Here is a 72,089-nt window from a genome sequence, read left to right as displayed (position 1 = left end):
AATGATATGAAGAAAGTATGCTTATATGGAATTGCTTGTGCACATGCGTGCACACACATTTATTATTATTATTATTATTATTATTATTATTATTATTATTATTATCTTTTATTCATTAAACATGACACTCAGTCAACTGGACATTTAAAAATGTATCACAAATATCATTGACTGGAGTTGATGGTTGATATGGGTTGCTGCCAGCATCCTAGTTATCAACCAAGTATCTTCTAAAAGTGTGTGATGTGCAGTTTTTTTGCAGTTCTGCTGGTGTTATAGCAGGAAGCTGCAATTTCTTGATCTATTTTGTTAAATTCTTGGACATGGTACCAAGTGTTGTGGTCCGCCAGCAGCCTGCGGAGCTGGCAGCGGAGTTGGACAGTTATGAGGCTGAGGAAGAACATGGGCTAATCCTAGAGGCTGGGGAAGGCCTGGATGAGGGCTCTGCATCAGAGGCAGAGATGGGGCCAGGGCCATTGGGGTATGAAGTGTGGACTCCAGAGCTTCCAGAGACTGATAGGAGTGAGGCAGAGAAACAGGAGGAGCCTGTTCCTAGTGCACGCATGAGAAGAGCTGCCAGAAGGCAAGAGCAGCTCAAGCAAAGAGGACAACTCGGGAGTAGGGCCAAGAGATGATTGGCCCCTCCCATAAGCCTTAAAACAGACCAGCAATGGCGTTTGAGCTTTGCCAGAAAATAATGTTGGTAGCTTCATCTTCTTCTTCGTCTACATCTTGTATTTATTTTTGTATCTGTGACTTCTGAATGTTTGCCAAGAAAGGCCTTTGGCAGTTTGCCTAATTGGACCAAGGTTTGAGATAGAACTGAGGAATTTGTGTTGGGAGGAATTTGCTTTAATTTAGTTGAACGACGCTGGGAATGAAGTAATTCTCAGCTGTTCGAATAAAGTTTGTTTGTTTTTTCACTGACTGTTTTTCCTACTACTTACTTGGGCCTCGGTCACAACACCAAGTGCCCTGATGATAATGGGTATCACTGCTACACGTTTCATCCATAATTGCATAGTTTTGATGGTCAGGTCTGTCAATGTGTATGAGAATTCATGACTGGGAAGACAAGGTCAGCCAATGAATAGGCATAGTAACTAAGTCAGCCAATGAGGGCTGTTTGGAAACTGAAACAGTTTGGAGTCTGGGCGTGGCTTAGTTCTGTATTATGCTCTGAGCTCTGAAGGTGCAAAACTACTTTGCAACTCTGAACTGAAACTGTTCTCTCCTCTGCCTGTGTTTGCTTGTCATCTTTCCACATTGGAAGAACCACTCTTGGTATTGTATATATGTCTCATGTGTTATAATGTATATAAAGAGAAGTTAATGAATCCTGCTGCATCCGTTACCTGTGTGTGCTTTCTGAATTTGATTGCTGCAACAAACTCTGACAACGTCGTGATATTTCATGATTTTTTCCAGTTCTTTTTCTTCAACTCTGGCATCTCCTGGTACAGCGATATCAATAAATTGTAAGCTTTGGTTTTCGACAGCTGTGATATCTGGCATGTTGTGTTCCAAATTATTATTATTATTATTATTATTATTATTATTATTATTATTATTGTTGTTGTTGTTGTTGTTGTTGTTGTTATTTCAGAAACAACAAGTTCTGAATTATAAGACATTACGAAGGGGGGGGGGGAGTATAGCATTATTGTATTTAGCAAGAGCCACAAGTTTAGTGACAGCTTGAAGGGATCAAGCCTATAATACAAAATCTTAATTTTATGGCATTTGTGTTCAATCAGGCTTTTTGGAAGGAAGACAGATGCCCAGGTATTTACTCAGACCTAATATACTTATTTCATAATGTTTCTTTCAGCCACAAAGCTCCAGCCAATGTTTGTTCTCCCCCCCCCTTTAGATAACTACTTCTGTTTCTCAGCATCATCCCAGCAGACCAATTTTGTTTCCTTCCAAACTCATCCTCTGTTAAAGATAATTAATTAAGTTCCCGGTTTTCTTGCAACTGTTATGTTTTAAACAGTTTTTCCAATGGGGAAGGGAAAGAGAAGAATGATGTTCTTGCATTTTCATAATTATCTTTTTGAAAAAGTGCACATGAAAAAAATATTTTCCCTTGTTTCATTACGGAAGTTAATAGATTGCATTACTGATAGATAGCAATATTATAGATACATAGATGCATGAAGTTGTGATGTTCAGAGCTATGATAAATAACAGCAAGGTCACTTATAATTCAAGCTAGGTAAAAGTTGATCCCTTCTACCAATCTGGACAAAATAATATGAACCTAACTCAACATATGCATTCAAAGTTTCTTGTATGTGTGAAAGATTTCCACTACCTGGTTGCTCTAGAAGAAGGTCTGCAAATGCCTTTTTCCAAAATCCTGTTCAGGGATTCATATATATGTATGTTAAGTGGCTCCAAATGAACCTACTGCCACCTTAGTACTCACTGCAAACAAATCTACAAGAAGAGGCAGTGATGTGGTTGGAACCGAGCTTGGGTGTGCATGCTTATTCCAAAGAAGCCATTTAAGCTTTTACATCCATCTTGCATTTCTGCTTTTGATTCCTGTAAAAAAGGACAGAGGGAGGAAGAAAAATTTCATGGTTTTCAACAGGAGGACAAAATCAACACTGACATTGGAGTGGGGAATTTTATTTAAAAATGTCCCAAAGGTGCTTTCTTTTCAAAATGTAACAGCTTTGTCTTTCCTTGAAAACATTTAGCTTCTCATCCAAGAAGCTTCTTCAGTTCTGACTGAAAGGGGAGGATGGAAGGATTTATATTCCTTGCAGTCATTTGCTCATTAGCACTCTTTTTGAGAATCTTTGAGGCCACTTGGAGGTTTATCTGTGTCCTCAGGGTCACCTGAATAGTGCAAATGGATGTGGAACCTTCTTGGAACTGCTGAAAGGACTGTGTTGTAAACAGGAGAGACATGGTGTCATATCCCTCCTCCTTTGTTGAAAGGGGGTTGTTCAATCTTAATGTAGATGGCTTCTTTGACCCCTCTTTCAAACCAATGGTCCTCTCTGTCCAGAATGTGGACCTTGCTATCTTCAAAAGGATGACCTTCATCTTTCAAATGCAGATGGATTGCCGAATCTTGTCCTGATGGTTTGTTTCCCTATGTTGTGCCATGTGTTTGTGCAATGGTTGTTTTGTTTCCCCAATCTGCACAATTATTTTAAAATGTTATAGCTTCTATAGCTTTTTCTTTCTGTTCTTAGAGAAGGAGATCCAATTTGAGAAAAGGCATACCTTTTTCAGAAATGTCCTGTGAAAGACTCTTCACCTGTGTCCAATTCTACTGGACATTCAATGCCTAAGAAGAGGTGGGATAAACACCAAATATTTTGAGGACAGCTAAGTCAAGTGCTGAAGGGATATAAAAGGAATTTCTCTGAATTTATAAGCCACCCTTCTTTGATGGAGTCTGACCTGCATACAAAGTAAAAGCAACAGCACAAAAACAGAGGGAAAATATGAAACCAAACAAGAGAGGGTCCTTGATAAACACTTACATTAACCCCAGGTTTGGGACAAGAGTGGGACCTTAAGATCTTTCCAGAACCCCAGGAGAAAGGGCATTGTCTGTATCTCTGGGAGAATGTTGTTCCCAGAAGCAGGCCATTGCAGAGGAGGCACACTTTTTCAATCCCACCAAATGACAGTGTTTAATACAGGGGACCTGAGCACATCTTGCTAGAATGTACTAGGTGGACAGATACAACTGGAGGCAAGAGAACTTTATTAAAATAAATGTCCCTCTTTTTAAAAGAAAGTGTGCCTATTTTAGAAAGGTCTTTGTTTCTGCTAATCCTGAAAATTACTCAGTATTCCTCTACCACAAATGGTCATTTTAAAGGACTTTTGGTATTTGTATAAAGCACATTGCCAATAACTGTGCATGGAACAATAAAATGTGGAATTTCATATTTCTTATTGCAGAATATTTTAGTACAGTGGAAGTGTGCTGCTAAGATTCTATGCTGGCTGAGATGAAATGAATAAATCAATATTATGACTTGCCTTATCATATTACATAATTACAATTGAATAAAAAGAACGAGAGAAGGTGAGAGATACACAAAAATGTCAGGTTTGCTAGCGATCATCATTATTTGAAGGACAAGTTAAATGTCAGGGATAATTCTTAATGATTTTTTGTAATGTATATTCACTGATTATAAAGTAGTAGAGGTCATTGTTGTTTGTTCCTATGATTAGAAGGTCCTGTCGGAATACAATAGCTATGAATTTTCTCGGTGCCTAGCCGGATATTTGGTGCAAACTGCTTGTATTACATTTATATCTCCTTTTAGTCAGGAGCGCAAGGTGCTATGTATAGCACTTTCTCTTCTATTTTCTCCCACAACTATCCCATGAGATAGGATGGGCTGCATGAGAGAAAGAGCAATTGACCCAAAGTCAGTGGTAGGTTTCTACCGGTTTGCCCCAGTTTGAGCGAATCGGTAGCAGCGGCAACGGGAGGCTCTGCCCGATGTCATCACGGACACTCTGCGCATGCGCAGAAGCACCATGCGCGAGTGCACTCACAGTTCCGAACCGCTAGCCAAAGTAAGTGAAAACCACTACTGCCCAAAGTCACCTGGGAAGTTTCTGTATCTAGGGGTGGATTAAGCATATGCAGAGTATAGTTACTACTTCAATAGAATATCTGGGGTTAAAAGAACACTGAAAGCTCTCCCGGAGAGTTCATCTCACCTCTTTGATTATAACTATGCCTAAAGAATTACTGATGTGAAGTAGGAAAATTATCTGTGTGATACACCGTAAGACAAAGCATGAGCGCCCTTAAAGTTGCAGAACCAACTAAGACATTAATATTCTGCAAAGTAGAACATTTATCTTTTGCTAGAATCCATATATAGTCGTTCTTCTATGAGCTTTCTATCCTACCCCGTTCTATAAAATATACAACAGTACAGTATGATTATTGGCAGAAGGAGAAGGGAAATGTATTTATATGGTGCTCAATAAGGACCTTTGTTACATTACTTTTGACACAAGAGGATTCCCATAGCTCATTCCAATCCACAAATTTATCTTGTGTGAGCGAATAATATACACAACTGGCTCCCATGACAGACCTGAAAACGGCAACACTTGAAATCCAATTTGCAGTTCCAAAAGTAGCCACTCACATGTTGTTCTATTGATTCACACAAGATCTTTGCAAGTGCATGCAGGCATAAGAGGGACTCCTGGGAACTTCCTCTGCATACAGAAGCACAATAAAGAGTAAAAATGCAATTCAGGGGACTTAGACAATAGATTACAATGTCTTGATTTCACCTAGAGTGAAAGCTAAACTACACTTCTCTCACACATACACAAATGCACAAATAAAAATCTGCCTTACTTCTTGTTTAACTGGGATATCAAAAGACTCTTTATGGCTGTTCTGTTTCTTTCTTCTGCCAGTTTATTATTACCATCACTTCCTTTTCCTGCTCAAATAAATTGAACAAGAGAAATAATGACTGACAGATGCCCTTTGCCCTAAAAAAATCATCTCAAATTGCATGAGTCTTCCTGACAAATATACTATCTACCTTGAAGTTGCTGGTGGAGTGCTAATTAAAAAGATACCATGGTGGGTTTCTGCACCCATATCCTCTCCAAGCCTTCCTTTCATAAGGAAACAACCAACCAGTATATTCATCACCATACTGATTGGCTCCAACCCTAAAATTTTTGCAAAGTATAAAAACTCCAAAATGCAGGAGATAGCCCATCTTGGAAGAGTTGAAAAGCATGTCAGCCTTGAAGTCAAACAATTACAAGGGTCCTGAAAATAAAAGAAGAGAAGAATACCTGCAATGGAACTAAAAAATACATCCAAAACAACAAAATGAGAAAAATCTACAGTAAAGAATAATTAATGAGAGACATACAATGATCTTCAGTATACAGGTGAAACTCGAAAAATTAGAATATCGTGCAAAAGTTCATTTATTTCAGTAATGCAACTTAAAAGGTGAAACTAATATATGAGATAGACTCATTACATGCAAAGCGAGATAGTTCAAGCCTTGATTTGTCATAATTTTGATATTGTCTAGTTCTAAAAGCTGTTGAAGATAAGCTATTTCTATTTATTTCCATCCAGTGTATGGTTGTCTAATAAAGTCAAAATAGATTAAGCAGTTGATGCTAATTAGGGTTTATGGAATGCTTGGTGAGACCAGAAGCTGAAGTTTTGGAGAGCATAATTCATGGAACTAATAATGCTAAAGAAGAAAAGAACCTCCAAACAGATGACCTTAGGATTCAGCTGGGTTGAAGGTAATGGGAGATAACAAGATCAAAAATCTGGCTGCCAGAAAATAACTGTCAGCCTACAAGATAGACCAGACATGAGATACAACCAGATGAGCCAATTCTAATTTATTGTAAGGTTACATTAACAGAATCTTACAAATCTAAAGACACTGCTCTTCCCTTTCCCCCCACCGTCCCGTTTGCAGTTCCAAAACTACCATTTTTTTCCAAAAATAAAACATCCCCTGATAATAAGCCCTCTCCCAAAATAAGCCCTCCCTGAAAATATTTAAACACATGCACAGCCGGTCCCCGCCATTTCCTCTGATTAGGGTTAGGGAGACAGAGCTGGAAATCAGGTAAGATGGCAAGAGGAGCCCTGTCTTGTTCCATGCCCCAAAATAATAAGATCTCTCCGAAAATAAGGCCAATTTATTTTGGGGTTCAAAATAATATAAGACTGGGTTTTATTTTTGGGGAAACAGGGTAAAGACAGTCTTTTCTGGGCTTCTTCTACCAAAATTCTTGCTGTTGGCTAAATTACCTTTTACCTGACTTTTCCTTTTGCTTGGGTCTCATTGCCCTGTCTGTCAAAGTCATTCCCGCATACCATTACAATAACCAGCCAGTCATATATCATTTCTTCACTAAAAGGTACAGTGCCAATTAATTAAGTAAATCCTTTTTTTGAACCTAGAGGATAAAGAGAAACAGAATATGAATTAGTAATCTAAGAGAGGGTGAGTATACAAAGCCTAGAAGCATACATTTAAATGTCTCATGTCATATTCTGTTTCCTGTTAAGATTTCCTTATTCAGAATGCTTTTGAGAAAAAATACAAGTTTGGAGAGAAAATTGCTTCAGGTACTTTCACTTTAGAATGTGTCAGCCTATCAGCTGGGTGGTGGAAACTGCAAAATATTGCAAACAGCTAGTAATATTCAAGCCAGTGGAAGCAAAACTACTCTGATAAGGCTAGGCTTATATCCAAAGTGCTTACTTCTGCCTTTGTGAACTTGAATAAAACACAGCATTTGGAAACTATGTGGTCTCACATCTCCTTAAGATTTTGAATCTAAGTTTGTACATCCCTGCTAACAGGCATAAGACAAAAATAGCTTCCAAAAATAAATCTTTATCCTATCCCAATTACCCAAAATGATCCTGGAAATAGACTATTAATAAGTAGACTTAAGAGCTAGACTGCATCACAAAAATAAGGCAACCATTCTAAAGTGAATCACAAGAAAAGAAGAACAACTTCCAGTGAAGAGATTTTAGACTATTTAGAAGCATAACATTTACCTAATCCCTGTTCCTTAACCAGATTTCTGGTTTATCATGACTAATACTTCCTGACATGTAAATTGTGGGCTGAATGGATTTGTGATATTTAGATTCTTTTAGAAGAGAAACACTGAGTTGTTGTGATGGAGCCCATTTTCATGATCATTGTGGGAATCCAAGTTAATGCATCTCAAAAGATGGCCATCTGACTTCCACGTTCTATGAAGAAGAGACCATCACACTTCAGGATATAGTAATGGTTCCATCAGTAAACTGCTATTACTATTAGATCAGTCAGAATCTGCCTTCCTGTAACTCAATGCATTTCTCAGTCTAACAGGCTTTGCACTCTGAAATGAAAATCATACACACACAAAACAAGAATATCCATCAAATTTGCCACATCAGATTTGAATAATTAAATAAGTATCATTTATACACACACACACAACACAAATCATGAGTATGTGGACAAAAGGAGGCCTTTAAGAAGCTGTGGAATTGAAAAATTCATCTTCCCTTATCTTGCTCACGGAAGATGCTGGTAGTTATGATTCAAAACTACCTGGAGCGCCACTCAGATCCTCTTGCTGATTGTAAACACTTTTTATTAGTCTCGACATGGGAACAAAATTACAAAGACAGAGGAAGCACAAACACATAAATATTCCTCCTTCCTTCACCCTGAAAATCCCCTTCTGAGTTTGTGATGGCAGACTATCACAGAAGAAAACACAACAGAGACAAAAGCCTCACCTCCGAGTCCCTAATGGGTTTAATATGTTTGCAGTACTTTGAAAAGGCTACACTATGGTGTATTTCCAACCAGTTGAGTTTTGCTGAAATTTAGTTTTGCTTTGTTCCTTTTTTAAGCAGGAAACACCAGCAAAATGCTGCAGATTCTTGGTCTTCCACTAGAAAAACCTGGGTGTCTCAAACTAGGTCAATGAATGTTTATGTCAATAAATATATGCTGAATACATTGTGGCTTTTGTTTCCCTTTCATTTTGGGTAATTCCCTTCAGTAAAACAAAATGAGACTAGCATTAAGTCTGATTTTAAAAACGAAAAATGTAAAACACTTTACTCCATGCTGCGCAGAATAGATTCTATACAGTGGTGGGTTGCTCCCGGTTTTATCCGGTTCTTGCGAACTAGTAGTAAAAGTGGAGGGAGGCTCCGCCCACCCACCCGACATCATCATGGATGATCTGTGCATACGCAGAAGTATGTGCGCATGCGCTCCTGTTGCAAACCAGTAGTAAAGGTAAGTAGAACCCACCCCTGATTCTATGAAACACAAAACAAAGGGGGAAAATGCCACATACTGTTCCTCTAGTTGGGATACAAGGTGGAAGAGAGAGGGTTATTTAACAAATGTTTACCAAAAAACAGCTGCAAAACTAGGAACACTATCCACATATTTTAAATGGTGAGGTGCTAGTGTAACATTTTTTAAGACTATTAATAGCTTGTTGCTTTTTTGTTGGAGAAATTAGTTTGTAAAGTGCTGCACTGGTTAAAAATGGAACAATTTTCATAAAATCAATAAAGAAAAGTTTACAGAAGACTGTGCAACATCACAGAGTTTTCTCAACACCTCCAAACTGATCACTGTTAAATTTAGAACAGTTATCTGAAGCTAGTCATTTCCATTTGTAGGTAGGAGATGCTCTACTTTTATTGCATCTCAAACTGCACTTGTATTTGACCTCAATTTGGAACGTAGTTGACTGGCCTTTAGAGCAGTCATTGGCAAAGATGTTTTAAATTAAACATTTAAATTTGATGATATATCTCTGTTATCATGTTTTGTTTCTGTGTTGGAAGATAATTTGACTATGTTTTACCAGATAGGTAAAGATTCCTTCAAGCTGAGTTGAACTTCTGTGGATGTGAAAAAGTTCACATTACTTTCTTGGCAACCAAACCCAAGTGGCTTGTCATTGCCTTGTGGGATGATTTTCGACTTTCTGGTCTAGTTTATAACTATAGGGTTATAAACTAGGTCAGCTTAGTGCTGGCATGTGGTTGAGCAGCAGTCGGAAATCTGACACAAATTTAATTGGGTCTACGCTTGTGCAGTAAAATCATTGTGCATGGTGGATAAAGACTCATTTATTGTGCTATGATGGAATTTGACGTTCTTAATAAGCTTGGTATCACTTGTGGTCAATGGTCTGGCTTTTGGGATCTAGGAAATTCCAAAAACTGGGGGGGGGGGGGAAATAGCACTGGGAGCAACAGCGGTTTTTGAATTTATGTAGATACAAGTCAATGTAATGTAAAAATATGTTATTTTATGAAGCTAATAAAAAGAAATAAAAATCAGAGACACAACAGAAAAAAGGGGCAAAGAAACACAAAGGAATGTAGAAGCTTTAAATATATATCAATGAAAGAACAATTTTTAACAAGTCCAGTTTTTTCTATAGCCTTAGTTATTACATGTAGCTAGGAATAAAAGGTCTCCTACAATACATGATTGATGGTGGGAGGGAGGGAAGGAAGGAAGGAATACAAATTTCAATATTTCCCTCTTCTCAGTTTATCTCCCCCATCTCAATTTTTTCCTCTTGGTCTTCTTATTCTTTTCCCATTCTTTTGTTATTGTTGTTGTTGGCTTATGTTTTTACTTTCCCAGCTGTGCACCAGGCTCCATTGTACTCTTTCTTTCAGTCTTTAACTTTTAAAATAACTTAGGTTCTGGGCAAAGAGAAGAGAGCAGGATGTCCCTGCCAGCCAAGGCATTGGCACATTGCTGTTTTGAAATACTGTATGTCTGTGGCTTTAGGTAGATGGAGTTGTTGGAAGAAATATCCATTTCTCTGATATTTCTTGGTTCAGTGTCAAGCCAGGAGAAAGACACTGGAAACATGGTGAGTGATTGGAAAGATGGTTTATCAATGAAGCAGAACCACCAAGCACATGGTTATCTGGTGCAGCTGTTGACATGAAGTTGAGCGTGAGCGTTATACCTTCCCTTGGGCATTGAACTTGAGCTTCCTGTTCCTGTGCAAGAATATGTACTCTATTGGCTGTTGTAGGGCTCATAGCTGGCTCTGTAGGTTGTCTCAGGTCCCAGGTTTGGTTGAAGTTTGGCTGATGCAATGAAGGGGGCTTATTGGGAAATTCCTATTGTAGCTGAGGGCTATTCCTACCTTTGTTCAGATCCTGCTACAGGGAATTTGCTGATGAATAGAGCTAGCTATCTCTTTATCTCTTAAGTGCTGACATCTTCTGTGGGCTGTTAAGGAAGGTGGGAGCTGCTTTCCAAGAGCAGGTTTCTAAGTGGCTTGGTGGGCATAGCTGGGGAAAGTCCCCATTTCCTCCCAATCAGCTGGGACTCGGGAGGGAGAGAATAGATGGGGGCAGGGCCAGTCAGAGGTGGTATTTACCAGTGCTCCCAACTACTCAAAATTTCCTCTAGTGGTTCTCCAGAACTGGTCAGAACCTGCTGAATACCACCTCTGAGGTTTCTTCATTTCTCATCCAAGGAAATATAATATTCTTCCTTTTTAATATTTCTCAAAATATTTCATTTTTCTAGGAGAGGGGTGGGTGCTAACTTTCTACAGAGCCTTCTGGGCAAGAACAGCCTAGAACTGCTTCAGCCATTAAAAATACCCCTATAGAGGACGCAGAAGAATTATATTTTCTTTGTGGAAACATACTCAGGAAGAAGTAAATAAAGAAGTTGCAGATAAGAGGCTGATCATCCATATCATTCTGCCAAGTAGGGAGCAGAAGTTTTAGGACATTTTGACTGTCCTTGCCTGACAATAAATGGAGTGCCTGTGATTTATGAAGCTACAGTTTTTTTTCTGTTTTGTTGTACTAGTAAGAGAGGAAAATAGAAGGAATGGTTGGAGAAGTTTATTTACTTCTGTTAGGCAGTGTTTGCAGTACACAAAGGCAGCCAATCCCCTTTTAGGCTGGCCTCCTGTGCAAAGCCTCCTAATTGATTACTTTGTGCCATAATTGTTAGATTAATGGAACATTAGAGTAACTGAGTAAACCACAGTTACGTTACTATTGGTAAACATATTATGTGAATGTAGTCTTCAAATGCTTTTTGTGCACAGAATTTGGAGGCAAATAGTCAAATAAGAGCAGAGTACAATGTACCTGTATGCGAAAGGCAGCTCATGTACATCTTTTTGGCGTCTTTTCGGACTGTGCCCCAAAAGTGTTAGCACTTGCTAAACTAGATATTAATTCCTCTAGGAACCCTGCCTTATAGCAGAGGAAGTTGACTGATTACAGGTAGTCCTTGATTTACAACCATTTGTTTAGTGACTGTTTAAGCTACAATGGTACTGAAAAAAATGACTTTTGACCTTTCTTCACACTTACAACTATTGCAGCATCCCTGTGGTCATGTGATCAAAATTCAGATGCTCTGAATTGGCATGTATTTGTGATGGTTGCAGTGATCCACCTTTTGCGACTTTCTGATTAGCAAAGGCAATGGGACAGTCAGAGTTGAAAAAGCTTCTTGGATGAGAATTGAAATATTTTCAAGAAAAATCTAAGAAAGTCCAGTTGTCTTTTGAAAAGCACCTTTGGGACAACTGAAGTGATTCATTTAACAATCGTGGCAAGAAAGTACTTTAAAATGGGGCAACATTTATTTAATATGGGTATTCCTCCACTTACGACCACAATTGAGCCCAACATTTCTGTTGTGAAGTGAGACATTTGTTCAGTGAGTTTTCCCCCATCTTACGACCTTACTTGCCACAGTTGTTAAGTGAATCACTGCAGTTGACAAGTTAGTAACCTGGTTGTTAAGTGAAACTGGCTTCCCCATTGACTTTGCTTGTCAGCAGGTTGCAAAAGATGATTACATGACCTTGGGACGTAGCGACGGCCATAAGTGTGAACCAGTTGCCAAGCGTCTGAATTTTGATCACATGATCATAGAGATGCTTGCAATTCAATTTCAAATCTTTATTGTCAGTGCACAACATATGTACAATGAGATTGGTTGAGCTCCCTCAGTGCACCCCTCCCAACACCATACAACTCACAGTGAAGACAGAAAATCCCTAACCCAATAAATCCTATTAACAAAACACCCAGTCCTATTGCACCAGTGTGAATATGTTACACATTGTGCTGGCCCTGCAGTCCATCATATTACATAGTTATGATGTTATTTCTCATACAGGAGTCTGACAGCCCACGAATAAAAACTATTCTTCAGCCTGTTTATGTGGCTGACAATACTTCTTATATCTCCTTCCCGATGGTAGGAGGGGTAAAGAAGTGATGACCAGGTTGAGAGTCGTCCCTGAGAATTTTCCTCACTCTTCTAAGGCAGCGAGCCTTAGCGATCTCATTTAGTGGTATCAGGAGACAGCCCATGATGTTTTGTGCTTTGCTCACCACCCTCTGTAATGTTTTTCTATCTGTGGCTGTCAGACCAGTATGCCATACCATGATGCAATAAGTGAAGACACTTTCTACTGTCGACCGGTAAAAGGAGGTCATCAGTTGTTGTTCCACCCTGTTTTTACACAAGACCCTAAGGAAATGGAGTCTCTGTTGGGTTGTAACTGGAGTCTCCAAAGGTTGTAACATGTCACTTTTTTCAGTGCTGCTGTAACTTTGAATGGTCACTCAGTGAACTGTTGTAAGTCAAGGTCTATTTGTAACTGTCTTGCCTAGAACAGAAATTTGGGTTCAATTGTGGTCATAAGTCAAGGAATCTGTATCTGTACTCTGCTCCTGAACATACTGTAGAACCATCTTTGAGCAAATGATGTCTTGGTAGCACAGCCACAATGCTCAGGATAACCCTATCTTTTCAGTATTTCCTCATTTAAAGTTGTCACCTAATGGAGTAGAATAGAATTCTTTATTGGCCAAGTGTGATTGGACACACAAGGAATTTGTCTTTGCCGCATATGTTCTCAGTGTACATAAAGGAAAAAAAGAAAGAAAAAAAGAAAAAAAATACATTCATCAAGAATCATAAGATTTCATAAGAGTTCCGTTGACAGTTGCAAAACAAAATGGCAGCTCAGAGCTGAAACTCCGAGGCTAGGAGGGAGATGTTTCGACACTTTCAAGAGAGTAGGGGTCAATTAACCATCCACAGACCCCCCTCCCAGCAAGCTGAGGTATTTTCGGCTCAATAGAGCTGTGGATGGAGCCCAAGGATAAAACCCGAGCCGAGCCCGAAGATCAGCTGTTTATCAGTAAAAAGACTGAGGGCGGTGGGGAGAATATCAACATCAAAACCTGGCTGTCATGACCGGGTCAACCACTGAGTCTAATAAAGCTGATGAAATGGTTGGCGAGACGGTGGCAACAGCGACTCCAGATAGGGTGTTGATAATGATGCCTGGGCTAATAGGCGCTGCATGTAGCAACACGGCGGCGATGATGTCTATGGCAAGGGGGGTTACCACAATGGCGAGGGGAATGGCGCTAATGGCAGCGATGGCGACGGCAACACCAGGAGGCTGCAAGGAAGCCCTCGTTGTTAATAGAGGAGAGGGCAATGCTGCAAAGGCTATAAATGTTAGGATCCCTTCAACCCCCAGGGATCTGTTGCACTCCTCTTTCTTGAAACTCTGAGGACTTATTAAACTAATTGAACTAAGTAGCCTGAGCAAGGTGATGGATAGGGACTGAGGATTACAAACTGGAGATGATGACTTAGTCTCCCCCTCAACTGTCCCTCTCTCCTTTATCAGATCTAGATCTATTACGACCACTCAGCGTTAACTTGCAATCTTAGATCGATCTGCAGCTTTATTTACCACCTATTCCCCCAAGATTACCCTGATTATTTAACCCTAAATACTTTGTCCAGTGGCTCTGCCTTACTTTTTTGATCTAATCCTCGGCCATCGCTGGTATCAGGACTGGAGGAGATACAGACATCGAGAGTCTTGGATTATGGGGAGATAGACCACCTTCTCTTTGTTTGTTTCAAATGGTTTGGTCACTGTGAGAGGACGACCCTTTGAGACCTCTACCCCCACCTCCTTTGGATGGACTTACTACAACCACAAGACTTCCCATCGTCGTGAGAGGGCGATGATGTTCCGATGTATTGACATTTGTAACATGCTGCTCTCCCTTTTACATCTATTTCCTCCCTTATTTTAAATTACCTGTCTTAACCATCTCTAACACTCTTAGAAGAAAATGATCCTTCATCTCCTTCAACTCGCTCCTATCTTTGATGTATTCAACTGCGGAGCTCCTTGCACTGCGAGATTCCCCCCTCTCGCATGTCTGGCCCTCTCAGTTATCAAGAGCTGCCCTTGAGGACGGGTTTTGGAACCCTGAGAGGTGGTTTGCAAAAAACCGACGGCTTTGGGGTTTTTTAGATAAATCTTTAAGTTCTATTTTAAGGGGTTCTGGGAGGGATTGTGGGAATGGATCTGGGGGGATCCATAAATCCACTGAAAGGGGTAATGGGTCTGAAAATCATGGTGGGGAGGATGGGGACAGAAATCTGACAAGGATGCAGGGGGATGAAGCGATGGGCATTAGTATAGTAAGTGGGAGGGGCAGATATGACGGCTGCAGGGGGCCATATTATGTTTCGGGAGTGTGCACTCGATGTTTACGAGCGATTGCCCACTCCGACCCCCAAAGCACTGCTCGTTTCCCAGGTTGTTCAGAGTCTCAGACCCTGGGTCTACGGCTGATGTTATGTAATGCCAGGTCAGTGGTAAATAAAGCCCCCCTCATTCATGATCTTATTTCAGAGGGGGGTGCTGACCTGGCAGGGATTACGGAGACCTGGTTAGGCCAGGAGGGAGGAGTTCCCCTTGTGGAAATGTGCCCGCCAAATTTCCGTGCATTCCATCAGCCAAGGACTCAGGGAAGGGGTGGGGGAGTGGCAGCAATCATTAGAGAAAGTCTTTGCCCGAGGGAGGCCACTGTTCCTCAGATAGCCGGATGTGAGTCCCTCCTTGTGAAGTGGGGTCAGGGGATTCAGATGGGCCTACTGATTGCGTACCTGGCTCCCTGCCACGTAACAGCAGTCCTGCCTGAGCTGCTCGACATTATAGCCGGGGTGGCGGTGGAAACCCCCAGACTTATTGTTATGGGGGATTTTAACCTGCCATCTGCTGGTGAGATGTCGGAGACGGCTCGGGAGTTCATGGCTTCCATGACGGCCATGGGCCTGACCCAGGTAGTTCAAGGCCCCACCCACTTGGGGAATCACACTCTGGACTTGATTTTTGTCTCTGATCAGTGGCTGAATGATCTAAGAATAGGGGATATAGACATCAAGCCCTTGTCATGGTCTGATCATTCTCTCCTTCACATGGACTTTCAAGTCACTTCCACCCACTGCAGGGAGACAGAACCAACCAAATGGTTCCGTCCCAGGCCCCTGATGGACCCCGAAAGGTTCCTGATGGAGCTTGGGCCATTTCCTGAGACTCTGGCTCGCGACGCGACTGAGGACCTGGTGGTCGCCTGGGACAGGGCGGCTACTGGGGCCTTGGACTGCGTCGTGCCTTTGCGGCCTCTGACCCGATGCCGATCTCGTCTAGCTCCTTGGTTTTCCGAGGAGCTGAGAGAGATGAAGCATCGGAAAAGATGCCTGGAGAGTGATTGGAGGACAAGCCGATCTGAATCTGACCGAACACAAGTGAGATCTTATATTAAGACCTACCTAGTGGCGATAAGAGCGGTGAAGTCTAGCTACTTCTCCGCTCTTATTGCATCTGCAGAGAACCGCCCAGCTGCGCTGTTTAGGGTGACCCACTCCCTACTTCAGGTGGGGGTACGGGAAGATCCCTTAAAGGGTCGAGCTGAGGATTTTGTACAATTCCTGCATGATAAAGTCACTCAGATTCGGGAAGGCCTGGACTCCGATTGGGTAGATCCAGGGGAGGAGACGGGGGCAGGTCTTGAGAGCGTTATCTGGGAAGAGTTTGACTCTGTGGCTCCTGAGGACGTGGACAGGATTCTGGGCAAGCTTAATGCTGCCACATGTTTATTGGACCCGTGTCCCTCCTGGTTGGTACTGGCCTCCCGGGAGGTTACACGAGGCTGGCTCCAGGGGATTATAAATGCTTCTCTGAGTGAGGGTGTCTTTCCTACCTCCTTGAAAGAGGCGGTTGTGAAGCCCCTCCTCAAGAAGCCTTCCCTGGACCCGGCTATATTATCAAATTATCGTCCAGTCTCCAATCTTCGCTTTGTTGCGAAGGTTGTTGAGAGTGTGGTGGCGCGACAACTACCCCGATACCTGGATGAAGTTGTCTATCTGGATCTGTTCCAGTCAGGCTTCAGGTCACGATACAGCACAGAAACGGCATTGGTCCCATTGGTGGATGATCTCTGGAGGGCTCGGGACAGAGGTTGCTCCTCTATCCTGGTCCTATTAGATCTCTCAGCGGCTTTTGATACCATCGACCATGGTATCTTACTGCACCGGCTGGAGGGGTTAGGAATAGGGGGCACCGTGCTTCGGTGGTTCTCCTCCTTCCTCTCTGACCATTCGCAGTTTGTGCTGGCAGGGGGGCAGAGGTCGACCTCGAGGCACCTTATTTGTGGGGTGCCGCAAGGGTCAGTCCTCTCACCCCTTCTGTTTAACATTTATGTAAAACCGCTAGGTGAGATCATCCGTGGTTTTGGGGTGAGTGTTCATCAGTATGCTGATGACACACAGCTATACATCTCCACTCCAGACCACCCCAATGATGCCCTTGCTGTGATGTCCCGTTGCCTGGAGGCCGTGCGGATCTGGATGGGGAGAAACAAGCTCAGACTCAACCCCTCCAAGACCGAGTGGCTGTGGCTTCCGGCGTCCTGGTATAGTCAGCTGGTACCATCACTGACAATAGGGGATGAGATCTTGCTCCCCACAGAGAGGGCACGCAACTTGGGTGTCCTCCTGGATTCACGGTTATCTTTAGAAGATCATTTGACGGCCGTGGCCAGGGGTGCCTTTTATCAGGTTCGCCTGATCCGCCAGTTGCGTCCCTTTCTGGATCGGGACACCTTGCGCATGGTCACTCATGCCCTAGTTACCTCCCGTATGGACTACTGTAATGCTCTCTACATGGAGCTCCCCTTGAAAAGCATCCGGAGGCTCCAACTGGTCCAGAACGTAGCCGCGCAGGTGATTATGGGCGCAGCTCATTAAGCCCATGTAACATCTCTCCTACATGAGCTGCACTGGCTCCCGGTGGTCTTCCGGGTGCAATTCAAGGTGTTAGTTATCACCTTTAAAGCGCTCCATGGCTTAGGACCTGGGTACCTACGAGACCGTCTTTTGCCACTAATAGCCTCCCACCGACCAGTTCGTTCTCACAGGGAGGGACTACTCAGGGTACCGTCAGTCAAATTATGTCGACTGGCGACTCCCAGGGGGAGGGCCTTCTCTGTGGGGGCTCCAACCCTTTGGAATGATCTGCCCCCAGAGATACGGAATATCCCTGATCTCCGTGCTTTCCGCCGTGCCCTCAAGACCCTGATGTTCCAACAGGCAGGGCTAAACATACAAACATGCGAATGATTTTTTAAATGTTATCTAATTCTGGGTTTTATTTAATTGACCAAACTAAGTAACAATTTTAATTAGCAATTTTATGATGTTTGTGTGTCTATATTTTTCTTGACTGTACACCGCCTTGAGTCCTACGGGAGAAAGGCAGTATAGAAATATAAATAATAATAATAATAATAATAATAATAATAATAATAATAATAATAATAATAATATACAACACTTATTGTATTGTACAACACTTATTGATACAACACTTACATGTAGTGAATCATATGGACTCCCCTTCCTCAAATTACTATTATTAATTTTGATCTCACACATTCAAAGAAGAGTGTTCATATTGTACAGAATCACTTTCTGCCCTAGTTGCTATATAAACTGTTTGACTGAATCATACTCCTCCCCACAGAAAGATAATTTATTTCAGCCTCACCTAATTCTGTACTAGTTGATTCAGTTTTGTCCACCAATTCCAAAAATATTCAACTATAGCTAACTCCAAACACAAATGTTTTCAGGTCAGTCTGAATACTACTCCAGTTTTCATTTTAATATGCAAATTTGGCACATCCAGTTAACACTATGAAAAGCCTAAAGTTCAACCATGGAAATTGAATTGCTATAAATTATGACTTGGTTTTCTTTCTACAAGATCAGAGATATTTGGCATTTAAATAAAACTGTGAGCTGAACCCTCACTCTTTTTCATTGTAGTTGTCTGCTAATTAATTAAAGCGCTGACACCTTGTGAAAAGTTTCTTTCTAATAATCCACAGTCCTCTGAAATCAACAACATAATTGATGAATGGTAAGAAACGGGCAGTATGTACTTCACTCTCTCCCATCCATCTTCCCTAAAGGTCCTGCTTTTGAATATATTTAATCTTTCTGCCATAAAAATGACTGCAATAACTAATATTCTCTCGTTTTGATATTTTAAATATTGGGAAGAAAAAAGACTATTGTAGTACTGCATTCCTGTACCAGCCTTCCAGCACAAAATGAGAACATTCGACTTCTTCCATCCAATAAGAGCCATGGTGGCAGTGATTAGAATGCAGTACAGGTAGAACTCAACTTACAACCACAATTGAGCCCAAAATGTATGTTGTTAAGTGAAAAATTTGTTAAATGAGTTTTGCCCCATTTTACGACTTTTGTTGCCATATTTGTTAAATGAATCACTGCAGTTGTTAAATTAGTAATACAGTTGTTAATGACTCTGGTTTCCCCATTGACTTCGCTGATTAGAAGGTCACAAAAGGGAACACTGCAACCATCATACATGTGAGTCATTTGTCAAGCATCCAAATGTAAATCATGTGACCCTGTGGAGGCTATAACAGTCATAAGTGTGAAAAATGGTCATAGGTCACTTTTTAAAATGCCATTGTAACTTGTATTACAGGCTAATTCTCTCAACTGCCAGCAGTTCAATCCTAACCATCTCAAGGTTGACTCAGCCTTCCATTCTTCCAAGGTGGATAAAATGAGGGCCCAGATTGTTGGGGGCAATACGCTGACTCTATAAACCACTTAGAGAGGGTATATAAGTCTATGTGCTATTTCTATTTCTAATATGATACTATTGTATTTCCAAGTTGCTTTTACTTGGACTATCATTTTCTATAGCTGTGTGCTGCCTGGGGCTCTTTGTTATTTTCACCCACAAGATAGAGTCAATTAGAGAACAAACAGTGAACATGGGCCATAGCATTACACATGACAACTTGAGAAGTCTGGAATAAAATGCTCAGTGTTCAAAATGCAGCAATACGTGGATCCATGTAAAAGCACTGCTGTGCTCTAACAAGATGGTAGTAGCCTGAAGAGCAGTCAGGATTAGCAGTGATCAGCTCAAAGACAAGAAACAAATCAGAATACAAAATGCAGTCAGACTAGCAAAGGTTCAGGCATCAAGTAATGATCCAGAAAGCACAATACAGCACAATTCATTTGTAAGATAGACTTATGATCAGAGCAAGGAAATATTCCATACTCCATAATTTAAAGGGTGATCAGAGTTAGTAGAAATATGTCACAATCCTAAAGGCATTTTGTAACACAAGATAAGTTCTCAAACGTGGGTTATAAACAGAAAGAGAGCTATGACTTTTCTAACTTAAGGTTGCTGTGGCATTTATTTTGCCTATGTGCAAGAGTTGCACATGTGTACCCAATCCTGTGTGACCCAACTCTGATCCACAGCTGCAGAACTCTTGGATATAGCAAACTGCGTTGCAACCATTTTGAGGCAAGAAATATCTGTGTCTATTACTATTACTATTATTATTATTATTATTATTATTATTATTATTATTATTATTATTTATTTATTTATTTATTTATTTATTTATTCAATTTATATGCCACCCCTCTCTGAAGACCCAGGGCGGCTCACAATACACTCAAAAAATCACTATAAAAACACTTAAAAATTAAAAACATTAAAGACATTAAAACCCATTCACACCATTCATGGCCGGATCTCGTCAGATCACAAAGCGAGATCAACGGCCCCAGGCCTGCCGGAAAAGCCAGGTCTTCACTGCTTTTCGGAAGGCCAATAGGGTGGGGATGGTCCGGACCTCAGGAGGTAACTGGTTCCAGAGAGCTGGGGCAGCCACAGAGAAGGCCCTCCCCCGCGGGCCCGCCAACTGGCATTATTTAGCTGACAGGGCCCAGAGGAGACCAACTCTGTGGGATCTTACCGGTCACTGGGAGCTATGCTGTAGAAGGCAGTCTCGAAGATAACCTGGCCCTGAGCCATATAGGGCTTTAAAGGTAATAACCAACACTTGAATTGTGACTGGAGACCAATAGAGAGCCAGTGCAGCTTGCGGAGAATTGGTGTAATGTGGGTGTACCTAGGTGCACCCACGACAGCTTGTGCAGCTGCGTTCTGGACCAACTGTAGTCTCCGAACACTTTTCAAGGGTAGCCCCATGTAGAGCACGTTGCAATAATTTAACCATGAGGTGACAAGGGCATGAGTGACTGTGAGGAGAGTCTATAGCTAAATCTAACAACTTAGCTATAATTAACCCATATTTGCTTTTGTTTTTCCTCTTTGTGACTTACATTGTAGCGCATAGCATGATTTCAAATATCTAACAGTGTTTGGGATTCTGATCTCTAAGTAAAATTTGTTTTTCTCTAATGGTTTGATGTCAAGCACATTACCTTCTACATTTCAAATAATCTGAAAATCGCACAAATTTTCTACTTGATCATTATGGAACAGTTTTTACAGTGTTCTGATCATACCAATACTCTGAGATATTAAATTTAAAAAAGTAACATTATTACCCTGCTACCAGATCCATATCTATCTGGAAAATTTTGCTACAGCTGCTTCTTAGGTAATCAACAGTCTCATTTTTCTGTTTGCCTAGTCTAAAGATGTAATCATTTTCCAATTTTCCAATGCTAATTAAATTATAATTTGATTACAATGTAATGTAATTAAATTAAATTGTAATTTCCAAATTTAGTTAACATTTCATTTTTATATCATTTGTTGCTAGTGGTCATTCTTGTGCTGCAAATATTATGTTTCTTATGCTTCCTTCTTGGTAGATCTATTGCCTATCTGCTAAATTGTCATAAATTTTCAAATCTTATGATCTAAAGTATTTAATTCAGCTTGCATCCAGCCAACAACACCTATATAAATATATTACATAAGCATCCCATAAGCCACCTCATTTTCTGTCATCCCATTCTTCTTTTGCCCTCAATCTTTCCCAGCATTAGGCTCTTCACCAGTGATTCCTTCCTTCTCATTAGGTGGCCAAAGTATTTGAGTTTCATCTTCAGGATCTGGCCTTCTAAAGAGCAGTCAGGGTTGATCTCCTCGAGGACTGACCGGTTTGACCATCCAAGGGACTTGCAGGAGTCTTTTCCAGCACCACAGTTCAAAGGCCTCAATTCTTTGGCACTCAGCCTTTCTTATGGTTCAACTTTCACAGCCATACAATGCAACTGGGAAAACCATAGTCTTGAGTAGACACACTTTTGTTGGCAGGGTGATGTTTACTTCTGATACACCCATATACTTGTAATGTTTTTATATGGTCAATTTTTCATTTTAATTCCATTGCATGAGTTAATTTCATCAGAGTATTTAAATTTTCTCTTTTTAAAAAAAATTGCCAGGCTCCTTTTTGAGGTCATTACTAAAGGTTTAAAAAGTGTATTTTAAAGTTATTGCAGTTCATTAGATGGTTCTGCATGCAATTTCAAATTGCCCATGTAGAACAAATGGGACAGTTGTGTCCACTTCTTGGATCATTCATAATCTGATGACATTTTATTCAAAATTATCATCAACAGAATCACAGCCATATATAAAAAAAGCAATGGAGCCAAACAGACTTCTAAGAAAAATCCTCTGTGATTTTGATTCCAGCTAGTTTACAATCAATGGTGATATGGTCCCCGGCTCCCAATTTTTATTGCATTATTTAAAACTTTGTAATTTTTAAAATTATTTTTTTTTAAAAAATCCAAATATTTCTTAATCAAATTATGTTAAATCATAATTCATAAAACCATAATAATCAAAAATTATGGTAAATCAATCTAAATCATGTAAAGATTTGGGTAAGCAACCCTTCAACATTTGTGTTTCCTAAGAAAAATTATGGGACTAATTTGGGGCTCAAAGTCATTCATGGTAATAAACAATTCTTAAATATGAAGGAGTCTGATAAATTTGCAGTATGCCTCTTTCCCTTTTAAAATAAATAAATAACACACATTTTTTTTAAAAAAGAAGCCAGGTGGAACAGGCAGCTTTTCAGACAAAAAAAAAAGAGTCAGGCACTTTGGAGAAACCAGGCATTTAGCTACCCAAAAGGAGCCTGGAAAGCTCAACAGACAAGAGCTCTGTAATTTAACACCAGCTGTCTGCAATTAAAGTAAGATCGAATTCCGCCAGGCTCAAGGTTGATTCAGCCTTCCATCCTTTCTAAGGTAGATAAATTGAGGACCCAGTTTGTGGGGGCAATAAGCTGACTTTGTATAAATATACAAAAGGATGAAGGCTATTGCTTAACGCATTGTAAGCCGCCCTAAGTCTCCGGAGAAGGGCGGCATATAAATAAATTTTAAAAAAAGCAATATCTACAAGACTCAAACACCTATACTTTATTTTGTAGCTTGTTCATTTCCTTATTGAAGACAAAATTTCATATCAAGGCCCAAGGGTGGTCCAAAAATTCAGGACTTAATAAACATTTTTACCTCCCCAAATTTGTATACACACATTTTGTTTCTTTTTAAAAGGAAAAAAATGGAATGGAATGAGGAAATGCTAGCTAGTCTTTGGCTTTTTAAAAAAAAAAAAAAAAAACAGGTGCAGCTGTATTGTCATTTTCTTTTGTTTTGCTTTGTTTTTAACTAGATTAAACGAACCAAAGTTGTTTTCCCTTTTAGCCCAAGTGACTAAAAGAGCCATAAAACTGTTGTCCTTTTTCACCACTCCTCAAAAGGGCCAGAATGAAAAGGGATTGGTGCTCACTTTCCTGGCATTAGTGGGAAGGGAAAAGAAGTTAGAACGATGCACCAATCAATTAATGTCTATCTGGACAGACCATCCAATCATCACCATTCAAAATAGGGAGAAGAGTATCAGATGCTGAAATGAATTTCTTAAGCTGGCTTCAGGTCTGGTTTGTTTAATACAGAGAAGATGTGCAACTTGCTGCAGTTTTGAAAAAACCCTAAAATTTCTGCTTTTACAATGCTGGTTTTTTATTTCTGGTTTGTTTGCTGTTTGATGGAGATGTTATTCGTTCAGTCATGTCCAACTCTTGGCAATTTTTATGGGCCATCTTCTGACTTTCCACTAGTTTTTTGTTTGCTGTGAACATGATGAAATAATGAGAAGTGATATGGAATCTGATACCGTCTATGCTAATGCTTCCTGATGCTACTTTCTTATAAATTGAAATTCCTGGAAGTGTCATGCCCCCATTGGAGCCTGAATCTGCAGAAGAGGATAGACCGGAACTGTTCACAGGAATTGTTCTGAGATATTCTACTACTATTTAATTTTTGTGGACATTTTCTGATTAATATAGTAAACCATGAGAATATCATATAGGCATTAACAATACCCTATTTATAATACTACATGTACAATTCTGATAAAGCTACAACTATTAGGAACCTGGGATTGGTACCTTAATCAGGCCCCCGAAATTAATCAGATCCTCATATTTTCAGCACACAGAACCATTCATTTTTCACAATTATCTTAAAAGGCAACTGATGAGGGATTCATCAAAAGGCCAAGAAATCAATCAATTGCTGCCACTAAAATAAATCCAAACAATAATTTGACTGAGGGCAACAGTGAGCAAGCTACTCTGAATTTATAATGGAGGTAAAATCTTCATGGCTGACTTCTTCAGGTTTACACATAGGTCAAGCGTGAAAGGTCAGTAACCACTAAAGGCTATTAACTTAATTCTATGTTTGACATACTTCCTTTGTTCAACTCAAACTTCAAAGTGCTTTGAAGAATTACAAAATTCTTTTATGGCTTTTTTTTTTTTTGTTTACCATGTTTAGTCAGATCATATAGAGACTATAAGGATAGGGCCTATTTCAAAATATTAACACAGTTGAACACAGTAGTTGAAACCAAACGAACCATCTGCATTAAGATGCAAAAATCAATTTAAAAATGAGGTCTGGATTTTGCAGAAACTGGAAAAAATTCTGGAATGATCAATATTTTCCCAGCCCCAAGGATGAAGTGGCTGAACTAGTTATTTTTTCTTCATTCCTTATCTGTAATATTAGCATCCCCATTTTAAGGTGTCATTACTACTACTATTATTTTAAAATTTATTGACTACCCAACTCCAGTGGACTCTAGACCATGCACACAACTAAAAAAAAAGACATAAAATCAGTTAAAGGTATTCAATCAACAGGCAATCAAAAAGAAAATGCTCTAATAACAAAACCAACAAAGCCAAAATGAAACAAAAACAAGGGTCTGAGACTAAAGCCAGATTTTTGGAACTTTCCAGAACCTGAGGAGAGAGGGTGCCATTCCTGTCTCTAGAATGCTGTTCTAGAGGGTGGTGGCAGTGACAGTGAAGGTACACTTCCTGGGTAACACAAGTTTTAATAGAGAGGACCTGGAGTATATCCACTCTGTTGGAACATGCTGTGTAGACAGAAATGGCAATAACCATTTATAGGTAATAACCAGCATCTTGAATTGCACTAAGAAGCCATGTGGTAGCCCTTGCAGCTTGGGTAACATTAGTGACACATGGACATACTGAGAAGCAGCTATTACCGGTTGTACCACTGGTTTTCAAATTAACTATAGTTTTCAGGCATGGATCGAAAGGACAACTGGGTAGGTTAACAATCGCACAGATCCTATTCTCTTTTTCAGGAACCACAGAATCAAATGACTTCTAGATAACAAGACAAGACAGTGCCTCATCCAACTTGCATGGACTTGTGCAGTTGGAGTCCAACTTAGAGTAGATAGAAGCCACTAACGCTTTTATATGAGTAATATTCTAGTAATGGTAGGCATTACAACTTAGAAGACATTCCTGTGATTCTTTCCTTCCTAAATGAGAGCAGGCCACATTGAACAGCAACACTAGATAACTACCTCTGTATATAATTCAAATGAAAAAAAAAATAGCACATTTTGATGTTCTTATTGACACAACCACCATCTTGGTCTTGGATGGGCTGCACTTTCTTAGTCCAGACTGGTGGAAAACCTGAAGGTCCTTCTGGACCTGTAGCTACTGCTTGAAGTTGTGGCTAAGACGGCCTTTGCACAGGTGCTTTTTATGCATCAGTTGTATCCTTTCCTCAATCAGGAGGACCATCAGACAATTGCTTATGCTCTGGTCACCTCATGACTGGATTATTGCAATGAACTCTTTGCAATGGAGCTGCCCTTGAGGGTAAAAGCCCATAGTGTGAGACTCAGTTGTCACTTGATTCTCTTGACCAAATCCCTGGCACATAGTCAGATAATAAGTATAGCCAATTTGATCTGAAAGTTTGACCATTCAACATAATTATTCAACACAATAGTTTTAATAGAATTCATTTCAATTGAATGTTTCATCATTCTTTTTTTCAAGGAACAGAAGAAGAATCAAGGAGAAAAGGAATACAAAAAAAACCCCATCTGTGCTATATTCAATGTCATATACATGAACATCTGCATCTACACTTGGACATTTTCTTCTTCTTTCCTGCTACTGCCTGCTAGCCAAATCTCCTGTGGACAATTCACAGTCCAATCATCCACTAGTGCCTAAGTAAACTATTGTAGAACTGACATGGGCATAAGGATGGAAAGAATGAGTGTTATAGAGGAATAGACTTAAACTCCCAGGCTTTATGGCAACATTCATGGTGGATGGAAATTATGGACATTGCACACAGATATGAACAACACCTAAAATGGAGACTGCTAGCCTTGTGAATTCATCACATATATTTTATGCATAGCTTTTATGTTTGATCTATTTTTAAAATAGAGAATTTTACTAGCTAATATTAATTTGGTAATGCATTTCATAGGAAAAAAATAGTAGGGTCTTTTTTTTTTTTTTACAGCACCACATGGTTAACAGATTTCAGGAATACATGTGTATGTATGTGTATATGTCACCTCTATGACATTATGCCCAAATATTATTTTCAGATATCAAGTCTATTTTGATTGACATGAATTCAATGTTACCTTGGTGTTGATTTTGATTGAACACTCAGTTTAACATTCCAAGACCTTGATGTTTTATATAAAAAAAATGTTTCCCTTCTGTCAACATGAACTCACTAAAAATGGAAACTGTGTTTAGGCTGAGTGAAAATCAACATTTCAGATGCTCTAAATTCTAAATTTATTCATGAAATTTGTACTATCACATCTATTCAGAAACTTATCACTTTAAATACCAAGTCCATTTCTATTTCCACAACTCTGATGCAAAGAGAGGAACATACTGTTTGTTATGCTGGTCCTGCAGTTTTTGTTGTTAGGTTTTATTTTAACATTGCTCCTAGAAATATGTCTGATATATTTAGGAATATCTAGGCTCTAACCTAGAGCGTACTTATTTGTGTTGGCTTGAAATCTGTTTTATTTTTACTTGTAGTTGATTCTGTAAGCTATTGATTTGTTTTAATGTTAGGGAGACAGGATACATTTATACCTTTAACTTATCTAGAGATTTAATAGGGCCTTTGCGTAAAGAATTTTCTGTGATTTGACCAGTGTTCACTTCTATGATTTATCTAAGATGGATTTAGATAGATAGATAGTTAGATAGATAGATAGATAGATAGATAGATAGATAGATAGATAGATAGATGATAGATAGGTAGGTAGGTAGGTAGGTACGTATATAGGTAGATAGAAAGACAGGCAGATAGATGATAGATAGAGATAGATAGATAGATAGATAGATAGATAGATAGATAGATAGATAGATAGATAGATAGATAGATAGATAGATGATACATGATACATGATAGACAGACAGACAGACAGACAGACAGATGATAGGTAGGTAGGTAGGTAGGTAGGTAGGTGGATGGATGGATGGATGGATGATAGGTAGGTAGGTACATATGTAGGTAGATAGAAAGACAGACAGATAGATGATAGAGATAGATAGATAGATAGATAGATAGATAGATAGATAGATAGATAGATAGATAGATAGATGATAGATAGGTAGGTAGGTAGGTAGATAGATGAATGGATGGATTATAGGGATTTCTAAATGATAAATATGCAAAGTTCATGTGAATTAAATACTTATATTTATATACTTTGCATATATTTATATACTTTGCATATAAATCAGCACTATTGGTGGTCACCTCACACAATGATCAAGTTATATGATAGTAAAGCGTAAGTATAAGCATAAATCAGTGTCAATCACAAAATGTATTTGGAATCCTATCTGAGACATGCTGACTCTTTCAGAATGGTCCACTAGAGTGGAGTATATAGGATGATACAGTTCTACAGAGGAATTATTGAGACTGTCATCTTCACCTCTATAACTGTCTGGTTTGGTTTTGCAACCCAACAAGACAGACACAGACTTCAGAGGATAATTAGAACTGCAGAAAAAACAATTGCTATCAACCAGCCTTCGATTGAGGACCTGTATACTGCACGAGTCAAAAAGAGGGCTGTGAAAATATTTACAGACCCCTTGCATCCTGGACATAAACTATTTCAACTCCTACCCTCAAAACAATGCTATAGAGCACTGCACACAAGAACAACTAGACACAAGAATAGTTTTTCCCCGAACACTATCACTCTGCTAAACAAATAATTCCCTCAACGCTGTCAAACTATTTACTAAGTCTGCACTACTATTAATCTTCTCATCGTTCCCACCATGCATCTTTTTCCAATTATAACTGTATGACTGTAACTTTGTTGCTTGTATCCTTACGATTTATATTGATATTGTTTCCTGATTGCTTATTTGTACTATCATTTAGTGTTCTACCTTATGATTCTTGATGAACGTATCTTCCTTTATGTTCATTGAGAGCATATGCACTGAGAATAATTCCTTGTATGTCCAATCACACTTGGCCAATAAAAAATTCTATTCTATTCTATTCTATTCTATTCTATTCTATTCTATTCTATTCTATTCTATTCTATTCTATTCTATTCTATTCTATTCTGTTTGTGTTAACCTGAGGCCCTCCAGAGCAGTGATGGATTGCCCCCGGTTCACACCAGTTCTATAGAACCGGTAGTAAAACTGGCAGGAGGCTCTGCCCACCGACCCTAATGTCATCAAAATGCTTCTGCACATGCGCAGAAGTTTCTGCGCTTGCGCAGAAGAGTGTGTGTGCGGCCCCGCTGCAAACCGGTAGTAAAGGTAAGTAGAATCCACCCCTGCTCCAGATTTATTAAATAGGATTCTGTGATTTGTAGTGAATTAGAGAAAGAAATAGGCTTGAACATACAGTATTCATTTAATCACTGATCTCACCTGTCATATACTTCCTGATGTTGGGTGACAATATTTTATTTATTTATTTATTTATTCGATTTGTATACCGCCCTACTCCCGAAGGACTCAGGGCGGTGAACAGCCAAACAATAAAATAACAATAAAATAATTTTAATGGGAATCTTGTCCGGGTTTACTTGAAAGTGAGCAAAACTTTCTTCAAGTCATAAACCCAGGATACCTCGATACTCATAGCAGAAAGCGCCTTGAGAATTCCCTGGGGAAAATTCCCTGGGTTTCTAAAAGGAGGTTCATTTTTAAAATTCATATTCATTAACATTTCCCCACTAACGGATACTAATGACTCATTTATGTAAAGGATTTGTTCTACTTCAGAACCAATCACGTCACATTGGGAGGCTTTGACAATGAAAATACAGAGTTTATTGGAATTTGCTTTTGCAATTAGTAGGTATTCTTGCGTAAGAAAGATTCATGTGGCTCTCACCTTATGTGGTTTAGGAAATCACTGAAGCCTTGGGGATGGGGTGAAATTCAAAATTTTTCCTGACTGGTTCTGTGGGCGTAGCTTGGTGGGCGTGGCAGGGGAAGGATATTGCAAAATCTCCATTCCCACCCCACTCTGGGGCCAGTCAGAGGTGGTATTTGCTGGTTCTCCGAACTACTCAAAATTTCTGCTACCGGTTCTCCAGAACCTGTTAGAACCTGCTGGATTTCACCCTTGCTTGGGGACAATCTGATTATGGAACCCCCTTTTGTTTTGGTATGGTATGGTTTCTGGTAGGTTTACAGTTGAGATATTTTGCTCTTCCTTTATATGGTTATATTCCTTTGAATGTTGTTGTTGTTGTTGTTGTTGTTGTTGTTGTTGTTGTTGTTTTAATTATAAACCCAGAGTTATCTGGAATTCAGATATCCTCAAAATTTGATGAGATTACTGGGAAATTAATGAATTATGATATCCTCCCATTGTCACTACTTGTTGTAATAAAGATGACTTTAAAAATATTTGTACTGTTGCATTTGCTAAAATATAAAGAAAAAATATTTACAAAGAAGAAAACCTTTTAAAAAACACATTATTCATAAACTACAATAGCATCTTACTTTTTAAACAACAAATTAAGCCTTGCCAAAAAGACAGTTGTATCAATTAGTCTTTCTATTATAACTAAAAACTGAAAACTGGAAGTGAACTCATTTCTTCAGTCCAAGATTTATGTTGTGGTTTCTTTCTAGCCACACATGATCATCTTTTTTTGCTACATCCTAAGCTTGCAAAAACCAAATTTCTTACAGACTGACAAATTCCAAATATTTAGTAAACAATTTAGCATTACTTCCTTATCTTTATACATCTTAACTTTCTTATCAATACCATATTAAGAAAAAATATATTAAACTATAGCAGGTCAATCAAGGAACCACAGCATACATACTTCATAGAATTTATAAAAGAAAAACTCGAATATTATATTCTTATTGTTTTAATGTTCATTTTGTACTATTCTGTTGATGGTATTAACTGCTTTTGCCACCTTACTTATATAAGTGTCCTCTATGAGATGAGCCATGTAAATAGAAATAAATAAATAACTAGCTGCAGCAATGTGCAAATGATTAACAATTGAGAAAAGCTCTTGGTTGAAAAAAAATGCCAATATGCAATCCTTTTATTCTCACATTATGCAGAAGAAAGTTAGCTTGATGACTTTGCAGCTTTCACTCATAATGATCAATCTGATTTTTCTTGCAAATGGGCCAACAAAGGCTAAAACACGTACTGGGAAATGTTTTATTTATTCCCCTCACTAATTAATTCCATTAGTTAATTGGTTGGTTGGTTGGTAGTTAGTTAGTTACCAAGATAGCTCAGGAGCTGAAACATTGCCTAAATGGTGTCCCAAATGTACTTTTATTTTTCAAAAGGCAACTGGACTTTGTTTTTTCTTTGAAGATATTTCGCTTCTCATCCAAGAAACTTCTTCCATTCTGCAGTCCAGTTGCCTTTTGAAAAAGTACCTTTGGGACAGCTATGATCTGGATAACTGAGAATCTCCATACACGTTTGACTAAATGGTGGTAAGATTTCCTCCCCCCCCCCACTTTTTTTTGCAAACTCTTAGTGGTGAGTTGGAGAAAGGACTGCTTGACTTATGTTCTATATGTTCTGTATGTTCCCATGGTTTCAAAGTTGGCTGAAATGAAAATTGTTGCAAATTGGCTTCAAGGTGTTTTGTTAAGATTGGAGAAAGATTATGGCAGACAAGACAGATAATACACCAATAATAGGACTGCCTTGGAATTCCTCTAAATAATTTTTAATTTAAAAAAAAAACTGAATTTCAGTGCAATTTTTCATTTTATGCAATGTGCTCTGATATAGTTCAGCAGCCCATTTGAAAAATCCTTTTCTAGACTTGAAAACCTTATTTGAACAGACCTTTCCCATCATTAGCTTAACACAGTTTTGTGCCATTATTCTTGATATTTTAACTGTCACACTGTGGTCCTGGCCCTGAGAAAAGAAAAGAAAAAAGAGTTTGATTTATTGATCATTAATCAACCTTGCAATGAAAGTAGATGAATACAATTTTAAAAAGCTAGCAAAGTAGCAGTAAAATATTTATTAGAAAATCAGATGATTAAAAAAAAACCTATTAAAACTGTACATTTCTTCTTTCTACTCTTTCCGTGTTATTGTCAATGTTCACAACATTAGGAATTATTTCCTATACAACAAAAGTTGAACAATCACAACAGACTGAATTAGAAAACCATTACCCAGATAGTTTTCTTTATAAGTCATATATATATGAGTTTGCCTATGTTTCCTAAATAATCCCTATTAAGGGAGCACCTTTACATATTAATCCATATGAGACTATGCACATGCAACACTAAATTTATATTTAGTGTTTCCATTGCTTTCTGAATGATATTTATATGAAATGCAAGGTGGAAGCAAAATGTTTCTCCATCCAGGATTCCAAATGGACCAACATCACACGGAAAATAATTGACATTGTGATAACTTTCACATGCACAACATGTTCTGATCTAGGCTTCCTAATATAGTAAAAAGCACACAATTAGTCCCACCACCCCCTTTTTTTAATTTTAACGGCTGTGAATTCCTTTCATTCACAGCACATGCTGAATCACCAAGAGTTTATAAATAGTCCAACAGAAGTCTGCCACAGTCCTTCAGATAAGACTGGTAAAAACCCACCTTTATCTTCTTTGACATGCTGCCAAAGACCTAATTGGCAATTATCTTGGCAAGGCCACACGGAAACACAGAGTCAAAAACGGAGCTTCAAAGTACAAACTGAAACCATCCACAACTTTGCTTCCTGCAAAGGCCCATGTGCCTTTGCTCTTCCTTTATGTTTTATGAGAGGGACCAATCATCTCCAAGCCTTACTCCCGAGTTGTCCCTTTTGTTTTAACTGCTCTTGCCTTCTGGCAGCTCTGTGGATGTGCGCACTAGGAACAGGCTCCCCCTGTTCCTCTGCCTCACTGATGTCCGACTCTGGAGGCTCTGGAGTCCACACATAACTCCCAGATGATCCTGGCCCCATCTCTTCCTCCAATGCAGAGCCCTCATCCGAGCCTTCCCCAGACTCCAGGACTGGCCCATGTTCCTCCCCAGCCTCCTCACTGTCCGACTCTGCTGCCAGCTCCGCAGGCTGCTGGCAGACCACAACACAACATACTAATAATTATAGGTCAGAAGTTGGGCATTTCAGATGAATAATGCATAGACAATATAACAGTTCAACAGATCTCAAACATATGGAATCTTGCATAGATGAAAACATTGGTGCCTGCTTCCAGTATCTCAGCTAAATTAATCAGATTCTGGCTCTCATGAATCACTAAGCAAATGCAGGAATCAGTCAGTTCACAAAGTTTCAGATTATTTCCTGCCATTGAGTTCACATAGTTTCACTAAAGGAAGGGAACCACAGCAGAAAGGGAACTGAAATGAGGCCATTAAATCTTTGTTCACCTTGATTTCAAAAACTAAATGGGATCAGACCTGGTTCATGCTTGAGGTATGAGCTAGATTGGAAAGTAAACAGCAACATCCTGGAAGAAGGAAAGAGCAAATCACTTCCGTATTGTTATCAAGAAAACTACTTAGTTAGAAGTCACATTTAACTTTTTATACAGTAGACTTGTTCATTTGCTGTCCCAATGCTGTCAATGAAGAATTCACTCATATCTATATGACAGCATCTATAAAATCTGGAATCCTTATGGCAAATCCATTCATACAAACTCTTGGCCTTTTTTCCTCAGACTTTTAGGCTAACTACATTGAGGTCAAGGCTTAGATATGAAAGAATGCCGGATACTAAAAGGAGAATTGATATAATTCTACTTCCTGTTTATACAATGTTAGATGATATCAATCTGAATATTGACTTGTATACCTATTTTCCTCTCTATACAGCTCCATGGGTAGAGAGTGAAACAGTCCAGATGATAATCATGGAATTGTTTTGAAATGGTGTGCAAGTATTTAAGAAAAGAAATCATATCTTATACAAAATTTTGAACTTTCATCTTTTGCAAATGCAAATTTTAATTGTTTCTTCTTTTAATATGCTACGATCCTAATGGGAATACTTTAGATATGTTACCCTTACACCGTATCTGTACATTTTCTGTTGAGTTCATTTTATGCAAAAATGTTAATTAACATCAATTATAGTGGGAATATCAAAAATTCACTTCAGGTTCTTCCATTGAGGAATTCAAGTGCTATGACTAGCCATTCAAAATGATTTGTTGCATTTCATTAACTATCTCCCAGAAACATAAAATGTTAGTTTAAATTTAAGAAAATATATTGCTTCCTAAAATATTTTGATACGTGTCTCTATTACCTATCGATCCATTCTACTTCCTGTCTTTCTTAAATAGCTCATAATAACTAACATACACAATTTAAAACACAGTCATAAGAACAATGTAAAAGCAAAGCTAGTATATAGATGCAAAGTAACTCTAAAACTGAAAGTAATATGTCATGAGTGTGGAGAAGAGGATAACTAGATATCTTGAGGCAGAGAGTTTTAAGTCTAAGAACAACCATAGGTATCCTCCTTTTGGTTTCAGTTATCATATTTTTCAGAATATAAGATGCACCTTTCCCCCCCTAAAAGGGGGTGAAAATTTAGGTACATCTTATACACCGAATGTAGCCCCACCCATCCACTGGCCCCCACCCTTTGGCCTCTGCCTCCCAGCAGTTACCTACTTGCAGCAAGCAGCAAGAAGAAACAGCTCCTTTCAGCTTCAGAACAGCCTAATTAACACAAGTTGATTGGATCGGCCTCCCGACTCTCAGCTGTTTTGCTCTCAGCTGTTTTGCATGGATCTCTGCTGCTTGCTGCAAGGAGGTAATTTGCTGGAGCAGATTTTTTCCCCCTTGTGCTAATCAAGCTATGCTGAAAACAAAAATGAAAGTAAAGCAGGCTGTTTGCTGTTTGCTGCAATGAGGCAAAATTGCTGGGAGGCAGAGGCAGAGGCAGATTTCTTTTTCTTTTTTTCCTCACCAAAAAAGGTAGGTGGGTTTTATAGTCCGGTGCGTCTTACACTCTGAAAAATATGGCATATACTCTCAAACAATTTCTATGTGAATTAGCAGTTTACCTAAGGTCAAGACATAACAGCAGACAAGGAATGACAACCAGAACAGAATTGCAGAAAGAAGCTTGTCTGAATGGTTTTGCTTTTAATAGGAACATGCAGAAGAATAGTCATAATCCAGTCCAAGTTTAAAAATACAGGTCAGGGTTGTCAGCCAGTTCAGGGATCAGATTTTCATGAACACAATCCACAAGAGCATTACACAAAAGCCAGGTATCAGACAATTGATTCCAATGAGGGATCATGGATCAGGGCTGCCTCCTAAATCAGTCTGCAACTAGCTGCTTTTAATCAAGGGATTTATTCCCTTGTTTGGCAAGTTGCCTCATAGAATATCTTCATTCTGCTCTTCACTTTACTTGTTGAACATGGGGCTGGGAGGCCAGATGTCATCCTCATCTGAATGCTCCAGCTGTTCTTGTGGATCCTGTGTTTGATCAGCCTCAGGTCATTCTTGACTGTGACTGTTGAAGCTGACATTCCACATGTTCTGCTGGAGCCTTCTCTTCAGCATCTGAGTCCTGGTCGATGACATTAATAAAGTTCTCACATCATATCTCAGGCAGGATGAAGCACATTACTGCTTTAATAAAAAGAGGAGTTCATGATACCTTATTAGTAGTTACATTAGTAGTTATTGACAAATAAAGATGAAGATTTTGCCAAGGTGGACCATATACTAGAATTTAGAGGATGCACAATTGCTTTTGGTTTAATTTCCTTTTTCAGCATTCAAGTTTACAGGACTGGTAGGAATACACTGATCTACCGAGGTGAATATTTAGTCTTTGTTTGGGGTAGATGCTAAAGTGTAATCATATAGAGGTGGGTAATAATGTGCTTTTAAGTTTCTCCATCTACTTTAGACAAATAAATTACATATATCCATGCTTAGCACCATGCCTTTCAGGATGAGCAATGTTATGCAAAGAGCATTAAAAAATGCAGGAAGTAGTAAACCAGATTTTTAAAAGGAGGAAATAAAACCATAGAAAATGAATTCTAAAAAGAATCTGGTTTACACCAATGATTTTCATCATTAGGAATTGTGCTGCATTCTTAGATTCAAAGGCAGAAATGTACTTCAGAATGCAGGGGACTGCAAACTGGCACCTGTTAGCAATTCTTTGAATCAAACATATATTTTCCTGAGATTGTACAGAAAGCCAAAAAAGCACAGATGCCTTCACTCATTTGGAATGGTACCCAATTTCTTCCTCAAACAAATCCCTGATTCTTCCATTATTTCTATTCAATGCAAATAAAGTAAAACATGTAACCATCACCAACATGTGAACTCACACACATCTGTCACAATCTGGATGTCATCAATTCATACCTCGTGACACACATTTTATTCCTTTCATAATGAAACTATACTTTTATTTTACTATGAGTGTTCATCAACTCCCTGCAACATGATCAGATTACACATAGTCCTCAGTTAACTGTATTAATTGGGACTGAGAGTTCTGTACTTAAGCAACATGGTTGTAAATTGCAATTTGAAATTGCAATTCCAGCAGACCCAATTTCTGTCATTAAGCAAGGATTGTGTGGGTCATTAAGCAAAGATCTCATGTGACCATGATTTACAAGTTCCTGTAGGCTTCACCATTAACTTTGCTTGTTGGAAGCCTTAAGGGAAAGCCTTAAGTCATGATTGTGTCACCGTGAGATGATATAATAGCTATAAGTACAAAGACTTACAATAACAAACACTCGTTCAGTGCTAACATAAGTTTGAAAGGTCATTGTATAAGTTGGGGATATCAAACTCAATTTCATTGAGGGTCACATCAGCATTATGGTTGCCTCAAAGGGCCAATTGCATGAAGACTATGATAACTCACAGCGGCCAGGGGGCATGGCAGCTCGATGCTGCCTCCTGTATGCATGCTCTGGGGGAGGCTGGGATGGGCTGGGGCCAAACTGCAGGGGCCTGCCCCTTGCTGTTTCCAGGGTGGCCCTGCGGGCCAGATCTAACCACATTGTGCGCTGGATATGGGCCTTGAGTTTGACATGTCTGATATAAGTGATATTAAATGAGAGTCACCTATATGTTTTCTGAGATATATTCCATCCTTTCCATTGCTCTGTTTCAGACATTAACAAAATATCAACTTTTTTTCATTTATTAACTAATACCATGCATTCCTTACATTCCTTTAAAAGTAATTTTTATTAAAACAAGATTTTATATAGATTTAAAAACTACAGAAACAAAAGAAAAAGTAGGAAAAAATAAATATAAAGGGTAAAAGGAAAAATGAGATAATAGAAAGAAAAGAAAAAGGTATCTAAAGAAGCAATTTCCAATCTTCCTTGCAGCAGTTATAAACATAATAAATACCATCTCCACTCTCCCATATTACATAAAACAATTCTCTTCTCATAAATAAACATTTTAATCAATAAATCCCGAAATCACCAGTTCATTTTTGTGCATTTTCAGCAAAAATTCATTGCCTTTAAAAAAAAAAAAACTAATTGTAGTTGTCTCCTTAATCAAAGTCAGTTTAGCCACTTCTGCAAACCATTTCTCTCATATGCCAATTACCAATCTTTCTACATTGTGGTTATCAATATGTGGGCCCGTGAATTGATCTTCCCCATCCATCATGACTTTAGTCATTCAAAGCTTTCACAAAATGAATTTTAAATATCAATTTTGGCAGCCAACACCAGTGTCAGAAATAACACTAAGAATGTGTGAACAATAAGTTCATGGTCAGCTGCCTCTCTTCTGGGGTGGAGACAGACTCAAGTCATGCTTTCCTGCTCCACTTTAAATGTGCTTTTTTAATTGTGCTGGCACTGAATTCATTCTGATTATTCTCCTTTTTCTACCAAACTCTGTTCAGAAGCTTTAATTTATATTTGAAATTTTAGTGTATGCAAATATTCATTCTACTCTGGTTATAATGGAGTAGTAGAATGAAAGAAAAAAGAATCACTTTTGAAGCTATCACTTAAATAGGTTACCTTTTCATTTGCCCAGTGAATCCTAGCAATAATATTCTAGACGGATTTGACCCAAAAGAAAGATTGCTCAGTGAAAGTAGTAAACCATTTCAAAATAGGTGGGAATTAAATCCAATGTATTTTAATGTTTTGTGTGCATTAGTATGCAAATTTAGAAAAGTCACCCTATAGTGATTTGAAATAGAACCTTAAATACTCCAGAAGTGCTGCTGTACTTGACATTTTTGCAATGAATGGTAATATTAGTCTCATAGTCATGATGAAACATCAGAAAATAATTACTTGGAGTTTGTCAATTGTTCTTGCTTTTAAGATTCAATCCTACATTAATTTCATAAAAGCAATTTGAGGACTTACTTGATTTTACTAGAACTGCTGCATTGTTTCCAGAGTATAATTAGGAGTTCAAAAATGCCAAGCTAACCCTTTAGCTGAACTCTATGTTTGCACCTGAAATTGTTGCTTTTCTTGGACTCACTGATAGCGCTGGAATGGAAATTTGTTTTGGTATTAATAGAAACTTCCAAGTCAACAGCAGCTTTGCGACAATTTTCAGAAGGACTGTAATACACAGAGAACAGCTATCTTTTTTTCTGCTTTCAGTGTTCAGTGTTCCTATTAGAGAGGGATCCCTCCCCCCCCCAAATGATACTGTTTTTATGCTTGTAACATCAGCAGGTGTCTTGTCCATACTTTTTAAAATCTATATGAAGCCACCTGGTGAGATCATCCACCACTATGAGATGCGGTACCATCATTAAGCTGATGATATTCAACTTTACATCTCCATCCCCAGCGACCTAGTGTTGCTGTGCTTCCATCTTGCAGTGCTTGGAGCCTGTGGGGATCTGGAAGGGGACAACAGTCTCCAGGTGAACCCTGGTAAGACTGAGAGACTTTGGATGCATAGATCTGGGACTTTAGCATCAGTTCTGGATGGCGTGGCACTGCCTCAAAAAGACCCAGTATGCAATTTGGAGGTTCTCCTAGACTCGTGACTTATAGAGCACAGGCCAGTTGTGGCTAAGACAGCCTTTGCACAACTTTGTACAATGTTATGTACCAGTTAGGCACTTTCCTGGATCGGGAGTCCCTGCACTCAGTCACTCAAGCCCTGGTCATCTCTAATTTGGACTACTGTAGCATGGTCTACATAGGGTTACCCTTTAGAATAACTGGAAGCTACAGCTACAGTTGTATAGAATACAGTTGTGTGACCAATTCTTGGGAACCCCAGGGTAGCCCATGTTGCACTGCTGTTTCAGGAGCTGTACTGGTTGCCAGTTTGCTTCCAGGTCCAACTCAAGATGTTGGTTGTTACATTTAAAGCCTTCATGACATGGGTCCATGTTGTCTGAGGAACCATCTGATCCCGATGGGACTGGTCCATCTCATCTGAGCTAGAAGAAGGTCTGTGGACCCCATTGGTAAAGGAATTCTAGTTGCTGGGTTCCAGAAGAGACTTTTCTGCCATGGCTTCTGGAACATCATGCCTCCTGAGGGAGATGCATATTGCACAACCACACTTTTGACTTTCTGAAAGAGCCCAAAGACCTGACTCTGCCAATTGGTCTGGGGCCCCAATGGGGGTGTGTCATTTCAAAGGTTATTATTGGATGAAAATAAAACCCCACCTTCTTCCTGTGTGGCATCATGTATCCTTTCTCCCTACCTTTGTCAATTTTAACTAAATTTAATGTTACTATTTATTGTTTTAATATTTATACTAGTGTTTTATCTATTGTAAATCCCCTACAGTCATCTCCAAGCAAGATGGATAGCATATAAGTTTAATAAATTACTAAAAATGAATACATAAAATATTGAGCCAAAATCACATTTGGATTGCAAAAAAACTAGGTAACCCTTAAATAAGATCAATGAGATTCAAGAATATGTTGTCTATTCATAATTATGTGTTGTTGTTTTTTAACATAGAAATAATTACCATAGTGTAGCTGTAAATTAGACCAGACAATACACTTTTGGCTGAATGATAGCACCATTTTTTTTAAAATTTGATTTATATGCCGCCCTTCTCCGGAGACTCAAGGCGGCTTACAATAGCCTTCATACTTTTGTATATTTATACAAAGTCAGCTTATTGCCCCCACAAACTGGGTCCTCATTTAACCTACCTTAGAAAGGATGGAAGGCTGAGTCAACCTTGAGCCTGGTAAGATTCGAACCTGCAGAAATTGCAGGCAGCTGTGTTAATAACAGGGTGCATTAAACCACTGTACTACCAAGGCTGTACTACCATTAAAAGAAAGAAAGAAATAATTAAAAATTTTCCTAACAAAGATGATTGTAGCTTCTTGTCTTGAATAATGATGATCTAATGACCACGCTATATTGCTGTCTTTGATAATAGCAACATTCCAAATATGTGTATTTCTTGATTCAGGTAAACTGTTGACTTCTCAGATACTCTGGAGAATTTTAGAACTTTCCCAATAAAGCTTAAAACATAATTTGAAAGATAAATAAATTAATTCAGACTAATGGTATTTGTTGCAGACAGTAGGTGGACTATGCTTAAATATTAATTAATAAATATTAATTAGAGCACTATTATTTTCACATCTTTGCTCAATAGTGGGTTGAAAAGCAAAAACAAGGTGCTAAATAGAATTTACTAAAATAAAAAAAAGGAGATTAGTCTGATATGAATTTGAGATTACAAGAATGAAAGATTTCTCAGTACGGGTAATCCTCAATTTACAACAGTTTGTTTCATGATCATTTAAAGTTACAATGACACTGAAAAAAGTGAGTTATGACTATTTTTCATACTTACGACCATCACATGGCCACATGATCAAAATTCAGATGCTTGGCAACTGACTCATATTTATGACAATTGCAATGTCCTGGAGTCAGGGGATCTTTTGCAACCTTCTGACAGTCAAAGTCAATGGGGAAGCCAGATTCACTTAACAACTGTGTTATAAAAAAAACTTGCAGTAATTAATTTAACAATTGTGACTAGAAAGGCAGTGAAATGGGGCAAAATTCACTTAACAGTCTCACTTAACAACAGAAAATTTGGGCTCAGTTGTGGCCGTAAGTCAAGGACTACCTGTAATACACGTGTGTGTGTGTGTGTGTGTGTGTGTTCCAGGATAACTCTGGAACGCCTCGAGCAATTTCAACCAAACTCTCTGGAAAAAAATACTGTGGGGGTAAGACACTCCTAATACCCCTCGGGATGTGTGTTCTGTTAAGATACAGCCTGTTGTACCTTTAAATGGCTTCTACTGTACTGCCTTAAAATGGCTTCTACTGTGCAGCAAAGTGAAGTTGCCATGGTAACGGCTTCACAGTACTCTACAAAGGGGCTCACTCTGGTAAGGGGGAAATTCAACATTAGAAATTACGTTTGGTCTGGACATTTTCAACCAGGCTTTTATTATTCTTGAGGACAAATCAATGGCCATGATCAATAAAACATTACTGCAACTCGGCCTGCCTGCACCACTACAAGACCGACATGATGTACTTCACGCAGATTACATATGAGAAAAGAACTACAATGTCGAACATCTTACTGCATATACAGTATCATGGACAAGAAGCCACTTCAGAAAAAAACATACCAAATGATCATGGATCAGCTACCAAAACAACAAGGTGGTATCATTGTACTAACTCTTGAAACAGGACTATGCAATGGAATCAGAAACAACTACCACAAACTACTGTGTATAATACAGCAATGTAAAACAAATGTAGCAAGAACAAAGAATGAAAGATATGCTTAATATCTTAATTTTAGCTGCATTGTGTGAAATGTTTTGTAAGTCTTGATGAAAATGCCCAACTAGGTTTACTAAACCTGAGATGAAAAAATCCAGATGATCATATGATGATAGCAAAAAATTACATTTCTCTCTTTAACCTCTTTCTTGCCATCTAGAATTTGTTAGGATTTTTAGCTCTAATCTCAACAAATAGCAGAATTTCCAATTTTTCATCTTCTTTATTAATTGAATAATTAGTTAAATCATGATTACTTCCAGATACGTTCTCTGTTGAAGCAGGAAATATATATGAAAGGCCACATGAAAACAGCAGAAAAAAAAGAAACCTAAATCTTAGAAGATAAGAATATGATGCTTTGAAAAAAAATTCACCTAAAACAAAGCTTAAATATTATTTTCAAGGATGTGGGAGCCAGAAATCAGGGAGTCTTACCAAGTTTTTTACTTCAGGACTATTCATGTTTTGAAGATTATTCAGAAATGGTACTTCAGAATCTGCAAATATAGCAGCTTTTTAAAATAACCATGTGTTTTTAATAGACTTCTATATAGACCTGTAAAGAAAAACACTGACTTTAAGGCGCTAACTACTTAAAGCAGTCACATCTCTTCCAGCTAGCTTATCTAAAATGAGGTAACGGGTAGAATAACAGGAGAGGTAACAGGAGAGTACTAGGTGCTTGGCCTTTGTCTAGACAAATACATAATGTTTTATTTGTAAACTTCCCAGTGTTGTGCAGATGAGATGGGTGGTATAAAAATTAAATAAATAAATAAATAGCCATGAACCAATTTAGAGAATTTAGGATGTGGCCTCTGTTGATTTAAGATGCAGCCTACTGAAACTGCTACTGCACAGACTCAACTAAAGGCTGCATTTCATTCTATCTATCTATCTATCTATCTATCTATCTATCTATCTATCTATCTATCTACTTACCTACCTACCTACCTACCTACCTACCTACCTACCTACCTATCATCTATCAGCAAAATTCACTCACTCATCACGAAATCTCCAGAATGGTAAAGCCTACAAACTTGAAATTTGGCACATACAGTATGTTCCTCTTGGCTTCTAGGTGCTCGCTAAGAAAGGATTTTTCAAAATGACCATCATATCATTAGTATTTCATATACAGTATATTCATATGAAGTATATTAACACGTTCTGATGCCAAGGAGTTAGTTCTACTCCCCCTCCCCATCTGAAAAGTTCCAACTGCCACTTGCCTCACATTCCATTACGTCAGTTCAAACTGGCAGATGTTCCACTCCTTCACTCAGGAGTGGTCTGGGGCTCCTTACAGTACTAAACATCCCTACCTCACCAAAATGTCTACGCCTTCCACCTATGGAATTGCTTCCGAATTCAAGGCGATGGGATATATTCCCTTATGAGTTTCAATCACTGACCACCACTGAGCCAATGGATTGTGAACCAAATTTCTCCTGCATAGTGTCCCAGCCCCAAATCACTTCCTACACTGACCTACTCAGTTCAGATGAATCTGTTCCTTCTACTGTAACACCAGTTAAAGGGAAAAGAGAGAAAAAAACACAGGAAAAGATTTACAGATGCGATTAGGAAAACATAAGTAAGGGAAGCTGCAAAAAAGTATCACCAAAGTCATCCCAAAGTCAATAGAGAGGCTGGAAAAAAGTATGCATCTAATAACCCTTATGTTAATCAGGCAGCTACAGCTAAATATGCCAACATTCGAAGTGCAGGGACATGTCTACCACAGAATAGGGAGTATCATGGTGGGGCCTCAGCATCAGCCTTCATTTCTCCAGATATACTTCGTTGGTGATGATGACAATGAGAGGGACATCCATTGTGGAATCTACCCAAGCGTTACTCCAGAACTGGTTAGTTCAATTTATCATGCCCAATCACATAGTTTCATAATGAAGCATGGGTATCCAGCTAGTTTGGTATATGAAAAGCTTCATTCTGCTTTCAGTTTCTTCTGCCTGACTGAAAATGAATTCCAAACCAATTTAAAGAAGGAAGACTGAGCTGCACTAAGTTGTTTTCCATTTTGTAACTCAAGATAGAAGGTTGGAGGAAGACATTTTTTAAAAAAGTGATATATTGTAATAAAGTTATCCTGGGCTATTATTGTTTGGTCAATGGCCAAACAATTTGCTCTCATCTCTGTGGAGGTCAAAGAACTCACCAAATTTGTTTGACGGAATCTTGTACCACAGTAAGGAAATTAACACTGCATGAAAACAATTGCAATTAAAAAAGAAATCAGCTTTTCCTATTGGATTTTTGTCTGAAAATACAGTACATCTGATTGAGAAAAGGTCCTTAAATTATTATTATTTTTTTGCTTTAAAATTTTTATGCCACTACACAAAGCAGAGCTTGACAATTTACTATAGCTGCTTTATGCATGATGATATAAAACTTCAAATCCTTTGCAGAAATCCCACAGAGCTTTGAGATAAATTTTAAAAGCTTTATCTTAAAAGCTTACAGGTCCCATTTGGGTTCTAATATTTCAAGACAATTTTAGCAATTTCTCTCCACCCCCCATCTTCACCCTTTCTTCGGTGTTCCTGAGAAAGCAGACCAATTTGAAGTATGCTGGCTCTGTAATATATATTATCTTGGGTAGGGAGTGGAGACCACACAATTTGGAGACATCAACATGAAATCTACTTTTAAATATACTGAAATAGAGACGCTCAAGCTAATTCTTATGGCTGATGGCAGGAAAGCTTTCTTCCTTAATAATTCTCAAAAGGAAAGTGTCATATTAGGCAGTCATAAAGGAATTGAAAGCAAGTATAGGATTCACACAGCTTTAATGGAAGGAAATGTATTTTAATTCCCTCCTATAAAGCACTAGGCTTCATAAACTTTCATTCAAACTGTCTTCTGTGTCAGTAGAAGTATAACACCTTCATTCCTAAGCTTCTCACGGACACTTCTTGAAATCCCATCCCTAACATCTCTTGAAAAATTACCCAAAGTAATTTTGAGGCAGAAAAGCCTTTGATTATTCCAGGTTTAACCCTTTGATGTGTATGACTGCAGCAGAGTAGAAATGGAAAGAAGACACCAAGCAATGTCCTTCTCTCTTCTGAAGGCTGAAGGAAATAATGTGGTGGACAGGAATGAGGTAACCCTCATCCCTGTCCACCTCTTCTAGAGCAGTAGAACAAGATTTCTGTTGGCTGAGGAATGCCTTGACCTTAGCATAGTATGCTAAGTATAGTATGATGTCTGCTTTGGAAATGTGAATGGCTTTTTAAAAATTATTATTTTTATGTTATTTTGTTGTATGAGTACTTGGGAATGGTATTTTTTATTTGCATTTTGTGAAGGAGAGGGTGCTGTTAGTAATATCCCCTTCTAATAAATTACAGAATTCTTCTTTCATCAGTAAAGAAGTACAGTGACCCAAAGACTTATTTTGTCTCGACTGCAGCTCCCTCTTCTGATAAAGGGACAACAATGCAATTCTTTCTTTTCTTTCTTTTTCTTTTTGCAAATGAAAAGCAAGTAGAAAACAATGTCGGCAGAGTAAGTGAAGCCAGAAGTCTGTTTTTTTCCCTTAGTTATTTTTGCAACTTATGGGGAGATAAAGGGGTGAAATGGAGAGAGGGAAGGAGGGTGGGAGAGAGAGAGAGAAAGACAGACTGACCAGCCTTGAAGTCCACACATCTTAAACTTAGTGAGATTGAGAAACACTAGTCTAGCATGTAGTTCACAATGATGTCTTAGTAAAATGGCTTCCCCCACTGATTTCATTATTGTTACTTTATGGTTATTTGTTTTGTCCTGCTTTAGGGAAAGGCTTTTTTTCTTCCTTCTCTACTCTGTGCTTCTTAAAGAAAAGAAAAAGAAAAAGAAAAAAAGGAAGAAAAAAGAAGAGAAGAGAACCACAGTGTTCTTTTCCCCCTTCTCTCTTTCTTCCCAGATGGCTGACCTGAGGCCATTAATTTCATGTGATGTTTTTCCCCAAGGATAAGGACATTACAGCGTATTCTATCACCCACCAGGGCAGAAATTGAAGCCGGATAATTTATTTATTTATTTTACTGTTTTCTGTATTGTTTTAAATCTTAATATATTATATTGTTTCAGTATAGTGACATTTATACACTAGTAGTTAAAGCCTTCGAGATTCTTTGATAATGGCCATTGCAGATTCCGAAAGATCCATGTGGCAGGGAGAATGAGAATTTTCTGGAACTGTGGTAAACATACTTTCTTCCTAGTTCTTATTTATATCCTCATCAAAGCTTAGTCTAAAATCACACATAGTGCTTTTTCTTCCCTCCTCACTGAATTGAAAAAGCTTCTTGATGAGAAGCGAAACATCTTCAAGGAAAAACAAAGTCCAGTTGCCTTTTGAAAAAGCATCTTTGGGAAACCATGACCTGTATGACTGAGTATCTTCATACATTCTCTCAGTACACAGGCAAACAGCAAATCATACATCATAAGATACCAAAAGGAGAAGTAACAGGAAAGATGAGAAGGATAATAGTAATCCAGCCCTACTACATGGTAAATGAATAAATAGCTTGATATAATATAAATCAGCTTCCTATATTGTGCTCATATTTAAAACATTATTGAAGTGTTTTCACCAAATGTCATAGATGACAAATAGAGAACATAATATCTGTAACAGAGTATATTTCTAGAAATGCTTAAGATCCATATGTTCTGTATTTTAATCTAGTACATTGATCAGGATGAAATCAAGTTTATTTTTAATCAGGGAAAAATCACTCTAGCTGCAACTTAATTATGAAGAAAATTAAAGAAATTTCAAGGACTCATTTTACTGACCCACAGAGATCAAACACACTGGTATTTTTTTTTTTTTTTTTGCCATTGAAGAGCAAAAGGGTTATTATGAGGAGCAAATGAACCATGAAATATCACCATTAACAACATGGTAAAATAAAGCATTCTGAAGCTGTTAGAGATACATTAAAGGCACTTCTGTAACAATGCCTAAAGAAGAGATGCACTCTTAGAGAAAGGCATTAAGAATTGATAATATACAACATAAGGAATATATTTTATTGATACGTTAAGTGATAATCTATGAGAGGGTTTTTACATGAGTTTCAATAACGGAGACATTTTTGCACCAGCAAGGATATGGATACCCCACAGAAAACATTCAGGCTGATCTTTTATACTCATTCGGGAGAAGGGCGGTATAGAAATAAAATTATTATTATTATTAATTAAAGGGACCTTACTTTTAAACAGACACATACAGGTTTGCTCTACTAGACTATTTGCATTATAGGAAGGGATATGTGAAAAGGATAAAATGAGATTTTATTTATCTTTTAAATTATCACACATCACTATTTAGCTTCTAGATAAATGCAATTGTCTGCTTTCTTATTTTAATAGGCATATGACAGCCTGCTTCATGCAATGGTTAAGCCACCAGGCTAGAAACAGGGAGACCATGACTTTAGTCTTACCTTTGGCACAAAGCCAGCTGGGAGAGCTTGAGCCACTCATTCTGTCTCAGCCATAAGAAGGAGGCAAGAGCATATCACTTCTGAAAAGCCTTGCCAGGAAATAGCACTAGCACTTAGACTTATATATCTACTTGTTTGCTACCTGTTTGCTGGCTGCGCATGCATGCTGCACGCCAAGTGCATGCTATGTGTGCGCATGTTCATTGTATACCAAATGCACACTGCGCACGCATGCACAATGCACACCAAACGTGCACTACATGTGCATGTACGCATGTGCAGTACACACCAAAAGGAGGCCTGGGAAGGTAAGTAGAGCAGTGAGGAGGGGGGAATCAGCTGTGCCACACAATTTAGATTCGCTAGATTTTAAATCACGTGGCACAGCTGATCATCGGAAATACCGGTTCGAAGGAACCAGTAGCTTTTTTTTACTACTGGTTCGCCCGAACAGGTAGTTTTTATCACTACCGGTTTGCCCGAACTGGTGTGAACTGGTAGCATTTTACCACTGCCCCACCCCCAATATGGATCCTCATTTTACCAACCTCAGAAGGATGGAAGGTTGAGTCAACCCTGAGCCAGTCAGAAAAACTGCAAGGACTCGTTGCAATGAGCCCACACTGATTCAAAGCAAAACCAGGCACTTGTATTTCATACACATACTAGACTTCTGAAAATATTTTGTTACAGAACTTTCTAAAATGTCTCCCCTTACAGTATCTTGCATTAGAGGCAGGGCCTTCTCTGTAACAGGCATCATCACCAATTTTGAATGTGGGCCCAAACTGAATTATATCTTCATTACCTTTGTACCTGGTATCCTTTGTATGCAGATGCCAGGCATTTCTGTTACTTCTACAAAGTAATCCCAAGGAGTTCAAATGTTCAACACCAAGCCAAAGAATGAAAAAGACACAGAATGTATCTCTGCAGCAGAGGGAAATAAGAAGAGGAAAATTATTTTTAGATTTTTTCTGCTCTACATTTGTTAACAAGGCACTACATTTCTGAGTGATACTAATCTAGGCCCGCCCTGATGATCTTTATACAATCTAAATCATAGTTGAGTCAGAAATACAAACTGAAAAATTAAATGTGTATTATACTTAAGAGCTGACCACTGTGTCCATCCAGTATTCCATTTGGGTCTCTTCAGGTGTTTCTTCTGCCTATTTCTTTTTCTGGACCAGAGAGAAAACTGCTTTTCTGAACCAGAGAAGAAAGTGCTTCAAAAGTGTCAATATTAAAATACTGTATTATTTTATAATGTTGATAATTGTGCAGATACAGGCTGTAATATACTCTGCAAGTTTTGAAAGAGACTTGAAAAATTCAGGGAAAAAAATTCTGCAGAAGTTTTCAATTTTTTGATGAGAGAGCGAGAGAGCACAAATGCATTAATTTAGCAATACGCCTCCTTCCACCAAAGACAAGAAACAATTAATTTACTTGGGGGGCCATAAAGTAGCCACCTTGAAAATAACCTTCTTATCTATCATTTTAGCTCAGATAAGGAACTCTTCTTAAGGCTTTCATAAACCAACAGAAGAGGAAAAAGACAGGAGGAACTGTTCAGTATTCACACTGGAAGTAAAGTCTGATGCCTGAGGAAACCATAGGGAGAACATCTCAAGAGCAATTAAAATTTAGAATATCTGGGGAAAACACAGCCATGCAGAGGTTCAAAGCAGAGGTGAGATTCACATAATTTACCTACCCACCCACGATTTCTACTACCGGTTCGCCCAAACTGGTCCGAGCTGGCTGAATACCACCTCTGGTTCAAATGGGCACTTTTTACTTCAGTGAAAGATTGATGAATGCACCCTTTCAGAGTAACACCCTTTCTGCTGCTTCTAAGTAATTTCACCCAAAAGTTGCATCTCTGCTTGGGCAGAAGCTACTCCAGTGTAAAAGGCAATCAAGACACTGGCCTTATCTCCATAATTTTGATCAAAGTGTTGAGGAATTGTCCATTTTGTATAGTCTTATAATAGCAATACCACTTAGACTTATGTACCACTTCACAGTGCTTTACAGCCCTCTCTAAGCAGTTTACAGAGTCAGCATATTACCCTACCACTATCTGGGTCCTCATTTTACCCACCTCAGAAGGATGGAAGGCTGAGTTAACCTTGAGCTGCTCATGATCGAACTCCTAGAATGAGCAGTGAGCGGATTCTTCAGTACTGCATTCTAACCACTACGCCACCGCAGTTCTAGAAAGCAAGCAACTGTCCCAGACAAATCCAAATGAAAGTAACGAGAGGTAATCCTCTGCTTCTAGAATTCCTGCTAAATTCTGACTGTAATATACCTCAGTAGTGAAAAAGGCAAGGATATGAAGTCTGGGCTGAAGCCACGTGTATCTTGAATAAGGCATGAGAGCAGGACTGCCACAAAAAACAGAAATTATTGTAGCATAGGCTGAGAAGGAATGTTATCCTGTGATCCACATGACAGAAAATAAATTAGGGAAGGGTGAAGCCTGCTGTCGGCAAATAAATGCACACATGTACAATTTTGGGAATCAAGGTCTAGAGCAGTGTTGGCGAACCTTTTCAGCACCAAGTGTCAAAACGGGAGCATATGCGTGCACGCAGGGGAGCACCAGAAACCAGAAGAGCAGTTCTCCGGTGCACATGAGAACGCCAGGAAGCTGAGTTTCCGGTTTCCAGCATGCACATGTACGCTGGTCACCTGGTCTTGCGGTTTCTGGCATGCATGCGCACATGAAAACCAGCTGGCTGGCATGAAGCTCAGCTTCCTGGCACATGTATGCACTCCAGGGAGCTGCTCTTCCAGTTTCTGGCACCCCCAAGTGCGCAAAGACCAGCTGGCCAGAGTGTATGTGCATACCAGAACCCAGAAGAGCAACAGGCGATGGCTGGTGTCCCTAGAGAAATGGCTCTGTGTGCCACTTTCGGCATGGGTGCCATAGGTTCGCCGTCATGGGTCTAAAGAAAAGGATCAAGGACTGGTTTATAAGAAGTGTTGACCTGGCTGGGAGGACCAGTAAAAGACATTCTAAACTGAACAAAAGTTCAGAAAACCACTGAATCATGGGTATTGTTTCCCTGGACTTCTAATAATTTTTTAAAACAAAGTTAGAATGAAATATGTATTCTTTATGGTGAAGAATTTAACAACTATTTGATTTGTAAAAGATGATGCTAGACAGTCAACAAATTAGCATCTGTGCTTGGCCGTATTGAAGTCTGACATCTGTCTCATATCATTCTAAGAATATCTTGAATTATTCTGGATTTCTTTACAAAAACACTGCTCTCTCGTTTTTTTGTTTTTTTGTTTAATTTGATTTATATGCCGCCCTTCTCCGGAGACTCAGGGCGGCTTACAATGCGTTAAGCAATAGCCTTCATACTTTTGTATATTTATACAAAGTCAGCTTATTGCCCCCACAAACTGGGTCCTCATTTAACCTACCTTAGAAAGGATGGAAGGCTGAGTCGACCTTGAGCCTGGTAAGATTCGAACCTGCAGAAATTGCAGGCAGCTGTGTTAATAACAGGGTGCATTAAACCACTGTACTACCAAGACTCGTTCCTGTAAATGTTGTTGCATAAGCACTAAATACTTTTAAGATAGCTTTCTATTTCGGTTTCCAAGTATTGGTGACAGAAAATAAATTTGTTTTTCTTCTATTCTTGTAAAAGTTTGCTAATACTTCTAAGACCATAAGATGGTAATCACATTGCAATTTCATCAGTATGCATATGAGCTTTGTAATTAAAGTCAATATCCTTCAGTAAATGTCCAAATGATATGTGCAATTATTAAAAAAAATGCATTAATTTTATGAACATCATACAATACAAAGTTATTCTGATTCTAAATGTTGGCAAGCTATTCTTTCAAACTCTTAAAATAAAATCTATAAAATATTAAAGGACTTTTGCATTATGGTAAATATATAAATCTCTGAAATACATGAAAAGGAAAGTATACAATTCAGAAGGAGTAATTTACATAACGGTGCAAATCATTGTTAGTTCATTCCCTGAAATCAATAGAAAATGCATCAGTTTACATTAACTGAGGACTGAACCAATTGTTCCCTTTGAGTGAATTATTTCCATACATTTAGTAAGGCTGTGACTTATCCACTTCTATGAATGCATGAATGCAGTCTCAAACCCAAAGTAGCCTGAAAATAGGATACTAGTGGAGCTACAGTATTTGGATCAAGAAAACTTACCATTTGAAGGAATTACCAATATTTTCTCCATGTATTTGAAAAATGATTGATTATGCATTTCATGAATCTCCTTTCAGATAGATGAATTCACAATTCCAAATGGAGCTGTACAAGAAACTGTATAGAGTGAGAGGCTTTGGTTTTAGAAACGTATTTTGACATAGTCTAAAGTACTTGTTTATTTATTATTTATCAAATTTATTTGCTGCCCATCTCATGGTTCAGTTCATATCAAGATAAAACAACATATAATAACAGTTATCAATACAAAATAGATTAAAATTACAAAAACTAAAACAAACTAGTAAGCAATGTGGGCAGTCAAGGATAGTTGGAAATACAGAGTGGGCAGGTTTACAAAAAAGTCACAAACAAACAAAAAAAGATATAATGTATATTGTAAGAGAAACTAGAATGTAGTAAGACAAAGCAAAATTTGCAATATATGGGCTCAAAAGTTTCTCCTTCCCACCACACTGCAAGCAGAGATGTTTGAAGGGGAAACTTTGTCATATCTTCTCATATTTCTATGGTGTGGCCTCCACTGAATAGTGAAGATAAGAAAAGCAGAGTTCTTCGCATATCCTTCTGACTGCAAGTAAGACAGATTTATTACTGAAAGCTCCTGAGGGACCAATTAATATTACCAAGCTTGTCAAAATATGTGTACCATGAAGAATACCGACAGACTCTCAACATTCTAAGAATGCAAGGTCACAGAAAAGAAAGACACAAGGGGACAAACACAATCAGAGCAGGGAAAATACAATAAAGTCTGGCTGATGCATGCATCAAGCTCAGGCTAAAGACCTCTTCACTCAAACACTTGCTTTGGTGCCTAAATCAAAGGAAAGGTTCCCAATTTAATACTTTTAAAAAAGTATTTAGACTTTAGATCTAGGTATTGATATTGCTTAACAATTAGAGTTATTATAGTATATATTAATTAGATGGTTTAATATTATCTTTTTCTACTTTCTCCCCTTTTCTGGAAGTAATTCGATAGATTTCTATAGAAACATATTGATTAATTGAAACTGTTTAGATTAGAACTATATACACTTATTATATAGATATTGTTTAGACATAGTAACTTTTATAGTAATCTTAAGTAATTGTAAAATAAGCTAATTGATGATTCTAGACTGTATACAAAAATATTGATAATTAATTGTTAATTAAAAGTGTGATTTATTAATCTTATTATCTGATATATAAATATTATACCGAATAGGGATAAGAATAGAGTAATGAATTGCTGAACTATTGTACTTTCTCCCTACTCCTCAACTGACTTACCTAACCCTTATATAACAATATTTTCAAGTGAAATTATTAGAAATACACAAACTAGTCACTAAAGAACAAAAAAGTAAGAAAATAGACAAGATATTCCACATACTGATTCCTTCCCTCAATCAACATAGTGTATGAGAATTTGGGAAATTGTAAAGCAAAAAATAAAGATGACAACAACAGCCCCATCAACAATAACCAAGACAGGGAAAAAATTAATATCAAATCAGACAGCCACAATATCCTCATCAGCACAACAAAAAACATAATTGACACAATGCTATCTTCAGATAAAGAAAAAACCTCCACTACATTCAATATACAAAACATCCAATCGGTCTTAACCATGATCCAGGAGGGGATGAATAAGACGCAAGAATCGATAGCGAACAATCACGAGGAAATGAGAAGGAACCATGAAGAATTGAAATTAGATGTAGGAGAAATAAATGACAACATTAAAAAAATGGATGACAAGATCGAAAAAATACAACAAAATATTGTAAAAAATGAACAACAGATTCAGAATATAGAAGTAAAAATGGACCAAGCAGAGAAAAAGATTGATAATATGGAACAAAATCAAACAGCACTAAATAGAGAACTGGAAGATTCGATTACCTATTTAGAAATGGAGAAGGCATCTTTCTTCCTATGGTTCCAAAACATTGTGGAAACTAGAGAAGAAGACTTAAGGGATCTGATGATGGGAATATTAGCGGAAGCCACCCAGAAGGGGAAAGATGAGATCAGTAGGGAAATTGATGAAATTTACAGAGTCCACAGGAACTATGTCCACAGGAACAAATTACCCAAGGAGATCCATATTAGATTTGCACGAAAAACAATGAAGGAAGAGATTTATAAATTAATGAGAAAAGAAACAATTAGTTACAAGGGGAAGGAAATAATAACCCTAAAACAGATCCCGAGACGAATAAGAGAACAAAGAAAGAATTATAGCTTCCTAACAACACAATTGAATAAACATAAAATAATGTTTCGTTGGTTGGTATCAGAAGGAATCCTGGTATCCTGGGAAGATAAGAAACATAAAATTGACACTCTAGAGAAAGCACAAGATTTTTTTGACCACCATTTTATATTAGAAGAAGAGCAGGAAACCAGACAAGATCCAGAAAACAAAAACCAAGAACACTCTACAGAGGAAGCAGAAAGAGAACAAGAAGAAAAAAGATGAACTGAAAGGGAGAAGATGGAGCAAGAAGGAGCTAGGGGGAAAACACAAATGATAACAAGGAACACAAAAAGACTTAGGATAACAAACAGATAAGTAAGAAAAATGGGACAAGAAATAAAGTTGATTTCAATCAACATAAATGGACTAAACGTATCAATTAAAAGAACATACACATTTAAAAAATTACAAAAATTAAATATGGATATCATGAATCTACAAGAAGTGCATATTAAAAGGCAACACCAACAGTTATTAGAAAATAGAAGATTAGGAACACTATTCACTTCATTAACAGAACAAAAAAAAAGAGGTATCGCAGTATATATCAAAAATCATACACAAGCAAAACAAATCTATACAACGGAGAAGGCAGGATATTGATGATTGATATTAAGATGGAAACCAAAAATATATTACTAATATCAATTTATGCACCGAACGGAAACCAAAAAGAATATTTTTAAAAAATACATAATATAATTAAAGCATTGGATTATGAACATATATGTATTGTAGGGGACTACAATGTGATCGTAGGTATAGGAAATGATTACTAAAGTAGCAAAAAGAATAAATTCAGGAAAAAGACACTCCCAGATACCTTCAAAGAAATGGCCCAAGAACTACAACTGTAGGACGCATGGAGAGAACTGAACAAAACCAAGAAACAATACACATTTTACTCAAACCCGCACCAATCCTGGTCCAGGATTGACATGGCCTGGATGACAATAGAGTTAAGGAAAGATATAAAAGAAATTGAAATTGCACCGAATGTATGGGCAGATCATAACCCAATAATAGTAGTCTGGAAAGGTCAACAAAAACAAAAAAGATGGATGATGGACAGAGAGATTATTAATGATAAGGAATACATAGAAATGATTAAGAAAGAGATGGATATATTTTTTTCAAATAAATAAGAAAGAACAAACATCATTGCAAATTTTATGGGACACCACTAAAGCCTACATAAGAGGATTAACAATTTCCTATAAAGCAAAGAAAAACAGAGACAAACAGCAGAGGAAAGATAATCTACTGACAGAACTTGGAAAATATGAAGAGGAATTACAGAAAGAACCATATAGGAAAATGATTAACGAAAAAATAAATCTTACCAAACATAAAATAAATTTAATAACAACAACAGAAATAGTGAGGAAAATCAAAATGGCTAAACAAAATCAATTTGAATATGCAAACAAAACAGGACGTTGGTTGGCTTACAAATTAAAAAAGGAAAAGGAAAAAAGAACAATATACTAACTACAAGATGAACATGGACAAATGCAACACAGGAACGAGGGAAAAAAAAGAATTGCAAAGAACTTTTACCAGAACCTATACGCACAGGAAGAAATTCAAGCAGAAGAAGTTAAAGATTATTTAAGTAAAACCAATATCCAAGAAATAAACGAAACTCAAAGAGAATTACTGAATAGACCAATTTCAATGTTTGAACTAACCGAGGCAAGAAAAAACAGAACAACAATAAACCCCAGGTCCGGATGGTATACCATCAGAATTCTATAAAATTGGACACCACTCAATAGACAATATCTTACTACAGGTCTTTAATGAAGCACTCTCAGAAGCCAAAATCCCTCATTCATGGACAGAGACAACCATTACACTAATACCAAAAGAAGATTTGGACCTTACTCAAATTAAAAACTATAGACCTATATCACTTCTGAACGTGGACTATAAACTATTCACTCTAATTATTTTGCAGAGAATGAAAAATATTATTGTCGGTTATATTCATCCAGACCAAAATGGATTTATTCCAAAAAGACAAATTAAAAACAATAAAAGAACGATAATCAATACTCTTGAATATTATGAGCAGAAATTGGACGAACAAATGGCGTTACTTTTCCTTGATGCACAAAAGGCGTTCAACAATCTCAATTTGACATTTTTAACATTACAATTAGAAAAAATGGAAGCAGGTGATAAATTCCTAAATATGATTAAGACGATATATTCCAACCAAACAGCAAGAATAAGGATAAATGGAGAGACAACTGACCAATTTCAAATATCTAAAGGGGTGAGACAGGGTTGTCCCCTATCCCCCTACTATTCATATTAGCACTAGAAATATTATTGAACGAAATTAGGAAAGACAAAGAAATAAAAAGATTAAAAGTAAAGAATCGGGAATATAAATTACAAGCGTTCCCCGATGACGTGCTATTTATACTAGAATGACCAAAGCAATCAGGAATGAAATTATTAAAGAAAATAGAACAATATGGAAAAGTAGCAGGATTGAAAATTAATAAAGAAAAAACAAGACTACTAACGAAAAATTTGACAAAAACTCAGGAGAAAGAATTATTATTATTATTATTATTATTATTATTATTAATTAATTTATTAATTAATTAATTTATTTATTTATTGAATTTATATCCCGCCCTTCTCCCCGAAGGGACTAAGGGCGATGAACAGCCGAGAATTAAAATAACATACAATATAAAAGTTAAGATAATTAAAAATAAAGTAAATTAATCCGCCTCCCAATTTAAAACCCCTAGCTATACAATTAAAAACTAACCCATAAAACCTATTCAGGCCAGGCCAGCTTGCTGAAATAAAAACGTCTTCAGGGTCTTACGGAAAGTGCGGAGATCCGGAATCAGCCGTATTCCAGGAGGTAGCTCGTTCCAGAGGGTGGGTGCTCCCACAGAGAAGGCTCTCCCACTGGGGGCCACCAGCCAACATTGCTTGACCGACGGCACCCTGAGGAGGCCCTCTCTGTGAGAGCGTATTGGCTGCTGGGAGGTTATCGGTAGCAGAAGGTGGTCTCGTAAATACCCTGGCCCTAAGCCATGGAGCGCTTTAAAGGTGAGAACCAACATCTTGAAGTGCACCCGGAAGACCACTGGGAGCCAGTGCAGCTCGTGCAGGAGGGTGTTATATGGGAGCGCCATGTCGCTCCCGTGATCACCCGCGCGGCCGCATTCTGGACCAGTTGGAGCCTCCGGGTGCTCCTCAAGGGGAGCCCTATGTAGAGAGCGTTGCCGTGGTCCAGACAAGAATTGATGAGAGCATGAGTGACTGTGCATAAGGAATCCCGACTCAGAAAGGGGCGCAACTGGCGTATCAGGCAAATTGGAAGACACATTAGAAATACAGACAACAACAAAAATAAAATATTAGAAATACAGACAACAACAAAAATAAAATACCTAGGAATCTGGTTCACCAACTGAGTATCAACACTCAAAGAAGACAACTATAATAAATTGACCAAACAAATTCAAAAGGACCTAGATATATGGAGTAAACTACAACTATCACTTTTAGGTAAAATTGCCTCCATTAAAATGAATATTCTGCCGAAAATATTATATCTATTTCAAGTAATACCAATAAACCCAGGGAAATCATACCTCAAAGATCTCGATAAAATGATATCAAAATACATCTGGCAAGGAAAAAGGGCAAGAATCAAATTGAAACATCTTCAAGACACCAGAGAGAGAGGTGGCCTAGGATTACCGGACTGGCAAATTTATTACAATGCAGCATCACTTACATGGATAAAAGACTGGATAACATTAAAAAACAAACATATGTTAGCACTAAAGGGATTCGACCTGCTGAAAGGATGGCATGCATTCTTATGGGAGGAGAAATTCAGACAGCATGAACATTTCAGGAGACACTTTATCAGAAAAGTACTTGCAAAAACTTGGACAGAAATAAGGAGAAATCACTATGACAAAATCCCGAGGTGGCTCTCAACCATGGAGGCCCAAATTTATCCAAACGCAATGGACATAGATAAGATGAGAACATACAATGAACTGCTGAATAATGAAGGAGAACTGAAGACAAGAGAGGAACTGAAAGAACAGGGTACAGACATTGATTGGTGGTCGTATTTACAAATAAAATCAAGACATAAAATGGATATGAAAAAATTTGGAATCCAAAAAGAACAGAATGAATTGGAAAAAATTCTATTGGGATCAGATGATAAATTAATAACCAAAATCTATAATTATTTACTAAAATACAAACTAGAGGAAGAAGTAGTGAAAGAGAATATGATTACGTGGGCAAAAAATTTCAGATACAATATTGAAATCGATAAATGGGAAAAAATGTGGAAAGTAAATACCAAACTGACAATATCTGTACCCTACAAGGAAAATACATATAAAATGTTCTACAGGTGGCATCTCCCCCCCGCACATTTGGCAAAGATGTTCCCTAACAACACACTGGACTGTTGGAAATGTAGATCACATAAAGGGACGTACTACCCTTTATGTGGTGGTCATGCCAAAAGGCAAAAAAATTTTGGAAAATGATTCAAAAACAGCTGGAAGAAATTACCACCCAGAGAGTGCCATTAAGACCAGAAACATACTTATTAGGAATACTAATGAATCAATATGAAAAAGAAATACAATATTTGATATTGTACAATATTGAAATACAATATTCTGACAGCGGCAAGAATCACATTCACACAAATGTTGAAATTGGAAGATACACCATTAGAGGATAAAATAATACAAAAAGTAATGGAATGTGCCGAGATGGACAGGATTACCAAAGAGATATGGGAAAAGGAATCACAGAGTACTATCTAGTTTGGCAACGATGGTACGATTGGCTAGAGAAATGTCACTGGCTAGAGAAGTATTTTTAGGATTGCTGTGGCTACTTGATCAGTCACAAACAGTATGGTTTCAATCAAGCCATCTCCTGTTTGCAATTACCTGCAAGCCTTCCCTGCCCTAGTTAATTGCAGGTTAACTCCCCATATAAGCAAGGACCTTTTCGCTTGCTACTCGGGCCTAAATGCTGTTTAGGCCTAGATGCAGAGCTCCTTCTGGAAGCTGGATGCAGAGCTCAGTACAACATTACAGAAGGGAGGAGAACACAGATAAGGACTCCAAACACTGTTGCAGAGATACTCCTACGGATGCTTGCCTTTTGCTGTTTTGAAGCACGCAAGCCATCATCAGAACTGCTGCTGCTGGACATTCTTCCTCCCTCAAGCTTCAAGCTACGTTTGCTGATTGAAATTGTTTTTTCTTCAGGTGACTTTTTTAGCTGTGAAGTTTATGCTGCTGCCCTTCTACTACCTCGATGATGTATCGACACTGAAGCTGCTTATTGTCATGTTAACCTTTTTCTCTTGTGAACTGTTTCGGTATTGTGGAGAGGAATCTAGGGAGATAGCCTGGCTTCACATAACCAAGATAAGACTTCGTTACTAATGTGCTTTTTTAAAGACATAGTGCTTTTTAAGTGTTTTAAAGTAAATTATATTTTTACACAAGACGCCTCTGTCAGATTTATTTCAGTTCTAGTGTGTTTTCTCATGAGCTGGTTCACGGTCCTGGGTACCCCTCAACCCCCACATTCATAACAAGAAAAGGAAAACGAAATAAGAAACAATCAAAGGGACAAGAAGCGAATACCAACTAAGGAAACAAAAATTAAGAAATAATCCTAAAATATCATTATATAATGAAATATATATATATATATATATATATATATATATATATACATACATACATACATACATACATACATACATACATACATACATAATACCGAAGTAACTTTCTTTTTTCTTAAGGTTCAAGTTGTAAGATTTGATTTTAATGTATAGTTTGTCTATGTTGTTGTATTGTATGTATGTATGTATGTATGTATGTATGTATGTATGTATGTTTTTGTTTGTTTATCTTTAATAATAATAATAATAATAATAATAATATATATATATATATATATATATTTGTTTTCTCAGGTTTTCGCGGGTGTTTGTATGTAGGTCTTTGGTTATTCGGGTCTTCTCCCACGTAAAATTGGAAGTGTCTTGGCGACGTTTCGACGAAGTCTCATTCGTCATCTTCAGGCTGGTGTTCTCGGCTTCGTGCTTCCAGAAACAATGTGAGATCGCAGCTGTCTCTTCCTTTTAACTGCTAGTGGAGGTGTGAGCTGATTGGGTGGGAACTTGGCTGTGTTCTGATTGGGTGGAGATGTGTTCTGATTGGTTAGGGGCTTGGCTGTGCTCTGATTGGATGGAGGGTTGGTAATCAGAGCACAACCAAGCCCCTAACCAATCAGAACACACCTCCACCCAATCAGAACACAGCCAAGTTCCCACCCAATCAGCTCACACCTCCACTAGCAGTTAAAAGGAAGAGACAGCTGCGATCTCACATTGTTCCTGGAAGCACGAAGCCGAGAACACCAGCCTGAAGATGACGAATGAGACTTCGTCGAAACGTCGCCAAGACACTTCCAATTTTACGTGGGAGAAGACCCGAATAACCAAAGACCTACATACAAACACCCGCGAAAACCTGAGAAAACAAATATCGCACCTCTACGGGGAGGAAATCCACCATCTGACCAGGACCTATGAAAAACTCGAAGTCCAAAGAGCTTCCATTTTATGTGACCTTGCATTCCTACGCAACTGCCGAGATCAAAATTTAATCCCCACAGGCTTCCAACTGAAATTCCACTTCAACTCTGCAGCCACCAAACGCATTCTGAAAAGAACAGAACTAGCCCTAATCAGAAATGAACTCCACAGAAAAAGATTCCTCCTAGACCGAATCAACAAGGATCTCCTCACACTTCACCTCAAACTCAGCAACAAGATCCACCCCGCACTTTGGGACAAATCCAAACAACTTGCCGTCTGGAGAGCCGAAACACAGACCACCCTCAAGACAGACACACACACCAACAAACTCCAAAGACTACAAGAACGCCAGAAACAATCCCCTCCACCCTCACAGCCACACATGAAACAAACAGTGCATAACATCTCAGATAGGATCCTCACCAAAGCCGAAACCAATGTCCTTTCCAAAGGATTCAACTTTGCAGTCGCTCCCAAAAGCATCCCCACTGAAACCATTATATGCGGAGTTGAAACCAGCCTGACCAAAATCAACCCCGACGATGCAAACAGAATCAGACTCGAAATCACCAATATCCTCTGCACCAGCAAGCCACCCAAAAGTAACTTACCCAAAGAGGAACAGACAGCACTACTTAACCTGAAAGAAGATACCAGCATAATAATCCTACCAGCAGACAAGGGCAATGCCACGGTGGTTATGAACACATCTGACTACCAAACCAAATTAATCAACCTACTCCAAGACTCCATATACAAACCCTTAAACACAGACCCCACCACCTACCTGGAAAAAACCACCAGATCCAAAATAAAAGCCTCCCCCATCAGCGAAGAGATTCAGCAAAGAATCATACCCAGAGAGAAATCATCCAGATGCCCTAAGCTTTATGGTCTCCCCAAGATACACAAAGAAGGAACCCCACTTAGACCCACAGTCAGCTCCATAGGCTCACCTCTACAAAACCTAGCCAAATTTCTCGCCAAACAACTACAGCCCTATGCAGAATCCATCACCTCATACATAAAAAACTCATTCCAGTTCATAGACATCATAAAGCAACAAAATTTACAGCCCAGTGACCTACTCGTGAGCTTTGATGTCACATCCCTCTTCACCCAAGTACCAATCAAAGAAGCCTTGACAGTTATCCAAAACAAATATAACCCCCCCAAGCACATCTTAGATCTGACCAACCACTGCCTATCCAACACATACTTCATCTATAATGGACAGAAATACAAACAAACAGAAGGAGCACCCATGGGATCACCCCTCTCGCCTGTCATTGCCAACCTCTATATGGAATACTTTGAAACCCAAGCTCTAGAAAAATCCGATCACAAACCCAAACTCTGGCTCAGATATGTGGACGACACCTTCATAATCTGGCCACATGGGAAAGAAAAACTGGACAACTTCGTCACACACCTCAACAGCCTACACCCCAAAATACAGTTCACCATGGAAACAGAAGTGAACAACCAACTTCCCTTCCTGGATGTCTTAGTCTACAGAAAATCCAATGGCTCCCTAGGACACACTATATACCAGAAGAAAACACACACAAACCGCTATCTGCACGCACTCTCACACCACCACCCTGCCCAGATCAACTCTGTAGCCAAGACACTCATTTCCAGAACAAAACGCTTAGCAGACGAACAACACCTAAAAACCGAACTACACACCCTCACTAACGTACTCACATCCAATGGATTCCAAAGAAATAAGATCACCAACTTAATCTAAAAAGAAACCCCCACTAAAATCCAAGACAGAGAACAAGAAAACGGCAAGGCCCTCCTCCCATACATAAAAGGCACCACAGACAGAATAAGCAAAATCCTCCACAAACATAACATCAAGACAGCATTCTGCACAAACCGAAAAATATCCACTATCCTAAGGAACCCCAAAGACAAAATTGAGTTAGAAAATCAAGGAGTATATGAAATCCCATGCACCGCCTGCCCCACCACATACATCGGACAAACCAACAGACGAATAAGTGCACGCATAGAAGAACACAAGAACTCAGTCAGAAAAGAGGAACCAACTTCTTCCCTGGCCCAACACCTTAAAGCCACAGGACATGATATTGACTTTAAAAAGACCAGAACTATCGCCAAAACTGAACACTTTAACAACAGAATAATCAGAGAAGCCATTGAGATAGAAAAACGCTCACACAGCATGAACAAACGAGATGATACCTCCCGCCTACCAGCCATTTGGAAACCCGCCCTTATTGACAAACGAGTCTCTAACACGACGAATGACACCAGACCCACACGCACGAGTGCCACACCTGATGTCACCACCACACATCCACGCGGAAAGCAGACTCAAACCCACACTGATAATGAGCCACGACCAAGGACCAGAAGCCAGACCACAGCTGCATCATTAGCCACTTTAAACCCCTCCAATCCATACATGAAGCAGACTGACACCCACCATGAAGAGCTCGCACGGCCACAAACACAAAGCCAAACAACAACAACGCAGCTCACCAGCTCAAATCCCCCTGCAACTCAGACTAAGCTGAGCACAACCAAGCCCCCACCCAAACAGAACACAACCCCAGCCAATCAGAGCACAGCCAAGCCCCTAACCAATCAGAACACACCTCCACCCAATCAGAACACAGCCAAGCCCCTAACCAATCAGAACACACCTCCACCCAATCAGAACACAGCCAAGTTCCCACCCAATCAGCTCACACCTCCACTAGCAGTTAAAAGGAAGAGACAGCTGCGATCTCACATTGCTCCTGGAAGCACGAAGCCGAGAACACCAGCCTGAAGATGACGAATGAGACTTCGTCGAAACGTCGCCAAGACACTTCCAATTTTATGTGGGAGAAGACCCGAATAACCAAAGACCTACATACAAACACCCGCGAAAACCTGAGAAAACATATATATATATCTCCCAGAAGAATGATGTTCTTTACCAATAAAACAACTTAGGTGTATTCATGAAGTCGTTATGACTTAAGCACAATTTGAATGTGCAGCTTTGGCTTGAGAAGGAGGAGGTAGTCCTTATTTATTATTTATTAAATTTATATCCCGCCCTTCTCCCCGAAGGGACTCAGGGCGGTGAACAGCCGAGAATTAAAATAAAATACAATATAAAAGTTAAAATAATTAAAAATAAATTAAATTAAACGGCCGCCCCAATTTAAAACCCCTAGCAATACAATTAAAAAAAACCCCTAAAACCTATTCAGGCCAGGCCGGCTTGCTGAAATAAAAATGTCTTCAGGGCCTTACGGAAAGTGTGGAGATCCGGAATCAGCCGTATTCTGGGAGGTAGCTCGTTCCAGAGGGCAGGTGCTTCCACAGAGAAGGCTCTCCCCCTGGGGGCCGCCAGCCGACATTGCTTGACCGACGGCACCCTGAGGAGGCCCTCTCTGTGAGAGCGTATTGGCCGGTGGGAGGTTATCAGTAGCAGCAGGCGGTCTTGTAAATACCCTGGCCCTAAGCCATGGAGCACTTTAAAGGTGAGAACCAACACCTTGAAGCGCACCCGGAAGACCACCGGGAACCAGTGCAGCTCGCGCAGGAGAGGTGTTATATGGGAGTGCCATGTCGCTCCCGTGATCACCCGCGCGGCCACATTCTGGACCAGTTGGAGCCTCCGGGTGCTCCTCAAGGGGAGCCCCATGTAAAGAGTGTTAGCGTAGTCCAGGCGAGAAGTGACGAGAGCATGAGTGACTGTGCATAAGGAATCCCGACTCAGAAAGGGGCGCAACTGGCATATCAGGTGAACCTGATAAAAAGCCCCCCTGGCCACGGCCGTCATATGCTCTTCTAAAGACAGCCGTGTGTCCAGGAGGACGCCCAAGTTGCGAGCCCCCTCTGTGGGGGGTCAATGACTCGCCCCCAATAGCCAGCAATGGCGCCAGCTGGCTATATCGGGATGCCGGCATCCACAGCCACTCGGTCTTGGAAGGGTTGAGTCAAAGCCTATTCCTCCCCATCCAGACCCGCACGGCCTCCAGACACTGGGACATCACTTCAAGGGCATTGTTGGGGTGATTTGGGGTGGAGATGTACAGCTGAGTGTCATCAGCATACAGATGGCATCACACCTCAAATCCATGGATGATCTCACCCAGTGGCTTCACATAAATGTTGAACAGGAGTGGCGAGAGGACCGACCCTTGTGGCACCCCACAAACAAGGTGCCTCGAGGTCGACCTCTGCCCCCCTGCCAACACAGATTGCGACCGGTCGGAGAGATAGGAGGAGAACCACCACATCACGGTGCCTCCCACCCCCAATCCCTCCAGCTGGTGCAGCATGATACCATGGTCAATGGTATCAAAAGCCGGTGAGAGATCTAATAGGACCAGAACAGAGGAGGAACCCCTGTCCTGAGCCCTCCAGAGATCATCAACCAACGTGACCAATGCTGTTTCCGTGCTGTAACCAGGCCTGAAGCCGGACTGGCACGGGTCTAGATAGACGGTTTCATCCAGGTACTGTGGGAGCTGTTGCGCAACTACACTCTCAACAACCTTCGCAATAAAGCGAAGGTTGGAGACAGGACGGTAGTTAGCCATAACAGCCGGATCCAGAGAAGGCTTCTTAAGGAGGGGCCTCACCACCGCCTCTTTCAAAGCAGGCGGCAGGAAACCCTCCCCCAAAGAAGCATTTATAATCCTCTGGAGCCAGCCTTGCATAACCTCCCGGGTAGCCAGTACCAGCCAGGAGGGACATGGGTCCAGTAAACATGTGGTTGCGTTTAACCTCCCCAGAATCCTGTCCACGTCCTCAGGAGTCACGACTTACAACCATTTGTTTATTAACTGGTCGAAGTTACAATAGCACTGAAAAAAATGACTTACAATTGTTTTTCACATTTATGGCCATTACAGCATCTCCATAGTCATGTGATCAAAATTCAGATGCTTGGCAACTGGCTCATATTTATGATGGTTGCTGAGCCAGGAGTCAGGTGATCAACCTTTGTGAGCTTCTGACAAGCAAAGCCAAAGAGGAAGCCAGATTCACTTAACAACTGTGTTACTAACAATTGTAATGATCCACTTAATGACTGTGGCAAGAAAGGTTGTAAAATGGGAGAAAGCTCACTTAACCGTCTCAATAAGCAATGGAAATTTTGGGCTCAATAGTGATTGTAAATCGAGGACTACCTATACAATTGCTGAGTCCTGAAAACATAAAAAGAGTGAGATAAAAAGACTCAGCAGAGACCCACCATAACCTTGTTCTCCTTAGAAGGGAGCAGTGAAAGTTTTGGACAGCTTTCAAGATTCTGTTAATATACCTGAGAACAATAAAATAGCATTCCTGATAGTATCAGGTGGGGTTTTTTAAAAAACCTGATCTATTTTGAAGGCCTGAGAGAATGATGAAATTATATTTTACTTTTAAACTGTTATAAGGGCAGAAGGTATGCTGTGTTCATTAGAAACAAAGAGGTAGATAGATTTTAATTCTACTCCTTTGAACTCTGGCTTATGAACTGCCAATATTGTAACACTGTTGCTTTTTAGTGAAAGATTTAGGACAGATAGAATCTTATGAGGGCATGAAGTGTGATTCATTTTGTAGAAATTTAGGTAGGATGTTACACAGCTCTTTTAATGGCTACTTATTCAGTTGAATTCTTCACCATTCACAAAGCTCCTCGTAATCCTTTATAGGCACAGATAACTGTGATATGTTCTTGATTTACTGGTCCTTAATCTTGCTGTTGATCCAACATAACATATCAAGGTTGACTGTGACATATCTGCATTGCAACTATCTGTCCATTAATTGGCAGGAAAAAAAAGTTCTTGAGTCCTTCTTCTTCTTCTTCTTCTTCTTCTTCTTCTTCTTCTTCTTCTTCTTCTTCTTCTTCTTCTTCTTCTCCTTCTCCTTCTCCTTCTCCTTCTCCTCCTCCTCCTCCTCCTCCTCCTCCTCCTCCTCCTCCTCCTCCTCCTTCATCATCATCATCATTATTATCTTCTTCTTCTTCCTTCTTACTATCTTGTGGCCATCTGGATTTTTGCAACCCAGATATTTATTTATTTATCAAATTTATATGGCCTCCCATCTAACATAAGTTGACTTTGGGCAGCATAAAACAAAATTAACAAAATATATTATAAAACCACTTAAAACATTCAATATAAATAAGAACAACATTTCAAGAGGATTAAAATAAGAATGTTATTCAGTATATGGTATATCTAATGTGTATGGTAACCTTAAACCTACTAATTCTCTTTCTGTCTGTCTGTCTGTCTGTCTGTCTCTCTCTCTCTCTCTCTCTCACACACACACACACACACCATCATCATCCTTGATAAAATACAAATTATTTAAGAGGACAAAAAAGAAAATTTTGTTTAAAATGGCAGACATTTCCTCCAATGAACTACTTCTTCCCCTCTTGACAAATTTAGTGAAATGAAAGGCTATTATGACAGAAGTTCAGTAGAATTAAAACTTTTTCTTCTTTGCTGCCATTTTGTGGTAGCAAAAGCATTTCTGAATTTTTGCAATTCATCTATGTTAACCCAAACACAATTGCTAGACAGAATATTCTGTACTAGGGCAAGCAATTTGTCTTTGATGCCTTAAAGAGAAAGAATAATTTTCTATTGTCTACAAACAGACAATTGTGAAAACCAGCTCTATTTAGAAAGGGTATATCCTGTGAAGATACCTTTAATATTATTAAACATTTGCCTATACCAGGTCCTTGGGAATGAATTAATAGGTGGATAAAAATGCAAAGTTCAGCCTTAACATCTGGTTGACTTTGCAATCAACTATGATAATAATTGGATTTTAGTTTTTTTAAATGTTGTTTTTCTCCAACTTATTGATTTCAAATTGAGATGATTGCAAAAACAGATTTTAAATAAACCTTTTTTTCCTTTCAATTGCTTAATCACTAAGGATTTCCATACGTTCATTATCTAAAGAAGAAAACACCATTGCTATGTGATCTCTTTAATGAAGTCAACCTTAATGAAGCATTTCTTGTCTTGGGAAATCCCATGCAATAGCCTCTCCTCTTAATGGCCTGGTAGTAGGTGAACTGATCACTATCTGTAAGACATTTGAATAACAACTGGAGTAAACACATTGACACATTAGACACTGTTATGCCTGAGCCTAAATGTTTTAATTGGAAGATTAAGAATATATGTACTATATCAAGGAATTTGGTTTTTAACTGCTTTTTAATAGAACAGAATTTTTATTGGCCAAGTGTGATTGGACACACAAGGAATTTGTCTTGGTGCATATGCTCTCAGTGTACTTAAAATAAAAGATACATTCATCAAGAATCATAAGGTACAACACTTAATGATAGTCATAAGTTACAAATAAGCAATCAGGAAACAATATAATATAAATCGTAAGGATACCAGCAACAAGGTTACAGTCATACAGTCATAAGTGGGAGGAGATAGGTGATGGGGATGTTGAGAAGATGAGAAGATTAATAGTAGTGCAGACTTAGTAAATAGTTTGACAGTGTTGAGGGAATTATTTGTTTAGCAGACTAATGGCGTTTGGGAAAAAACTGTTCTTGTGTCTAGTTGTTCTGGTGTGCAGTGCTCTATAGCGTCGTTTTGAGGGTAGGAGTTGAAACAGTTTATGTCCAGGATGTGAGGGGTCTGTAAATATTTTCACAGCCCTCTTTTTGACTTGTGCAGTATACAGGTCCTCAATGGGAGGCAGGTTGGTAGCAATTGTTTTTTCTGCAGTTCTAATTATCCTCTGAAGTCTGTGTCTGTCTCATTGGGTTGCAGAACCAATGAGACAGAACAGTTATAGAGGTCCAGATGACAGACTCAATAATTCCTCTGTAGAACTGGATCAGCAACTCCTTGGGCAGTTTGAGCTTCCTGAGTTGGTGCAGAAAGAACATTCTTTGTTGTGCTTTTTAAATTAACAAAAATTGTTAATATATGCCAAATGTGTTAATTAAGTTAAATTTCTTATAAATGTTATAGTCAATTTTTCCCCATTACATTTATGGCAAATAATAATATTCTTTATCAATTGTCTTCTCTGAAACAAATCATTTCCCCATTTCTGCATCTTCTAGAGAAGCATTCCTGAAGCAAAGCAACTTAAAGACTGGATTTTAAAGTTGGGGCTGGGGAATTCTGGGAGTTGAAGTCCACATATCTTAAAGTTGCTGAGGCAGAGAAACACACTGTTAGAGCAGGGATGTCAAACTGGGCACATCCGTGGGCCGGATGTGTCACGCGCTGGCCAAACCCACTCCAGCTCCATGAAGGGAAAAAAATGTCATGAACATCATGTGATGGCAAAGTGACACAGCGAGTTTGATGCCTGTGGTTTAGAGTCATCCAGTCATTATTCCACCAAAATAACAGCTTTGAGGACAGGTTTTATATTGTTTTAATCATGGCTGGATGTTGCCATAAAAGACTATGAATCACCAGTGAGGATATAGTCTTAATCCAAAGGTTTTGGACAAAGAGAGGAGGAATTTTTTGAAAAGAGTTATTTGTTGTAGGACTTAGACAATTCTCTGAAAAGAGACTTTGCTATATTTTTGCCTCCCAGGATATGACAACTTTTTGCTCAGAATTTGCTTTACTTTATATAGTATTTATCAGCTGCTGTATGTTATGGACAATGATCCAAAATTACTGATGGGGCTGATTTTTGTAATAACCTCTCTTCACAATATTTGAAATGCTAGTCAGCTTGATCAATATTGCTACTAAAGCCACATCATTTGAGAATTTTTCTTTGGCTTGGAATATAAAATAAGCTAGAACATTTCCATATACCTTCTGGGTCTATGGTTGAAGTAATGGTTTGGTAGACTGTTACTCTTTTTCTTTCCCTTCTCATGTTCCTTTATGTGAAATATTCCTGGGGAGGGTGTAATGGTGAGCAAAGAGGGTGGAAAAAAGGAGAGAAAACAGAAGAGAGCTGAACTGGATATATCTGTTATTGTTTGTTTATTTATCTTGTTTATTTTTCCATAAATTGGATCAAACAGAGAAGAAGCATGATAATCCATACACATTTTTGTTAACATATATTTTTCATGCACTTTTCCTAGCATATGCATAGTTTGCTACTGAATCATTTGTGATAAGAATCAAAAGACATGGCTATAGTCTAGTGTGAAAGAAAGAAACATATTTTTTTTGATGAACGTTTAATATCTATAAATGATGCAAAACTCTTCTAGTGTAGAAGTAGTTGTGTATGACTAATTCCATCCAAAATGAATTAAAACAAAATAAAATTACTAGAAATGGCTTTGTAGAATAGCATGCGCTAATCTGAAAATTAGTTTGGGCTAATCTGAAAACAATATCTGAATGCTGTATATTGAGCCTAGCAATATACAGTATTTTGGTACGAAAGTATGTGAAACTTTCTGAAGAAGTAATAAATTTATGTCTACTGGTGTGTGAACAATTTGCAGAGATTGCTGCTGACAAATGTGAAGCATCTAACAGGGTCATGGTAGCTTTAGGTTTCCTTCTTTCCTTCTTTTACAACTTTGCAATCCACCTAAATCAGGAGTCCCCCACCCGCAGGAACCGGGCTGCCGATGCAGTAGACGAGGGCATGAAACACCATTTGCATATGTATGGGATTTAGGTTGCATGCACAAAACTATTCCCCTCTCCCCCCACCACCAAAACGTCTGAAGCCACTGCTGCTGGTCTGAGGAACTAAAAAGTTTGAGAACCCCTGATCTAAATTTAAATCATTTCAATAGGTGAGAAAACAGAACTATTTTCCATTTAAAAGTTAGCAGTTTATTTTATTTATTTGTCAAATTTATATGGCTGCCGATTTCACAAGAAGTGACTCTGGGTGGCCTACAACAATTAAATACAATGACAAATATGTAAGAACAACCATTGTTAAAATATCAAACAATTATTAAAAATTAAAACATTATTAACAATTAAAATATTATTACAAATTAAAATATTCAAACTATGAGGCATGGAGAGAGTGAAGATATTATTGACAATAGTGAAACTATCTAAGCATCTCCCCAGTTTCCTGGGGAGATGCTCCATCCTGATGATGTAGCCAGGTCTTGAAGGACTGCTGGAACATTAACAGAAAATGGAGCTAGCCGGAGACACAATTCCATAAGGTGGGTGTCACAGGAGATGGTGCAGGCTGATGTAATCAGGGAGACCTGGTCCTTCAGGTTGTGACATTAGGGTTCAACCATAATGATGCTATTTTGTTTGCTTTGCTATTTTATGATTTTACTTTTTGTGTTAAGTTAAATTTGCCTCACTTTTCCTCTGGCTCATTTGCAAGAGTAAAACTGCACTGAAAATATTGGCAGATTAAAATTGAAATGCAGTGATAAAATCACTATAAATTTCTAGTTTGAATTATTCCCCTACTCCTGGATTAACCTTCCAAAAATTACTGTCCCTGTCAACTGATTGTTATTCATATGTGGAGCTGCAGCTCTTGAACCCATTTGTATAAAGGATTGCATAGCATTTTCCTTTCTCTGTCTCACTTTCCTTCCCCCCACCCCTTTGGTGGAAAGCAAAGCATATTTAATAGCCGAGGCCCTTGGGAATTATTATTTTCTCACAATGAATTCACATCTGCTCTGACATCTCATTGGAATAAAAGAATACTTGCTTTCTGATTCCCTTCCTGTACATTCCTTAAGAGGCAATCACTATTCTCTAAGACTGGATGAGGCCAGTTATAAGCATAACTTCTTCAGCTATTTGTGAGAAAAGAGAACTTAGCAATAATATTGCTCTTTATTCAGAGAAACATGCTCCATTTCTGCACCCAAAGGTAACACCCATCCAAAGGAATAATATCTCACATTTTAAGGAAGTTCCTTTATGACAAGTACAATGAAGCAATGTATGCTTAACACATTATGCTAATATTATTTGGTATTCATAACGTCCTGCTATTTATGGCTGCCAGAACAGACTTTCTCCTCCTTCTTGATCCTAGTGCCCAGGGCTTAATTAATGTTGGATGACTTTTAGCTCTCAGCATTCTGCTATTAGTTTAATTATGCCTTTTGTTTGGTGAAAAATCTCAGCCATCTGCCCTTAGCTATGATGATCCAATGGGAGTTGTCCATATGGGTAGTTCATCTTTGTTGAGACAAGATGACTATGTACAGTGGGCTTGTAGTATGGAATGATGATTCTGTATTATGAAATTTTCAAAGCTAAAATTTCACTTGTGTATTAGTGAAATGGTTGCAGTTTCCATTTTAGAAACACTAACAGAGATGGGTCTCATATGAACATGGATTCAAGATCTCTTACAGGTTCTGGTGCAAACCTCTTTGACAGAATAGCTACATAAATTTATACCACCTTCACAATCCCTGTAAATGTCACCAAGATCCTTTCAGAAATTCAGACAGGCCCTGCTGCTATTCATTCTGAGGTCTCTAACCTTAATAAAAAAAATTAAAATGATGACACACAAAAGCAAAGTAAGACACAAATTAAAGTGAAACATAATTTGTAGGGTTGTTTGGACCTTCAAAGGTGGAACATCTCTTCTGAGCAAAAGGTAGAAGCATTTCTTCTGGAAGCATCCAGAAGAGGCCTTCATATTTCTGAACAATGGATCAGGGAAGCTACTTGGCATCCCCAAGGTGGCCTTTGTGCATGTGCAGAAATAACTTTTATTTTCATCTTTCAAAATTAAGTTTCTCAAGGATAAGGAATGTATCCACTTCACATATGAGAAATAATTTGAATTAAAAGAAAATGCTTAGCGACATGTTTTTAAACTTGAGGGGCTCCTATGTTACCATAGATGTCAGATGGCATTTAACCAAACGTGACTATTCTCAAAAAAAAAAAAAAATGGATGGCAATGATTATATTAAGAAATCTCAGGATTGGAGCTTCCTTGAATGAAATAGCAAGTCACTCCCATATTGCTGTCATGAAAACAGTATAGACAAGTCCATGTAGTCAAGA

General features: G+C 38.6%; 1 long non-coding RNA gene across 1 annotated transcript; it reads right to left on the bottom strand.

Annotated features, from left to right (window-relative positions):
* Positions 1 to 47,775: 47,775 nt before the first annotated feature.
* On the bottom strand, positions 47,776 to 51,877 carry LOC117660806 (uncharacterized). Its single transcript, XR_004589808.2, has 3 exons — positions 51,832 to 51,877; positions 51,185 to 51,301; positions 47,776 to 47,892 (listed from the first exon to the last, which is right to left on the bottom strand). It is a non-coding gene; the product is annotated as an uncharacterized LOC117660806 (long non-coding RNA).
* Between the last annotated feature and the right edge of the window lie 20,212 nt (positions 51,878 to 72,089).

The sequence above is a fragment of the Pantherophis guttatus genome, chromosome 1 (assembly GCF_059756535.1).
Source record: "Pantherophis guttatus breed Tessera chromosome 1, ASM5975653v1, whole genome shotgun sequence".
Classification (NCBI taxonomy): domain Eukaryota; kingdom Metazoa; phylum Chordata; class Lepidosauria; order Squamata; family Colubridae; genus Pantherophis; species Pantherophis guttatus.
This window is presented reverse-complemented; position numbering and strand designations above follow the sequence as displayed.